General features: G+C 43.4%; 1 protein-coding gene across 1 annotated transcript; it reads right to left on the bottom strand.

Moving 5' to 3' along the window:
• Positions 1-9,922: 9,922 nt before the first annotated feature.
• Positions 9,923-65,551, bottom strand: RAB8A (RAB8A, member RAS oncogene family). Its single transcript, XM_073685804.1, has 8 exons — positions 65,333-65,551; positions 40,009-40,069; positions 34,045-34,105; positions 28,889-28,966; positions 26,201-26,290; positions 14,864-14,929; positions 11,548-11,598; positions 9,923-10,287 (listed from the first exon to the last, which is right to left on the bottom strand). The coding sequence occupies exons 1-8, from the start codon at positions 65,469-65,471 to the stop codon at positions 10,195-10,197; spliced, it is 639 nt and encodes a 212-aa protein (XP_073541905.1). The 5' UTR covers positions 65,472-65,551; the 3' UTR covers positions 9,923-10,194.
• Positions 65,552-66,647: the final 1,096 nt, after the last annotated feature.

Here is a 66,647-nt window from a genome sequence, read left to right as displayed (position 1 = left end):
GAGGCCAAATCAAGAAATGTTGCTGTAAAGAGCTCTTAGGAGTGTCCTAGTGTGGGATCACTAGTCTCCTGGGACTCAACATGGTGGGAGAAAGGAGGATCAGGGTGAGGATTAAGTGATCTAGACTGTAGGCTGGCAAGACTGAACAGTGTGGAAGACTGGGTGGTGCTGCTGAGGGAGCTGGAAGCCTTATCTGCTATCCAACCGACCACCTGTTCGCACTGGTGTGGCTTCAGAAGTGCTATACCCTGCCTCCCTGCAAAGTGGGACATGAACTATGTGTCGTGGATGGGTGCTTCTTGTGCCCCAGCAACAGGCGTAGTCGCACCTGCCCCACGTCCTCGGCGTCTGTGTGCTCCATCATCAGCACTCCCACTCCCCATCCCTTATAGCACGCTTTACGCATTTTCTAATTGATAGATCTCTTGAAACAAAGTTTATTTTTAATAAGAAAAAAAGAGTGGTCACCTGCAGCAGTCAAAGGGTTTTTCTTTTAGAATTTAATACCACCGTAAGGTAACACAAAGCACAAAGAAGTGTATGGATGACAAATTCAATCCAGAAAAAAATTTAAACGCTTTTTTGAAGTGTTCTATACCCCAGAGAACATAGTACTCTATGGATGAGTAATTGAATACAGAAAGATGTTTCAACGTTTTTTTTGGAGTGTTATTCAACATCAAGATGTACCACAAAGCACGCAATACTCTATGGATCACAATATATTAATTTTTTTCACACCCAAAAATAAAAATAATCAACTGCAGCAGCTATATATATTTAGCAATGGACTGCAAAGCCCTAATCCCTGCCTAGAGACTGTATTCTGCCATTCTCCATGCTCCTCCAACTCCCTCTCCCTCCCTAGGCTAAATGGAGAATGTATGATACAGACAGCAAAGCAAAGGATTAGCCCTTACAAGTGCTCTTGTATGATGGTTCAGCTTCAGCACCAGTATCAACACTACAGGACTCTGATACGTTATACTGTGCACACACACGCCTGCACAAGCACCATCTCCCTCCAATAACTGTCACAGAGCTGTGCAATGGCGTCAGTGTGCTGAACCTGGTGGCACCTGTCCTTTTAAAATCCCTGATCATGTCATACGACCAGCCAATCACAGTAATGCCACTACCAAGATGACTACACCATTAGATAGATTGGCAGGTAGTCACCGCATGCTTATTGGCTGTGGATTAGAGTTTGAAATCAAGCACCACCCAATGCTCATTGAGTAACGAGCAAATTGATACTCCGAGAGCACATTCGCTCATCCCTACTAACTACCTCAACCCTAATTTAAGTAGTGATATGACTAATGGTGAAATAGTGGAATCTGACGATCATAAGAAATCAAACTAATTCAGAATTTAGTAAGATTGGATGAAGCACAGACTCAGGTTTAACTTTAAAATAAGCTTTAATCAGTATTTTTTCCTGAAGTGCAGTTGTCATTGTAAACAAAGCAGGTTATTACAGATGCCCAGATGTCCTATTCACTGGAAAAATATTCATTTCAGAAGCAAGACAGAAGGCATCAAACTGCTGATCTGAGTTATTCTCTAGCTCTTCACAGAAATGTTTCATTGTAAACTTGTAAGGCTTCGTTCACATCTGTGTTACCTTTTATTTTCAGATTTGTAGTTGTTATGAGAATAGAAAAATGGGACTAACAGCAGTGACTGAAAACCCACACAAATTAGAGACTCAGCTAATTTTAAATGGAGACAATTGTGTTTTTGGTCACAGTGGCCACCACATTAATGGACAAAATAAAACAGCAAGCTACACTATTTTGTCTTGTACTTGAATGTTAACACAGCCTAATCTGGGAGAGGGACTGTGTACTTATGGCGTTTATGTACATCACAGCATAGCTAATCAGACAAAGAAATTAAGTTGCAAGGATTTGACATTATCTAAACAACCTCAAATGGCAGACTACATTTAAAAGGGAATATAATCAGCAGGTTTTTGCTATGTAATCTGAGAGCAGGATAATACAGAGTAAGAAAGTCTGATTCCAGGGATGTGTCCCTTACTGAACTCTTTGGTGTCATTTTGATAGAAGCCTTGTTTTATCTGCAATAGTGGTCATAATATTGAGCCCTGTATAATCCCACCCACACCCGATTGTACACAGGAATCTGCCATAGTCAGTAAGCTGCCAATCAATGGTGGGTTTGGGGTTACACAGATTAGCTGAAGTGTGCACGTGAAACTTAAGGCCCCGTCACACTAAGTGACGCTACAGCGATCCCGACAACGATACGACCTGTCAGGGATCATTGCTGCGTCGCTGTATGGTCGCTGGTGAGATGTCAAACAGTCAGATCTTCCCAACGACGCAGCAACGATGCGACGACCCGTAACGATCTATATAATGATGCATGCCTATGTGTTTCTGTGTCTGAGTCGTCAACAAGGTAGTTGGTAAGGTGTCAAACACACCGATGCATGCTACCCAGCGGGGCCTCAACGATCAAAGAAATGTCCAGACCATTCCGACACGACCAGCGGTCTCACGGCAGGGGCCTGGTCGCTGCTAAGTGTCAAACGTAGCGAGATCACTGCTGAGGTCGCTGTTGCGTCACAAAACTTGTGACTCAGCAGCGATCTCGCTAGCGATCTTGCTTAGTGTGACGGGGGCTTTAGTCAGGCAGTGATAATCTCCTGCTGATCACACACTGATTGTTGTAGTTTCAATACAAACAGCCTAATCAGTGGCACATCCCTGAAATTAGGCACCCTTGCCATATAATTTGGTGAGCTCTGATGAAACTTTTAAAAAACGCCATATTAGGGTGCTTTTATACGTATATGCATTATCAGCTAAGGTTAGCACTTGCAGTTTAACACGAATTGCTGACTGCACAAGCAATTGAAAGAATTAGCAGAAAAACACGTGTAATATCCCCCTAAACAAAAACACTATCAGTTTTAAATAAAGCCATCAGAAAAATGAATTTTCTCCAGTGCGTCACCAAAAGTTATACAAGGTTTCTCCATTCAAGCGAGATAAACCGCTACCTTGGGTGTCCAGCAGTGGCTTATTCCCCTCTGCCCATTCAAAACACATGCGTGCTGGTCCAAGCTGAGAATGCATGAGTATGGATGAGTATAAGGACAAGGGTGGTTGGAAGTCTTGGTCATTGGATCCCTACAGATCATTACATTCTATCATATTGGATCAGTATGCCATCATCTATGTTAGGAAAACCCCTTTTTCCCATATGTTCTGGAAGCCTCTCTCCCAGCAAGAGAAGGAGCGGCTAAATAGAGCTAGAGCGCTTCTAGGTATTACCATAACATCTGTTAAAATTAAATGGATACCATACAAAGCTGCATAAGTGGCCATTTTCTATGGCAATAGCAAGGATTAAAGCAGCAGGATCTCTTGGATTGGCTATTCATCAAGAGGCTGAAACAGCTTAAACCATATACCAGCATTAAAAGCAAGGGAAAAAAATCAAATGTTAATAAATACTATTACTTTGCTTGGGACTATATACAGTACAGACCAAAAGTTTGGACACACCTTCTCATTTAAAGATTTTTCTGTATTTTCATGACTTTTAAAATTGTACATTCACACTGAAGGCATCAAAACTATGAATTAACACATGTGGAATTATATACTTAACAAAAAAGTGTGAAACAACTGAAAATATATGTCTTATATTCTAGGTTCTTCAAAGTAGCCACCTTTTGCGTTGATGACTGCTTTGCACACTCTTGGCATTCTCTTGATGAGCTTCAAGAGGTAGTCACCGGAAATGGTTTTCACTTCACAGGAGTGCCCTGTCAGGTTTAATAAGTGGGATTTCTTGCCTTATAAGTGGGGTTGGGACCATCAGTTGTGTTGTGCAGAAGTCTGGTGGATACACAGCTGATAGTCCTACTGAATAGACTGTTAGAATTTGTATTATGGCAAGAAAAAAGCAGCTAAGTAAAGAAAAACGAGTGGCCATCATTACTTTAAGAAATGAAGGTCAGTCAGTCCGAAAAATTGGGAAAACTTTGAAAGTGTCCCCAAGTGCAGTTGCAAAAACCATCAAGCGCTACAAAGAAACTGGCTCACATGAGGACCGCCCCAGGAAAGGAAGACCAAGAGTCACCTCTACTTCTGAGGATAAGTTTATCAGAGTCACCAGCCTCAGAAATCACAGGTTAACAGCAGCTCAGATTAGAGACCAGGTCAATGCCACACAGAGTTCTAGCAGCAGACACATCTCTACAACAACTGTTAAGAGGAGACTTTGTGCAGCAGGCCTTCATGGTAAAATAGCTGCTAGGAAACCACAGCTAAGGACAGGCAACAAGCAGAAGAGACTTGTTTGGGCTAAAGAACACAAGGAATGAATATTAGACCAGTGGAAATCTGTGCTTTGGTCTGATGAGTCCAAATTTGAGATCTTTGGTTCCAACCACCGTGTCTTTGTGCGACGCAGAAAAGGTGAACGGATGGACTCTACATGCCTGGTTCCCACCGTGAAGCATGGAGGAGGAGGTGTGATGGTGTGGGGGTGCTTTGATGGTGACACTGTTGGGGATTTATTCAAAATTGAAGGCATACTGAACCAGCATGGCTACCACAGCATCTTGCAGCGGCATGCTATTCCATCCGGTTTACGTTTAGTTGGACCATCATTTATTTTTCAACAGGACAATGACCCCAACCACACCTCCAGGCTGTGTAAGGGCTATTTGACCAAGAAGGAGAGTGATGGGGTGCTACGCCAGATGACCTGGTCTCCACAGTCACCAGACCTGAACCCAATCGAGATGGTTTGGGGTGAGCTGGACCGCAGAGTGAAGGCAAAAGGGCCAACAAGTGCTAAGCATCTCTGGGAACTCCTTCAAGATTGTTGGAAGACCATTTCCGGTGACTACCTCTTGAAGCTCATCAAGAGAATGCCAAGAGTGTGCAAAGCAGTCATCAAAGCAAAAGGTGGCTACTTTGAAGAACCTAGAATATAAGACATATTTTCAGTTGCTTCACACTTTTTTGTTAAGTATATAATTCCACATGTGTTAATTCATAGTTTTGATGCCTTCAGTGTGAATGTACAATTTTCATAGTCCTGAAAATACAGAAAAATCTTTAAATGAGGTGTGTCCAAACTTTTGGTCTGTACTGTATCTTGAAACTTAAAGCATGTAGAATTTGAACAAAGCTAACATATAGTGTCTTAGGCAGTATATAGGGTTTTTTTTTTTCAGAGCATTACTATACCTGCTGTTACAAAGCATTGCAGAACATAAAGGGAATAATCCAACATCAAATAAAAAGAAACATAAGACAACAAATTGCAACTGGTTCATGATGAAAATTAATCTGCAAGTGTAACCTCGGTACTTGTTCTTTGGTTTCTGAGTGTAAAGCCTTAAAGTGGTTCCTAAAATGTATAAATTGTAACTCCAACGACTGTTTAGGATAGCCTGCCCCCAGATGTTCCATTGTGAAGAAGCAAGGAAAGAGGACAACCCCATATCTGAGGAAACTGTGCAATCACAGAGGCAGCTCCTACAAATCAGATATTACCATGTTAAAGGGCTTCTCTGGGAATAGAAATAACTAATGGGAATGTGATTGCTAATTATATATATTTTAGAATTTATTTGTAAACAATAGTTTTGTCTAGGGAGGTAATCACTAAAGAATTATAATGGCTGCCTCATTGTTACACTGACAGAAGCCTGTAGTAGAATGTTAGGAGAGGTGTGTGTGAGCATGTGCAGTAGGAAGATGTGCTCCCAGTGGATATTCTGATGTAATACTGGAGAAGCCAGGAGTGCAGAGGTAAGAAGAGGCTGCTCACACTGCAGTCCACCGTGTCCTTTCCAATGTCGATATATGGTATGGGTCTCTCCAGGTTACAGCAGCTACTACCGCACATGCTCACGAGCATCTGTACTAACATAATACAGGCATCCGTCAGGACGTGGCCACATTGATTCTATAGTGATTACTACCCTAGACAAAATTATTGGGATTTGCTAATTAAAGGCAGTTAAGAATTTACCGATAATGCATTTCTTTCAGTTATTTTTTCCCATTCCCAGGGAGCCGGTTAAGTAATCCCTTTTTATTGAACAGAATAAGGCAGCTAATAGTTAACCTAATGCACCACTCCAGCGTTTGTCTATTATCCCTTTGTTGGGGGACCACGTATGTGTGTAATGCGTGTTACATACTCACTGGTTGGCATCTGTTTTCAGTCCTGCTCAAGTATGAAGTAGGGACTAGTGTTAAGCGAGTATGTTCTGTCAGAGTACCCTCGGGCCGAGCTCCGAGTATTTACAGCTGCTCGGTGATATGTTTGAATCGCTCCCGTGTGCATGATTTGCAACTGTTTGACAGCTTTATTACATGTGAGGAATGTGTAAGAAATTTACAGTTTTATTACATGGGAGGAATGTCTAACAGTCGCAAATCATGCACACAGGAGCGATTCAACCATATCACCGAGCAGCTGTAAATACTCGGTGCTCGCCCGAGCATACTCGCCAAAAGGGTTAATAGAACATACTCACTCAACACTAGTAGGGACTCTTCTAATCAGACAGATCACTGTGGCAGAAAGTCACTTACAGTCGATACAAGTCTGTGGGACTCAGAACATGGTCTCATTAGGATTTGCCGTAGACTTGCATTTAGAAGATTTTAAAACGTGACTTCTGTGTCACACAGCGATCGCTGTGTAATTTGTCAGGTCACAACTGCAGTTACGTGGTGCCGGAGTGAGGGTGAAGAGGACTACCGGTGAGTATGTGACTACAGGCATTACACTTAGACGTGACCCCCAACAGAGGATTAAAGAGAAAAGTAAAGTGCAGTAAAGTTCAATACTGCCAATCTGCTTCTCTTTTGTCAGCCACTGATCTGGGCTTTACTTGGAATGAGAATATCGACACCTTCTCAAAAATAATGTACATTCCCCTCCCGTCCAGATTAGCAATGCCTGGGAAAGCATCAGAGGGCGATAAAGCACTCACAATAATGGAAAAATACATAGACTAAAAGGAGAAACCCTTTAATGCAGTGACTCAAAAGGTGAACACTAGAAGCAGACTACTACCAACATTACACGGTGCCCAGTCAATGAGTATGGCACAACTTGAGTCATAAGATGCCATGTTCCTAATATTCAAGTTTCTTAACTTCCTTGTTTCGTTTAGTGGGCCCTGCTGGCACAAGAGCCCATGTACTGAGAATTTCTACTGTTACAAGCTGCCTGGTGCAAACTCACTATGACTGTTGTATAGAGCATAAGCCTAACCAACTGCAGTACAACTCCATGCGTTTCAAGAGAACAGAGCATGGTGCTCCACGCAATGCATGCAGCTGTCAATCGTCCCAGCCCAGCTACAGACAATCAGTACTGGTGAGTAGTGGATTACAAACCAGAGTTACATAAAACAATATATACATATAAGAAAGCTTGCCTTACATTTTTTTTGTGCTCAGTTTTATAACAAGTGTTGGTCCATTTATTAGAAGCAAAAATTGCCTTATGTGAAAGGCTGCAAATCCACCAGATCCACTCTTTGGTCATATGAATACACAGTATATTGCTTGGAATTAACATATGCCCCATATCCATCTTTAAGATGAAATGTACAAAAGAAGCTGTTTATCTGTACAGAAAACCATTCTAAAATGGGTCACCATGTAGAAGTCAAAGACAGACGGCAGAGTGGTCATTGGTTTCATGCACAGCCAGACATACTTAACACATTTCTATAGAAAAGGCAAAAAAAAACAAACAATTGCAAAAATAAAGCTTTTAAATATGGATACTTGGAAATGATTATGATTATTTTATGCTCATAAAATACAAAAAGGAAATAATCCGTGCTACACAGGAATGTAGGATCTCCTAAAATTTAAAAGGACAAGTCTTCCCGAGTTTAATAGAGAGCATTCTTTAGTAGAGAAGTCACCATACAGCCACCAAAGGGACGCTACCAAATGGTTTTTGTATATTGGGTAGGAAACTTTAAGACACATTGAACATAACTGTGTGGCCACAGGTAGCTGATCTTCTGTACTATACAGAGTATGTCCTTACTTATATAAATGATCTAGCAAGCGCAAAAGGGCAGTCTCACTGCCACAACAGTGTCTTCTCTCCATACCAAGTTCCATCCAAGACCTTCCCTTTGGCCTTGATTGATGGCTCCACCTTTATGACAGACTATGAAATCTCGCACATATTCCATGCTCTCCCAATGTAAGCATGGTACTGTTCCTGCTGTGGGAAACAAAACACACTAACATAACAAGCATAGACTTTAATCCAGGAACTTGGAACAAACTTGTCAGAGTGCAAGGCTCTTGTGTAAGATTTCAAAGCCTATCAGAATGGTGGAGCCATCAACCAGGCCGAAAGGGGAAGGTCTATATAGGGTTTAGTGAAGGGAGCTGGAACACTTACTAGGACAGACCTAGGAGCACTTGCCAAAATATTTGCATAACAGAATAAAGAGGATTTTCTCTACAATGTTCAGCCTATCTCTGGCCCCATAGGGATGTTTGAACACATTTTCTACCCAAAAATGAAGATGGTTAAAGGGGGAACAAAGTACATTTTAATCAATCAATAGATCTCAGAATAAAAGTCAGATTCACAATTACATGTGTTCAAATAAATTGTTCCTGTGCCAAGGTTATCTTATAAACGTGTCCCTGCTGTGTGCGGTGTAATGGATGTGTGTGACCGTGCAGGGACATTGTCTGATCATACCACAGCTCCTGGACAGGGAAGGCCGCAAAAAGAGGACACAGACAAGACAGAAAGTGATCACAACAGCTGGAGCTCCTACCTCACTGATTTGATATATGATGAGCTCAGAGGGCTGAACATGAGACAGAAACACTTGCTCATCTGATAAAATAGGCACTGAAATGTTTTGCCTTACAGAAACCAGCATCAGTGATTCCGTGCTGTCCTGTCTGTATACTCTTTTGCTTCCTCCCCTGTCCAGGAGTTGTAGTATGATCAGACCATATTCCTGCACGGTCAGACACCGCCATTACACAGGGGCACATTTATAAGATTATCTCAGCACAGGGACATTTTATTTAAAACACATCTAATTGTGGAACATATTATTCTAAGATCTAGTGATTAAAATGTACTTTGCCAGATGAATTATGAATACTTAAAAAAGGGGTTTTTCGGGGAACAGAAATAACCAGTGTGTGTGGATATTAAAGTTGAATATTTCTAGTCTTGTAATATTTCTGTAATACTTTGGTGTATGACCAAAAGGGAAACTGCAAGAAATAGTCACTCAGCTTCTTGGAATATGACTGATGCAGTGGGCAGCACATGAAAGATGAATGCCAGTTTCTTGATGTAGTCTTTTAGCAACATGGTGGTTAAGATAAATAGTAGAACTATGGAATACTAGTCAGAAATCTTGTACAGTCAAGTAATTATCGCTATGGATGTGCTTTGGAGCAACAGACCTTGTGACATGGTTCTATTCCATTGCAGTAGCCATTTTTTTTTTGCAAAATTTAGGATAAAATCCAAGGCCAAATCCTGGTTACCACTAAAATGATAAGGTGGTAATCAATGTAACAGTAGATACTGACATTTTTTGCAAACATGGCATGTATAATTAAGTAGAAACAAAAATAATCTCTAAGTAAGCAAGCATTACTTATTAGCTCCGTGATCACTAAAACTTCTTTTCTATAAGGGTACTTAAGTTTTTGGTGAAAATCTCTTTAAATAACAGAATGCGTTTTCAAGATAAAGTGTAAACTATAAGAAATTTGCAGTAGATCGTAAAATGAAATTAGACTTCAGAGAGTATAAACATGTACATAAATTACACAAATCTAAGTCGCTTGAAATTAAAGCAAAAACAAGATTTTGGTTTCATCGTAAGATCCAAAAGAATAAAATAGTGAAGATTGTCAGGTGTTTAACTCCAACAAATATAGTAATAACATGACCATTCTAACAATGATGAAGAAATGTACAAACTTAGAAAATGTTCCAGAACCGCTAAGTGAAACAGTTACTAATGTTGACAGAGCTTGTCACTCTTTTTAAGGTAGCCAAAGTTTGGCAGAGCTGGTGCTTTAAGGATCGGGGTCTGTGATGATGGGAATTCAGATACAGGCACAGTCCAGTTTGAGGGAGCAAAGAACTCATTTAAGGCAATGTCCCTCACAGAAGGACACATCGGAAAAAACTGCTCTTCTTCTGCTGTTCTTGGGTAATTTTGACTCCTTGGTTGCTGCCTTGGGCACTATTTCCCTCCTGAAATAAACAGATTATAAATTTCAGTCGGTAGCCCAAATGATATTATCCTTTACTTTTAAATAGACTGAAAACTTGCACATTTAAAATTATACACCCACTGTTAATAAGAGGACTCCTGTAAAAACACAATGATGAGACCCTAAATTGGCTATACGGGAGCACTTTCTCAACCCCCATGCGCAGACAGTCTGAAACGTTCTGAATATATTGTAAAAAAAACAAAACATATTTAATTGTAAAGTGCTGCGGAATAATGTTGGTGCTATATAAATAAAAATTATTATAAAAATTATTATTGTAGATCTCAGAACTTGTGCTCAAAGGGAATGTGCATCATTTTCCCTTTTTAAAAAAAAACAAACAAAAAAAACCCGATAAAGATATTGTTTGTTGTATTCCTTTTTATTTTCTAATCGTAGATGTTTTTGTACATTATCATGGGAGAAGTTATTTTGCTGCACTTAACCTTCTTATTTTATATAGCTGGTGAAATTACAAACTGCTTGTAAAAACAAATAACTTTTTTTTTTTTTTTTATAAGAGGTAAATTGAAAAGAAAGTTCTCTCTTTTCTCAAGAATGGAGGGATTTTTAATTCTACAGGTTACAGCTTCTTGCCACCTCACATACTTGCAAGCAGCTTACTATACAGCCTGCGAGCACTGCTCAGAATGCGGAGTCTGGGTCCTCCGCTCAGCCATGTCGCTGGTCTGAACTGAATCAGGCAGTTAGGCGGCAGAGGAGCAGTGCTTCCTGAAGATGAGCGGATGGAAGCATAGGCTCTCCACATCTGCTTTGTCCTCTGTTTTGGCTTCAGGGGTGACGTCGTAGCTCACATTACTGACACAGCCAATCACTGACATCAGCAGCTCTGCTAATGTTGAAGGTATGATCCGCTGACGCAGTGATTAGCTGCAGCGGTGATGTGGCGTCAACGCTGCAGACAAAACACAGACTGGAACAGCAGCAGAGAGCAGATTCTGGAGCAGGTGAGCACTCTGTTTTGTTATTTTACAGTGCTGGATTAGTTTGGAATCCACTTTTAGAAAAGAGGAAAATCCCTTTCAGTCAACCAGATGAATTTGGGAAAGGACAATAATTATCTAGGGCATAGGTGTACTAATCACAGTGAAAACAACAACACGCTCCTGTACATGGTTTGGATCAAAATTTTCCAACTGAACTACCAGTCCAAGCCCCCTCACCCCATATTAAGCATTTGCAAATGAAAAAACACCTGTTAAGGCACTTATCTTACCATTTTCTTGTCCATTTTTGCTTTGATGTTCCGTGCCAAAGTCAAAAATGCCTATAACATACCATAAAAATTACAAAATTATAAAATACACAAATAACTTTCAAAGCCAAAAAAAGCCATGTGTTTAAATAAGGACTGTCCGCAAGAGAGGTGAAACCAGGCACCGCACCTTGTAGGGCACATTGCCTTCATTAAAATCATAGCTTTAGTGCAAATTCATTGGTTTGTTTTCCAGAAACCATTCTTTAATTTAACTACTAATGAGGCGAGCAGAGCACCCTGGCTGCGGCTGAGCGGTTGTCAGTCAAGGAAAAGGTTTCGGAGACCGCTGTAATACATGTAGGTAAAAAAATGCATTAAGCCACGCCCAAGTTGCACACAGCACCTCATTACCATATTTAAATAAAGAACAATTTGGGTACAAAGGGAACAATTTTTCATTAAAGCAATGTATAAAGCAGGTTGCTGTAATTGGTTGCATCACTTATGCACGGACAGACTCCTAGTAAGGGTAAAATGATGATCCAGAATATGGTTATTAGTTATGTATGTGAAAACAAAGATTATTTCAATACCTCCCTGGAGGCTGTGGTTAGATCAAGTACTTTCATATACAGTCTTTCGCCATCGCCAAAAAAGGTGCCTTGTGGCGACTGTGATCACTGTTGATTATGACATTGTGTTAAATGGTTTGGATCAGAAATCCCACTCTTCTAACCATCCCAACCTCCCCACGCATGCAGGCACAACCTTGGTGCTTCCAACACTGGGTACTAAATACTGGGCCAGCTTCAGAGCCAATGTGCTCATCCCAAGCTGCATCTTAACCCTTATTATGTGGACTTTTCTATTTTTAAACGTGTGGCTTTTTATATGAAGTGATATTTGTGGCAGATTTTAGAGCCATGTTTCTTGGATTGGATGTTGTTGGAGAGTTATTTATGCTGTGCACCTCATAGGTGAGCTGAATGGTATTTTTTTATTTGCCAATATCAAATACTCTTTATTTTATTTATTTCTAAATTTTTGAGCTTGGAAAAATGAGGTGCGATTTAACATTTTTCTTTCTATTACTCCCCCCTACTTTACTTTTTGGTCCTCACTAACTCAATATTGCAGTATGTAGCAAAAAAATCAAGGTCTCTGACGAAGACCAGTCTATGGCTGGGCTTTACAAGACCATCTGCATGGCAGCGATAGAGGCTTCACTTGACGCCCACCTATCATGGCAAACCCATGGGCACTACACATTCATTGCAGAAAGGCCAATGTGTCCCCGAATAGATACTACACCGAGATGATGCAACAGAAATTCCGGTCAGTGATTGGCAATTTAGGTGTTACACAGTAGCAGCTGGAGTGAACTCCAATCGCTGCTGTTAAAGGCTTGCCAGCTGTAAAGCACAGCCAGCAGCTGCTCTGTGTGGAGCGAGCCCAGCTTCTGAACCCACTCCATACACCCACACCAATTAAATGACATGATAGTAAGTCTGGTAGCGGGAAGTACTTCAACATTAAACAACATATAATCTTACACTAAAGGGAATCTGTCACCAGGTTTTTTCTACACCATCTGAGAGGAGCATGATGCAAGGGCAGAGACCCTGCTTCCAGCAATATATCACTTACGGGATTGCAAGCTGTAATTTTGATACAGTCCCGGTTTTGTCTGCTATAGAGCTACCAGCTGTCTGAATACAGAGTTCTGTATAACCCACTCACACCACTCATTGGCAGCTGTCTGTGTAAGAGGGTAGATAGCTGTTAATCAGTGCTGGGGGCATGGTTATACAGAGCTCATGAATATGGAGGACTACCTGGCAGCAGGTTTACTAGTCCTCTACTTATGATCTCTTGCTGATAAAACAGTGATTTTCTCAAAGCTACAGCAGGCAGCCCAGTATGAGATACATCGCTGGAATCAGGGTATCTGTCACTACATCATGCTGCTCTCAGATTAGGTGGCAAAAACCTGATGACAGATTCCCTTGAAAATAAATGACTGGTGAAATTAACACCACTGATTCTTTTCTGAAAATGGCTTCTGTTCAGGGGTAGGATACATTACTCAGCAAGTAAACAGTCAGTTCTGGAAGTTGATGTGTTAAAGGGAGAAAAATGTGCAAGTGTAAGAATCTCAGAAACTTTGAGGAGGAGTAGAGGACTGGATCAGAGAACATCCCATCCAGCAGGTCCTGTGGGGTGTTCCTGGCAAGCAGTTGTTAGTACCTACTGTAAATGGTTAAGGAAAAAAAAACTGCCGAAGAGACAACACAGCATTCTCACTAACGGCTCATTGATGGTCCTATGAGGATGGCACTATGGAACGCACCATCTATCTGATCATAGATGGAACCAAATATACCCCTTTTTGGCAAGAGTATGCCATAATGGCAGTAAATATTATAGACTCCCATATATATTTATAATAACAACAAAAATCACTCACCTTTCACACAAGAATGTTCCAACGATGTTGGCGCTCTCTTGGTGGCATTCAAGTGACATTGTTCAGTAGTCGCTGAAGGGCTGCAGAAATCCAAACACAGAAGTCCATCTGACAGAACTGTGAAGGCTTCAGCCCATCAGTGGCCACTAATTGGTATAAGTGCTCACACGACGGGTCACCTGAACGCCGCCAGAAAGTGCACCAATTTGTCTGGAACAGTGCCGCCAAAATTCATAGCTCTCAATTCAAATCAAGCATCTGTGGAATGTGCAGGAAAAAGGAGTCCTATCCATGGAGAACCCATCCTGCATCTTACAAGACCTGAAGGGATCTACTTTGAGGTCTTGATGCCAAGTGATCTTGTGCAGTCTAGAGCTGCTTGGTGAGGGAGTGGTGGGTAGATTAGTGTATATGTATTTCAGTACTACAATCTCTACAGTATCTACATGTGACTTCCATTTATATAAATTAGTAATACCACAGCTGCTGCCCAAATATTCTGCCAAAGGGTGCGCTGTAGTGGAAAACTAAAACATCCCAGATTAAATACAGTGATAATGCTGCTGCTTAAGTAAAATCATACCAACCTAACACGTCACATGCGCCAACACCTCAACCAGGCGTCCTACCCCGTCTATACTACTCTAACCAACTTATTGTAGTCTACTCAAGCAGCAGTAAATGAAGACGCTGCAAACACTAATGGTTAGGGTTATGTCGGTGCAGTTTATCACGTCTTAGTAAGCTCGCGTATGTGGTATAACTAGAGTAACGCAAGATTAAAGACAAGCACATGCAACTTGATTGCTTCTATATTTCTGTAAAATAAAACAACATCACAATATATGGGAAAATTGATATACTTACATTTTCAACATTGATATTAGCCTTTGCACTAGTCTCCATAAATTTGATTCCATATTCAAGAGCCAACTAAAAAAAACAAACACAAACATATAGATAAACAGGTTGCACACATTGTATTGATGTCCCCAATGGAAACTATACAACACTCAGTTAACCTCTCTTTAAATTAATTAAATTTGTTTTTATATTTTTTCCTCATAGACAAGGGTGGACATATCCATTTTCATCTAGTGTATCACTATATGACACACATACGACATACAACACACAAAGGGCATAGAAGAGTAGGCAGAGGTCTGTCTGCCCCATCTCCTGTGCATGCTATGAAGTGCACAGCCTTAACGTTATTCCAAGAGGAGCCAGGCCACATGTCTGGGGGGCCCACTGTGCTGCTCTCGGCTCCGCCACCCAGGACCTATATTACTGCAACACATCCTGCCCACTAAAGACTATTTACCAGTGTTTTAATAGGAAGATGTGAAGGCTTGCTCCCTGTAGTGTCAAACCGTGGGAAATATTTTTTTTTATATTATATTATTATTATTATAATAAAAGTATTTATTTCTTTTTAATGATTCATTGCTTTTAAAAGGACCAAGACCATTTCTTATTTTCTCGCTTTTTCTTGTGTGTTGTATTTTTTAATGGCATCCTTTAAGTTGCTATCTAACCTACCAATAAGCAAAATGAATCGTGAACTTGTAAGGTGGAATATTTAAAAAAAAAAAAAAACAGCCGCTATGCTATTAATTTAACATTTTTGGGTTCTGTATTTAGGCCATACACGGTGCGGTAAAAATTACCAGGTAACTATATTCCATGGATCACGACAATTATGGTGATACCAAATTTATATAGGTTTGTGGTTTGTTTTTTTGAAATGTTTCACTATTGTCTACCCTAACTGAACATGCCTTTCCAGTATCTTATAACTAGGAATCTGTCACCAGGCCTCTGCTACCTCATCTGAGAGCAGCATAATCTTGAGACAGAGACCTCCATTCTAGGGATGTGTACCTTATTTTACTGGGCTGCTTGCAGTAGTTTTGATAAAATCACTTATCTGATGCAGATCGACCAGTTCTTTGAATGATGAGCCGTGTATAATTCCTACACCACTGATTGGCAGCTTTCTGTGTATACTGTGCATAGGTATAATGCTGCCAATCAGTGCTGGAGGCATGGCTATACAGAGCTCACGAATATGGACAACTATCTGGCAGTAGGTTCACTAGTCTTCTAGTGATAATCTCCTGCTGATAAATCTGCGATTTTATCAAAGCTACAAGAAGCAGCCCAGTAATAGAATCAGGGTCAGGGTCTCTGTCGCTTTCAGATAAGGTGACAAAAACCTGGTGACAAGTTCTGGTTAATGCAATTCATGACAAACCTTTCTTTACTATTATAAGTTAGATATATAGAGAATTTTTCCTTTTGCAGTATAAAGAAAATCAAATAGTTTTAAAAAAAAAAGTGTACCTGCAAACATGTTTAACCCCTTAAGCCCCGCGGGTGGTTTGCACGTTAATGACCGGGCCAATTTTTACAATTCTGACCACTGTCACTTTATGAGGTAATTACTCTGGAACGCTTCAACGGATCCCCCTGATTCTGAGATTGTTTTTTCGTGACATATTGTACTTCATGATTGTGGAAAAATTTCTTCGATATCACTTGCGTTTATTTATGAAAAAAACGGAAATTTGGTGAAAATTTTGAAAATTTTGCAATTTTCAAAATTTGAATTTTTAAGCCCTGAAATCAGAGCGATATGTCACACAAAAGAGTTAATAAATAACATTTCCCACATGTCTACTTTACATCAGCACAATTTTGGAACCAAAATTTTTTTTTGTTAGGGAGCTATAAGGGTTAAAAGTTGACCAGCGATTTCTCATTTTTCCAACAAAATTTACAAAACCATTTTTTTAGGGACCACATCACATTTGAAGTCACTTTGAGAGGTCTTTATGACAGAAAATACCCAAAAGTGACACCATTCTAAAAACTGCACCCCTCAAGGTGCTCAAAACCACATTCAAGAACTTTATTAACCCTTCAGGTGCTTCACAGGAATTTTTTGAATGTGGAAGAAAAAAATGAACATTTAACTTTTTTCACAAAAATGTTACTTTAGACCCAATTCTTTTTATTTTCACAGGGGTAACAAGAAAAAATGGACCCCAAAATTTGTTGTGCAATTTCCCCTGGGCACGCAGATACCCAATATTTGGGGAAAAAACACTGTTTGGGCGCACTGTAGGGCTCGGAAGGGAAGGAGCGCCATTTGACTTTTTGATTGTAAAATTTGCTTGAATAATTAGCGGACACCATGTTGCGTTTAGAGAGCCCCTGTGTCACTTGGGGTCACTTGTGGGGGAGCTCCAAAGTTTGGGCACAGAGGGGCTCTCCAAACGCAATGTGGTGTCCGCTAACAATTTGAGCCGATTTTCCATTCAATTTGTTAGCGGATACCATGTTGCATTTAGAGAGTCCCTGCGTGCCCAAACATTGGAGCTCCCCCACAAGTGACCCCATTTTGGAAACTAGACCCCCCAAGGCACCTATCTAGATGCATAGTGAGCACTTGCAACCCCCAGGTGCTTCACAAATTGATTCGTAAAAATGAAAAAGTGAAAAAAAAAACACTTTTTCATTGTTACGAATCAATTTGTGAAGCACCTAGGGGTTCCAAGTGCTCACTATGCATCTAGATAGGTGCCTTGGGGGGTCTAGTTTCCAAAATGGGGTCACTTGTGGGGGAGCTCCAATGTTTGAGCACACAGGGACTCTCTAAACGCAACATGGTATCCGCTAACAAATTGAATGGAAAATCGGCTCAAATTGTTAGCGGACACCACATTGCGTTTGGAGAGCCCCTCTGTGCCCAAACATTGGAGCTCCCCCACAAGTGACCCCATTTTGGAAACTAGACCCCCCAAGGCACCTTTCTAGATGCATAGTGAGCACTTGGAACCCCCAGGTGCTTCACAAATTGATTCATAAAAATGAAAAAGTGTTTTTTTTTTCACTTTTTCATTATTACGAATCAATTTGTGAAGCACCTGGGGGTTCCAAGTGCTCACTATGCATCTAGAAAGGTGCCTTGGGGGGGTCTAGTTTCCAAAATGGGCTCACTTGTGGGGGAGCTCCAAAGTTTGGGCACAGAGGGGCTCTCCAAACGCAATGTGGTGTCCGCTAACAATTTGAGCCGATTTTCCATTCAATTTGTTAGCGGATACCATGTTGCATTTAGAGAGTCCCTGCGTGCCCAAACATTGGAGCTCCCCCACAAGTGTCCCCATTTTGGAAACTATACCCCTCAAGGATTTTATTAAGGTGTATAGTGAACATTTTGAACCCAGAGGTACGGCACAGAATTTGTTTACATTAGGTCATCATATTGAATAAGTTGTCATTATTCTTGAGCGCAAGTGCTCGCTACTTGAGTTTGCATCGGGTACTCAGGTATGCACCATGTACAGCGTGTGCTCGAGTGACATGCTCGAGTCCCTGCTCCGCATGTTTCACGGTTATTAGACACCCAAAAAAAAAACATGCGGGGATCGCTCGTGCATGGCAGGCAATCCCCGTAAAGTTTTTTGGCTGCGAAGCATATGGGGCAGAGACTCGAGCATGTCACTCAAATACCCACGATACTCAATGCATACCAGAGCACCCGATGCAAACTCAAGTAGCGAGCACTTGCTCTCAACACTAGTCGCCATATCGTCATCTTTTTTTCTTACTTTTGAAAAAAATCCCAACCCCAGCCCTAACCCTAGCACAACCCTAGCCCCAGCACAACCCTAGCCCCAGCACAACCCTAGCCCCAGCACAACCCTAGCCCCAGCACAACCCTAGCCCCAGCACAACCCTAGCCCCAGCACAACCCTAGCCCCAGCACAACCCTAGCCCCAGCACAACCCTAGCCCCAGCACAACCCTAGCCCCAAACCCAGCCCTAACCCTAGCCCTAACCCTAGCCCAATCCTAACCCAAGAGTTTATTTTTGACGCCGTTCCTTGTGCGGTATAAGTGATTAGACGACTTTATTCTTCGGGTCGGTGTGATTACAGCAATGCCAGAATCATATGGGGTTTTTATGACTGACAGCTGTCACACACTAAAAGACGCATTTTTTGTAAAATCTAGTTTTTGCATCGCCATATTTTGAGAGCTATAATTTTCCAGATTTTGGCAGACAGTCATGTGACGGCTCGTTTTTTGCGGGATGACTTGACGTGGTTATTGGTGCCATTTTCAGGCACGTGACATTTTTTTGATCGCTTTCTATTCCGATTTTTGGGAGGCAGAATAAACAAAAACCAACAATTCAGGAATTGTTTTTTTTTTTTTTTTTTTTTATTCTGTTCCGCGTGTGGTAAAATTGATGAGGTAGCTTTATTCTTCGGGTCAGTACGTTTACAGCGGTACCACATTTGTATCATTTTTCTATGTTTTGGCGCTTATACACAATAAAAGCTATTTTATAGAAAAAAATATTTTTTTGTATCGCTTTATTCTGAGAGCTATAACTTTTTTATTTTTCGGCTGATGGAGCTGTATGGCGGCTTGTTTTTTGCGGGACGAGATGCCGTTTTCAGCGGTATCATTTTTATTTATATGCGTCTTTTTGATCGCGTGTTATTCCACTTTTTGTTTGGCGGTATGGTGATAAAGCATTGTTTTTTGCTTGTTTTTTTTTTTTTTTTACCGTGTTCACTGAAGGGGTTAACTAGTGGGACAGTTTTATAGGTCAGGTTGTTCCGGATGCGGCGATACCAAATATGTGTACTTTTATTGTTTTTTTTTTTTATTTTTTTTATAATAACATTTATTGATGGGTACATTATATTTTTATTTTTGGTGTATTATTTTTTTTATTTTTTTATAATATTTTTGCACATTTTTTTTTTTTTTTTCCACTTTCACACAGTTTATACACTTTATTACTTTGTCCCACTCTGGGACTTTCACTTTTTTTTTTCTGATCGCCTGCATGGCACAGGAATGGAGCACCATCCCTATGCCATGAAGGCTGTCAGAAGTGCACAGTGTGAAGATTGCTTGGAGATGCACTGCGCATGTCCAAGCAATCTTCCTGCTCTCTGGTGACCCGGATGTTGTCATGACGACATCGGGTCATCATGGCAACACCCGGGAAGCCTTTGCAGACTGCGCTGGAAGCCGGAAGAGGAGGTGAGTATCGCCGATCACCTCCCCTTGCCCCCGCAATGCCGCGATCGACTTCGATCGCAGCATCGCGGGGGTTAATGTGCTGGGAACGGTGCAGGACCGCTCCCTGCACATAGTACCGGGTGTCAGCTGTGACAATCAGCTGACACCCGGCGGCGATCGCGCCCGCACAGCCTGTGTGCGCGCGCGATCGCGATGACGTACTAATACGGGTCTGGCTCTTAAGTCCCAGGGCACAGACGCGTATTAGTACGTCAGATGTTATTAAGGGGTTAATAATAGGTACCAAGAAAGTTATGAAGATTTACTTAAACAATTGGCCAATAGCTGTCTGTTCTGTTTGACAGGATTATAATAGTTTAATATAATTACACTTATTTCCCAACGCTGGAATGCTGTGCAAAATGAAAAGAAAACAAGACTGCAGTGATATGGAAATCTCTTACAGTGGCATGTAAAAGTTTTGGCACCCCTGGTCAAAATTTCTGTAATTATGAACAGTAAAGCAAGTTGAAGATGAAATGATCTCTCAAAGTCCTAAAGTTGAAGATGACATTTCTTTTGTATTTTAGGCAAAAAAAAGTCAGTCATTTTTTAAAATTTAAAAATTACAAAAAGGAAAAATGGGCTGATGCAAAAGTTTAAGCATCCTTGGAGATTTGTGTGCTCAGATAACTTTGACCTGAGTTTCAGACCTTAGTTAGCCTGTGTTAAGCTTATGGCTTGTTCACAATCATTAGGAAAGGCCAGGTAATGCAAATTTTCCTAGCTTTATAAAAACCCAGTCTCCACTAACTTTGTGCCAAAAAACAGCAGCCATGGATTATTCTAAGCAGATGCCTAGCACTCTGAAAACGGAGGAGGCCCACAAAGCAGGAAAAGACTATAAGAAGACAGCAAAGTGTTTTCAAGTTGCTCTTTCCTCAGTTCGAAATGTGATTAAGAAATGACAGTTAACAGGAACAGTGGAGGTCAAAATAAGGTCTGGAAGACCAAGCAAAAATCTCTGAGAGCAGCTGGTAGGATTGCTAGAGAGGCAAAATCAGAACCCCCGGTTGACTGCAAAAGACCTTCAGAAAGATTTAGCAGACCCTGGAGTTGTGGTAAATTGTTCTACTGTTCAGAGACACCTGCCCAAATATGGCCTTCAGAAGAAAACCTCTCCTGCGTCCTCACCATAAAATTCAGCATCAGACGTATGCAAAAGAACATCTAAACAAGCCTAATGCATTTTTGAAACTAGCCCTGTGGGCCGATGAGGTTCGAATAGAACTGTTTAGCCACAATGAACAAAGGTATGTGTGGAGAAAAAAGGGTATATAATTTCAGGAGAAGAACATCTCTCCAACCATTAAGCATGGGGGAGACTCAATCATGCTTTGGGGTTGCGTTGCAGTAAAATGGCACGGGGAACATTTCACGGGTAGAGGGAAGAATGGATTCCATGAAATTTCAACAAATTCTTGATGCAAACATAACACCATCTGTAAAAAAGCTGAAGTTGAAAAGAGGATGGCTTCTACAAAAGGATAATGATCCTAAACACACAAAATCCACAATAGACTACCTCAAAAGGCGCAAGCTGAAGGTTTTACAATGGCCCTCGCAGTCCCCTGATCTGAACATCTTTGAAAATACTTTCAAAAGGGGGTGCTACTAGGTACTAACCTTGCAGGGTGTCTAAACTTTTACATCGGCCCATTGTCCTTGTTGGAATTTTTAAATTGTAAAAGATGAAAATATATATATATATTTTTTGCCTAAAATATAAAGGAAACGTGTCATCTTTAACTTTAGGCCTTTTAGAGATTATTTCATCTTCAACTTGCTTAACCGTTCACAAAAAAAGTAATTTTGAACAGGGGTGCCCAAACTTTTACATGCCACTGTATAACCATAATTATAGTCACAACTGAATATACAGTCGCGGCCTAAATTTCTGAGACGGACACAAATGATTTCACAGTTTGCAGCATCAGATCATTTAGATCTTTTAGTCAGATGTTTCTATGGTTACTGAAGTACAATTATAAGCATTTCATAAGTTTTTATACTTGTATTTGTGAATAGCACAAGTTTATGTAAAAACTCATTATTTACCGTGCAGTCTCTAATTTTTCAAGACATGTGCAATTCTCCCTGACATTCTGGATATCAGCTTCTGGGCCAGATCCTGTTTTATGACAACTAATTCTTGTCTAATTGCTGCTCGGAGTTCATAACAATTAAGGTGTCTTTATTTCTACACCCACTTTTTCAGGGTTGTCCACAGGTTTTCAATGGGATTGAGACCTGGAGAGTTTCCGGTCCATGGACCCAAAATGTCGATGTTTTGGTCACTAAGCCATCTAGTTATCACTTTTGCCTTGTGACATGGTCTCCATCATGCTGGATAAAGCATTGCTCATCACCAAGTTGTTCCCGGATCATTGGGAGAAGCTGTTCTTGGAGGAGGTTTAGATACCCTTCTTTATTCACGTCAGTGTTCTTAGGCACAATTGTGTGTGAATCCACTCCCTTGGATGAAAAGTAACCTCACATGAATGGTCTCAGGGTGCTTTACTGGTGGCATGACACATGACATAGGGTATCACTCAACTTTTCTTCTCTGGACAGTCTCAAAACTTTTGTTCACAAATGTGGAACACAGACGCTGAAAGTTAGACATTTTTCCTTTTAACCCCTTACTGACATCCGCAGTACATGTATGGAGCGGGCTCACGGGGTAAGCCAGCTCCACACCCATCTGATAATGGCTATGACACACAGCCAGAACCTGCCTCTAGCAGCAGTGGGTAAAGCAGAGCTCTGGCAGTCACCATTAACCTGTTAACTGCCACTGGCAATCTCTGATCGTCCACTTAGGGAACCTGAACCTGCTAACAAGCACAGTACTACATTTTTTCACACTGTAAGAGGCGATCAAAATGTTAAACAAAAAAGCTCTATTGATAAAAATGAAAATGTTAGGGGTGTCGAAAAATGGCAACAGTCCCAAAAATTTTTTTTAAAAACAAATTTCCAATTTTTCTTTTCTCCTACTAAAATAAAAAAAAAACAAAAAACTGGACATATTTAGTATCGCCATCAGACTGACGAGAATAATATTGCCAGGTCATTTTTACCACACAGTGCAAGTTGTAAAAAACAAATGTCAGAATTATTATTATTTTTATTTTTTTTACAGTTTCACCACACTTAGAGTATTAACCCCTTCATGATTGGAGCATTTTCCGTTTTTTTTGCATTTTCGTTTTTTACTCCCCTTGTTCGCAGAGCCATAGCGTTTTTATTTTTTGGTCAATATGGCCGTGTGAGGGCTTATTTTTTGCGGGATGAGTTGTACTTTTAAACGCTATTACTAGTTTTACCATATCATGTACTGGAAAACGGGAAAAAAATTCCAAGTGCGGTGAAATTGCAAAAAAAAAATGCAATTCCACAGTTTTTTTTTTTTTCTTTTCACGTTCACTGGATGCTAAAACTGACCTGCCATTATTATTCTCTGGGTCATTACGAGTTCGTAGACACCAAACATGTACAGGTTCTTTTTTATTTAAGTGGTGAAAAAAAATCCCAAATTTGCTTAAAAAAAAAAAAAAAAAAGGCGCCATTTTCCGAGACCCGTAGCGTCTCCATTTTTCAGGATCTGGGGCCGGGTGAGGGCTTATTTTTTGCGTGCCAGGCTGACATTTTTATTGATACTATTTTGGGGTAGATGCGATGATTTGATAAACCATTATTGCAATGTTGCGTCGACCAAAAAAAACGTAATTCTGGCATTTGGAATTTTTTTTCTCGCTACGCCGTTTACCGATCGGATTATTATTTTTTTATATTGATAGATCGGGCGATTCTGAACGCGGTGATACCAAATATGTGTATGTGAGGTTTATTTTTTATTTTGAATGGGGCAAAAGAGGGGTGATCTAAACTTTCATATTTTTTTACATTTTTTTTTTTTTTTTTTTTTTTTTTTTTTTTTTTACACCTTTTGCATGCTTCTATAGTCTCCATAGGAGACTAGAAGCAGCAACTGTCTGAACGCCTCTGCTACATAGAGGTGATGAACAAATTGCCTCTATGTAGCAGAAATGCTCCTGTGCTATGAGCGCCGACCACTAAGTGGCGCTCATAGCGATCTTTACATGACAACCACTGGGGTCTGCTGCAGCCCCAGGGTTGTCATGCCCAACCATCAGTGACCCGAGATCACGTGATGGGGTCCCCGATGGGCGGGGTAAGTGACGCACTTCCGGCGCGGCGCTGTTAAATGCTGCTGTCAGATTGACAGCGGCATTTAACTGGTTAACAGCCGCGGGTGGATCGAGATTCCACCCGCGGCTGTTGCGGGCACATGTCAGCTGATTCATACAGCTGACATGTGCCCGGTTCAGTGGAGCCCTCACTGAACCGGGGGTGATGGCCTGGGGCATACTAATACGCCCCAGGCCAGAAAGGGGTTAAAAAAAAAAAACACAGGAAAGAAAAATTCCAAACGGCAAACTTTTAGTGCAAAAACAAGCTCTCACACGTCTATGGACAGAGAAATAGAAAAAAGTTCCGGATCTTGGAAGAAGGGGAGCAGAAAACGAAAAGAGATGCAAAAACGAAAATTGGCCATGTCAGGAAGGGGTTAATTTTTTTTTTTTTTGGAAAAAAAACACAAACCATTTAGAAATTGATGACAGAAACACATGTCAAAAAAGTTGTGACAGGGTTAACTGAAGACTGGAAAAGTAATGACACTAATGAAAAAAACTGGAGAGTCAATGACTGTATAAAAAGAGCCCATTATAGAGGCAGAGTCTCTCAGAAGCGAAGATGGTCAGACGTTCACCAATCTGAACAACTGCATCTAAAAATTGTGGAACAATTTCTGAAAAACATTCCTCGACGTAAAATTGCAACGACTTTGAATATCCCACCATGTACAGTGCATATCATCAAAAGAGTCAGACATTCTGAAGAAATCCATGAGCACAAGTGACAAGTCCAAAAGGTCAGTATTGTAAGCTCGTGATCTATGGACCTTCAGGCAGAACTGCATTAAAAAGAGACATGGTTCAGGTGGGCAAAGCACTGCATGGGCTCAGGAATACTTACAGACATCATCGTCTGTGAACAAAGTTCACCGTGCAATCCACAAACGCAGTTAAGTTCTATCATGCAAAGTAGAAGCCATATACTGCATCAACACAATCCAGAAATACTGGAATATTCTCTTTGCCATAGCTCATTTACAATGGAATGAGGGAAAATAGAAAACGGTTCTTTGATCAGTTGAGTCAAAATGTGAAATTCTTTATAGAAACCAAGGACCGCGTGACCTGTGGACTTCAGAACAGTGGGACCATCCAGCTTGTTATCAGCACACAGTTCAAAAGCCTGCATCTCTGATGGTATGGGGCTGCATTACTGCCTATGGCGTGGGCAGCTTACACATTCTGAAAGGCGTTATCAATGCTGAGCAATACATAACGGATTTAGAACATACTGTATGCTCCCATCCAGATGGTGTCTATTTCAGGAAAGGCCTTACATATTTCAGAAAGACCATTCTAAACCACATACTGCATCCATCACACCAGTATGGCTTCAGACTTCAGAAAAGAAGAGTTTGGGTGATGAACTGGCTGCTTTCTATAGTATAGACCACTCACCAATAGAAAACATTTGGAGCATTAGGCAATTAAAAACCCAGGACTGTGGAGCAGCTAGAATCCTACATCATAGAAGGATGGGACAACATTCCTCTCCCAAAACGCCAGCCATTATTCTTCTTACTTCCCAAATCCTTGGACTGTTGTAAAAAGTAGAGAAAATGCTACACAATGGTAGACCTGGCCGTGTCCAAATGTTTTTTTTTTTTTTTTTTTTTTTTTTTTTAAGTGGTGTTGCTGCCATCAATTTCTAACTTAGTTAATCCTTCCAATGAAAAGGAAAAGTATCTAAATTTCAACTTGATTTTTTTCTTTATGTTCTGTGGTGAATAAAAAACGGCTATAAGATTTATATATCATTCCATTCTTGTTTTCGTCAGTCCCAACCTTTATGGAATTAGGGTTGTAGAATGAAAACATTATTTTGCCTTCTCCTCCAAGACCCTCTACAAGAGACGTTGCTAGTACTCTCCTACCTTCTCCCCTTTCTCCTTCGAAACCTGTCGTTTATCGTTGACATCACATTTGTTGCCAAGAATCATTTTTTCAACGTCAGCCGATGCATGCTGTAAGATATCACATAAACCATTACATTGTATTCAAGACCATTATCCAGGGGATGTATTGTTTTAGTACTTCATAAAAGTGAATGTACAGTACAGACCAAAAGTTTGGACACACCTTCTCATTTTAAAGATTTTTCTGTATTTTCATGACTATGAAAATTGCACATTCACACTGAAGGCATCAAAACTATGAATTAAACACATGTGGAATTATATACTTAACAAAAAAGTGTGAAACAACTGAAAATATGTCTTATATTCTAGGTTCTTCAAAGTAGCCACCTTTTGCTTTGATGACTGCTTTGCACACTCTTGGCATTCTCTTGATGAGCTTCAAGAGGTAGTCACCGGAAATGGTCTTCCAACAATCTTGAAGGAGTTCCCAGAGATGCTTAGCACTTGTTGGCCCTTTTGCCTTCACTCTGCAGTCCAGCTCACCCCAAACCATCTCGATTAGGTTCAGGTCTGGTGACTGTGGAGGCCAGGTCATCTGGCGTAGCACCCCATCACTCTCCTTCTTGGTCAAATAGCCCTTACACAGCCTGGAGGTGTGTTTGGGGTCATTGTCCTGTTGAAAAATAAATGATGCTCCAACTAAACGCAAACCGGATGGAATAGCATGCCACTGCAAGATGCTGTGATAGCCATGCTGGTTCAGTATGCCTTCAATTTTGAATAAATCCCCAACAGTGGCACCAGCAAAGCACCCCCACACCATCACACCTCCTCCTCCATGCTTCACGGTGGGAACCAGGCATGTAGAGTCCATCCGTTCACCGTTTCTGCGTCGCACAAAGACACGGTGGTTGGAACCAAAGATCTCAAATTTGGACTCATCAGACCAAAGCACAGATTTCCACTGGTCTAATATTCATTCCTTGTGTTCTTTAGCCCAAACAAGTCTCTTCTGCTTGTTGCCTGTCCTTAGCAGTGGTTTCCTAGCAGCTATTTTACCATGAAGGCCTGCTGCACAAAATCTCCTCTTAACAGTTGTTGAAGACATGTGTCTGCTGCTAGAACTCTGTGTGGCATTGACCTGGTCTTTAATCTGAGCTGCTGTTAACCTGCGATTTCTGAGGCTGGTGACTCGGATAAACTTATCCTCAGAAGCAGAGGTGACTCTTGGTCTTCCTTTCCTGGGGCGGTCCTCATGTGAGCCAGTTTCTTTGTAGCGCTTGATGGTTTTTGCAACTGCACTTGGGGACACTTTCAAAGTTTGCCCAATTTTTCGGACTGACTGACCTTCATTTCTTAAAGTAATGATGGCCACTCGTTTTTCTTTACTTAGAATTTGTATTATGGCAAGAAAATAGCAGCTAACAGTCTATTCAGTAGGACTATCAGCTGTGTATCCACCAGACTTCTGCACAACACAACTGATGGTCCAAACCCCATTTATAAGGCAAGAAATCCCACTTATTAAACCTGACAGGGCACACCTGTGAAGTGAAAACCATTTTCGGTGACTACCTCTTGAAGCTCATCAAGAGAAAGCCAAGAGTGTGCAAAGCAGTCATCAAAGCAAAAGGTGGCTACTTTGAAGAACCTAGAATATAAGACATATTTTCAGTTGTTTCACACTTTTTTGTTAAGTTTATAATTCCACATGTGTTAATTCATAGTTTTGATGCCTTCAGTGTGAATGTACAATTTTCATAGTCAAGAAAATACAGAAAAATCCTTAAATGAGAAGTTGTTTCTAAACTTTTGGTCTGTACTGTATGCGCATTAGTGGGAAAAGTAAAGCACTGCAGTTGTGAATGGGAATTAAATTGTTAGGGTATGTGCACACCGTCAGGAATGGTAGCGCTTTGAACACAATATACTTGATGCTGCGTCCAAAGCGCTGCATGCAGGTGAATCCGCATGTGTTCATTTAACCACGAAGAGTCACCGAAATTCATCAATACATTGTACTGGTAGAATTTCGTCACCGCAACAGAAATAGACATGCTGCGGTCTGTGAAGTAAGCCGCAGGAGCATGGGAACGCATAGTGGGCATGAGATTTGTATAAATCCCATTGACTAGGCTGTAACATCTGGCTGCTGCGGATTGCATGCAGTGCAAGTGTGCTGCGTCCAATCCGCAGCGCTTACTGATCGTCTGCACATACCCTTATACTTTTAGAATGCTGTACTGTTTTCTGTTGTGCATTCTAGTTCTGTAGAGTAGAGCTGTTCCTTTATCACATGTGCAATAGTTACATCTTATCTATAAAACAGGGCCTAAATAATACTCAAATACAGTGTCCACATAATACTGCCATGCAGTGCCTACAGAATGTGATATTTAAAACAATACTCCCTTAGAAAGTGAATCGCCTATACATTTTCTACAAATTAAAACCAGATACTGATGTCCTCTCTTTTTTGGCATTTTCTGTATTCAGAAATATAACTTACAGCGGCCACATGGACATACTAAACAATATTCATTACCTTCAATAGGAGAGAGTAATAAAAAGTATCACTGTAAAATCATATCCTTTTAATTTGTTGAACTCTGCATCAACTAATAACTTAATTTCCAATAATATTAGTGAAATGATCATATTTTTGATTCACTCTATACTGTTACCGAGTAATGAAATACATACCTCTTCAATATTTCGTATCCAGTTCTTTATGTTGTCAAAAGATTTTTCATTGGTGATATCATATACCAACATAATACCCTTAAGTAAAAGGAAAAATAACCAAACGGTTATACTGAATATAGACATGCGACATTTCAGTTATGCAAGTATTGTGTGTGGCGAGAAAAACTTGCAGAATTTCTCCTAGGCTGCTTTCAGATCATAATGGTAAGATCATTCAGTCTAAAAGAAAGATCAAACGCTGCACAAGGGAGGATAATACGGTATATCTCCATAACATTACAGAACGTTTTTTCTTTGACTTAAATGGCCATCTGATGATGCTTCCGATTTGAAAACACTTCTAGAAAAAAAAAAAAGATCTTCTGAACTGTGTGTGTGTGACCTCTGCCAGCTGAGCAAGGTGCCTTCACATTGTGTTTTGTCCCATGTTCAGTGGTCCAGTTGGGGCTTGCGTCCGAAACCCCCTTCCTCCGCAAAACGGGGTTTGGGAGTCTGCGTCAACAGAGCAAACATGTGCTCTTACGTGCATAATTTTGTGGTGTATAAACATACTGGAGGCGGACACGCAGCTTTACTAGACAGCGTCTGGGTGTCCACCTCTAGTAGGCTTATACCCCCGAAAATGATGCGCGTCAGAGCGCATGGTACTTCTGTCTGCACCATTAGAGTCTACGGCAGGGATAGGTGATTAATTTTCCCGAGGGGCCACATGAGAAACTGACTGTTGTGGAGGACCAAACCAACAGGCTGAGATTAATTCTGCACAATATTAACATACCAAACACCTACAGTGAAACATGGTGGTGGCAATGTCACGGTTTGGGGCTGCTTTTCTTCATCTGCCATTGGCCCTCTGCATAAAATTGATGGAAATATGAATGCTACCATGTACATGGATATACTGGAGAATGTAATGCTGCCACATGGTAAAACCAAAGTAGGCAGGGGATGGAAATTCCAGCAAGACATTGATCCTAAGCACACATCCAATTTAGTCAAACATTGGATCGCAAAGAAAAACGTTCGCCTGTTGCAATGGCCAATCACCTGATATAAACCCTATAGAGCACCTTTGGGATGAGTAAGGGCGACGAGTTGGGGCCCATAGCCATAGCAATAAAGATGAATAGTTTGCAGATTTGTAAATGGAATGGAGCAAGATTCCTCAAGATGTCTTGAATATCCTAGTGGCTTCAATGCCCTGTCTGTGTAGTACAGTAATTAAAGCATGAGGTTATGCTACAAAATACCAAGTTATGGCCTTGTAAATAATGAATTACTCTCTATGTTGTGGTCAATAAATAGTATATGAAAAACTTTTGACATTCAGTTTTCTTTAATTAAATGACCAAACCTCTATTCAAAAGCATTTTGGTTAAAATTAAGGTCTTGCACGATGACAACTTCAAGCACTTTCAATTCACCACCAGGGAAATGGCATCACAACAAAAAGACAGAAGTAATCACACTTTAAAAAAAAAAAGTGCAAAACTATTGGTCGCCACTGTATATTCAGTATGAGTCGCCATATAGCCTCTTATATACAGTATGAGCCCCATGTAGCCTGAAATCACGTAATCGTGTCTGCGGTCTCTCACTCTGTTGGAAGAAGGGGCCGACAATGTATTCACCGCTGTCTGCATCCAGAGGATGCGTAGAGCGGAAACAGCAAGCAGCGGCAGCTTGATGTCGGCTGTCTCTGTCTGCAGCTAGAGGGCCGGATGTGGCCCACGGGCCGCACTTTGTCCAGGTCTGGTCTTTGGCCTCGACGACTCATCCGAGTGCCGTTTTGAAAGGGGGGGGGGGGGGGGGGTTCAGACCCAAGCCTCCATGGCACCAATGAACGTGAGAAAAAACGCAACGTGAAAGGAGCCAAAAAAAACTATTTAGCCCTCCTGAAACAGCTGCAGCTTGACACTGTGTAAGAGAAGTCAATTCTTTGGGAGCTCAGCACTTCAGGCTGAATGCTCTTAGGCCATCAGGCAGGTATTGACTGTATAGGAACAGGCCACATTACCCATATATAAACAGGCTGTAGTATTTACAGAGGCATACAGCTAAGCTGATGAAGTCAGATTACATGGTTTCAGCCATTACATCCATTCATCGCATATATTTACGGTATACCCAAAAAATCTAATCACCATGTGTATGACACTGGGATCATTTCTGACCACCAAAAAACGAAATCACTGTATAATGAAGAAAATGGAAGGTACAGAAAGCAAAAACACTGTCTTGGATAGCAGGCTCATGTAGATATGCCATAAATCTCTCTCTATGAGAAGGTCACTCTGGCATTATGTGCCCATCATTCTGCTAAGCACTTTGCCATTGGAACGATGTATAAAATAGCACAACCAGAATAGATATGACGCTTTTAAATACATTGAAAAAAAATAAACAAATATAATCCATATTATATAAGTATATTAATAGAGTTACTGCTGCAGCCATTACCTTTATCCATACCAATCACAATCAGCCTCACTGTAGTCTAAGCCCATTTCTTAGTATACTTTTGGCTAAAAACAAACAGTTTTGCACCTTTTATGACTTTTAAAGGTTTCCTATTGAACTGGACACACCATATAATTGTGGCTGCAGAGCAGATAAGAAGGCTCGGTTAACACCCAAGTGGCTGTTAACAGTTTTCACTGGGGGCGTGTACTTCTTCTCCCTGTATGATGCGGACCAATCATAATCAGGCCAAAACACTCTAGAGAGAACACCGCACCCCACAATAGTATACAGCAAGTTTCTCAGTGTGTGAGATGTAATAATACAGCTCTGACTTCCAATTCTAACCTCCTGCATAAGACAGTGTGGGGGAGGGGCTGTACAACTGAGGTTGGCTGTGTCATTACAAACCCTTCAGCCAGCTCTTCTCCTTTCATACTCCCACTGCTGTACTGCCCCTCCCCACACACTCCCTGTCCACAGGTGAGAGCTCAAAGGATGTCAGTGTCACACTTATGTCTGTTGTGCTCAACTTGTAATCGCTCTTTAGTGAAATGAGAGCATGATGTCAAATCTCCCACAGTAGTCCAGAACAGGTTGGCTACTCCTGTGTGAGATGTAATGAGAGTCTGGAATTCAGTGCTGAGCAAATAAAAGTTGCTGTGAGCACAGCAGATGTACCGTATTTTTCGGACCATAATACGCACCTAGGTTTTAGAGGAGGAAAATAGAAAAAAAATTAAAGCAAAAAATGTGGTCATGATGCCCTGTTGTAGGGGAAGGGGGCTGCTGCTGACACTGTTACAGGGGTAATGTCCCCAAATTCTGTACTAATATTTCCCATCCTGGCATGCATGGCGCCCCTCATCCCCAATCCTGGTATGCATGGCACCCCTCATCCCCAATTCCGGTATGCATGGGGCCCCTCATCCTCAATCCTGGTATGCATGGCGCCCCTCATCCCCATCACGCTGCACACAAAAATAAATGATTGTACTCACCTTCCTTCGCGCTGCTCTAGCACTGCGTCCTGTTCTGCTGTCAGCAGCTGATCTCACCATGTGAGCAGCGCATGAAGTCACTGCGATGTGCCCTCACACGCTGAGATGAGCTGCCGGAATAGTCACTGCTCTCCACGCCGGGACTATTGCCATAAGGAGTAGTGATTATTAAATTTTCCTTAGTAGCGTGCACAGTGTTAGCAGCAGCCGCAGAGCAGCTGGGCAATCGCATGTGCCCGCTATTAAAGAGCTTGAATATTCACTACTCCCCACGTCCATGGGAGTGGGGAGTAGTGAATATTCGTGCTCTTTAATAGCGGGCACACATGATAGTCGAGCCGCTGCAGGAGTCGGCGGCTATGGCTGACACTGCGCACGCTATTAAGGAGTATAAATATTAAGTGCTCCACACTCCAATGGGCATGGGGAGCAGTGAATATTCATTTTCTTTAGCAGTGGACACTGTGTTGGCTGCAGCAGGCGGCTCCTGCCTCCTGTGCCCTGCCGCTCCCCTCCTCCCATCCACAGCAACAAGGTACATTTGGACTATAAGATGCAACCCCCATTTTCTCCAAAATTTTGGCGGAAAAAAAGTGCGTCTTCTAGTCTGAAAAATACAGTAAGTGTACGGTAAGAGACATCTCTGCACAGGCAGTGTGGGGGGAGGGGTTACAGCATAGGTGACAATGCTATGAAAGAAGAAGGGTTTGTAATGTGACACAGCTAAACTCCGTTGAACTACCCCTCTACCCACATGGATTCATGCAGGAGGTTAGACCTGGAGATCAGAGCTGTATCATTAAATCTTACACACTGAGGATCCTGCTCTAAGCTATGGTGCGTTCTTTCCTTTCAGTGTTGCTTATGATTACTCAGCATCACACCGGGAGGTGTACACACACCCAATGAAAACTGTCTCAAACACTTGGACTTAAAAATTAACTCATTAGGGGCCAAATACTTTGATTGCCTCCCCATAGCGAAGATATTAGCAAAGAAAAAAGAAAAACAAAACACGATTTATTCTGCTCTGCAGCCATTAATAAATTGTATGTCCAGTTCAACATGAAAAATTTGGTGAAAAGTCCTCCAACTTTCTTTTGTTCTCTTCTGTAGCAATTTAAAAAAGGTAGAGTGGGTTTGGGATGATAGTAAAGAGGAAGTAAGAAAATGTGTGTTAATTGCAAGAAAAAAAATTGAAGGAAGTTTTTATGTAAAACTATATTTTTTCGATTTCAAACTCAAAGAATGGGCAGCACGGTTGCTCAGTTCAAATCCCACTAAGAACAACATCTGCAAGGAGTTTGTATGTTCTCCCCAGGTTTCCTCCCATACTCCAAAAACCTACTGATGGGGACTCAGACCTATCACAGACCTAACGGGGACAGCGATGATAATGTCTGTAAAGTGCTGTGTAATATGATGGCGCTAAATAAGTGAAAAACAACAAAAAAAAGAGAATACTTAATTTAAAAGAAAAAAAAAAAAAGTATACATACAGTCCAGAAGCAAACCACATTGAGGGGAGAAGAAAAATAACTGCAGCTGCATCCCCCTCCCAGTCTTCTATTTATGGTCTTACTTTAGGCAGCTGAAATATTAAAAAGTCACTTCCCTCTCAATTAAAATAATAAGTAAAACTGGCTGAAAAAAAAGGGAAAATTTCATTTTACAATGGTTTTCACGACTCACCATTGCTCCTCTGTAATAGGCAGTGGTTATAGTTCGGAATCTTTCTTGTCCAGCTGTGTCCCTAAGAGTGAAAGAAAAAAAATCAAAATTAACGTGGGCGTGCATCTAGTACAATACATCAGTCTTCCAATGGCCATGGAATGTTACAGTCTTGTTTCTAAAACAATATAGATATATGTCAGTGGGCCCTATATATCAAGGTTGCCCCATGAGAAAACCTTCACAGACCAATGTATCAATTGGAAACTGTGGGGAAATATGGCTGTAGAGTTGAATTTCCCTGCAGCACCACCACAGGGGAAGTTTAGCATTACACACTTATCCTTAAAATCAATGGGCTGTGTAAAGTGTTCCTTCTTGTAAACTCTAAAACTTTACTTTCAAACACTGTATACAAGACTCCACAGAAGAAAGGCCTTTGCAGCTTATTTCACTCCAGAAAAATGCCACTAGTGGTACAGGAGCAACGTGCATGTAGAAGCCATGAGAAGGGCAATGAGATTTCTAGCAACATTTTATACCATCTATCATTCATACACCATAAACAATTGCCTACAAGATGTGCACATTAACACTTTAAAGAGAATCTGTCTCCAGGTTTTTATGATGTAATCAGAGAGCAACATGACATAGGGACAGATTCACGGATTCCAGTGACGTGTCACTTTTGGTCTGCATGCAATCGTTTTAATACAATCACTGTTTTGTCAGCTGCAGATCTGCCAGTTCTCTGAATGCTGAGCTCTGTATAACCACATCACACCACTGATTGTGTACACTGTGCATAGGCAGACAGCTGCCAGAAAGCTGCCAGTGATGGAGGTGGAGGCATGGTTACACAAAGCAGTTAACCAGGAGGCATGAGACACCCAGTCCTCTAGAGATAATCTCCTGCTGATAAAACACTAATTTTATTGAAAACAGCAATACACGGCCTAGTAAGTGACACATCACTGGAATCAAGCTCTCAGAATCCCTTTAAGGTGCTAATTTCACTAAATGAGAGACCCGCAGCAAGACAATCTGATCTGCAGAAGAGAGTAAGCCAAATTTACAGTGGCTTTCATCATCTCCAATTCCCCAGGCTCCAGTCATGTTCTAAACATAGCAGAACATAACTAAATCCTGTGCTGGTACCCTGGAGCATTTCTGCAGGTTATATTTATAGATACGGGTATACACCAAGCATGTGGCAGAAATGTATAAGAATGCATTCCATATGACGGGAATCTCAAGGAGGCTTTGTCTCCGCTCTGGTCTTATTGCAGCCCATTTCCGTGCCGCAGATCACTGCACACAGCCAGCATTGTAGAACAGAACTCTTACCTACTCTGTAGATCTTACAATGTTGTAGTTGAGTCAAGGATAAAAATCTACAGCCTGCTCTACGCAATTCAGAACTTACATGACCGTCTCTCAGACAGAGGATAACTGGTACTAGAACTGGCGGCATGCCAGCGGAGAATATTAATGGAACGTGCTCTAATGCCACAGCTTGGTGCGATGCTAGAATGCAATACTCTGGCAAGATGAAGAAAAAAAAAAAATGTGCTTGAGGAAATAAATCTGCCCATAATAAAATACATATCACCTACTATGATCTCCCCAGTGTTCATTATCAAGTTCTGTATCTCCATTATGGCTGTTATGTCAAAGAAGCTTACTAGGACAGCCAGGGCCGGACTGGGTCAAAAAAGCAGCCCTGCCACACAAACCCCACATACTATAAGGGTATGTGCACAGGGTCGGTATTGGCAGCACTTTGAATGCAGTATACTTTATGTTGCGTCCAGAGCGCTGCACGCAGGTGAATCCGCATGTGTTCATTGAACCATGAAGAGTCACCACATCCTATACATTGCACTGATAGAAATTCTCTTGCAGACATGCTGCGGTCTGGAAAAACACGCCACATATCAGTGTCCGCGGGTGCACGGAGACGCATAGTGGGCATGGGATTTCTACAAATCCCATCCACTAAGCTCTAACATCTGGCCGCTGCGGATTGCACGCAGTGAAAGTGCTGTGCGTACAATCCACAGCAATTGCTGATCTAACCTAACACTCAGTACCCCCGATCAGTGAATTTTGCTTTACTTTGTCGTACCCCTCACTCTCCTAAAAGTAGTTATTTGAAGAGCCGCATGTGAATGGCAACACAGTGTGCATGATCAGCCACAGCTCCATTTACATGGTGCTCTACAGAGGTCAGATTCTCAGGATCATGGAGGTCCCAACAGTCGGATCTCCAGCGATTAGACAGTTATCCCCTATCCAGATGAGAGGGGATTACTTGGGATAATCAATTCAAACAGGTTTGCCAATATTTATTTTTATTTGCCCATAGTAATATTGAAAATACTAAACAAATATTGATGCCTATCCGACAACAGGGCAGGAGGGGTGGTACTTTGCAGTGTGTATATACAGGGCAGGAGGGGTGGTACTGTGCAGTGTGTATATACAGGGCAGGAGGGGTGGTACTGTGCAGTGCATACATACACAGGGCAGGAGGAGTGGTACTGTGCAGTGTGTATATACAGGGCAGGAGGGGTGGTACTGTGCAGTGCATACATACACAGGGCAGGAGGAGTGGTACTGTGCAGTGTGTATATACAGAACAGGAGGAGTGGTACTGTGCAGTGTATATACAGGACAGGAGAAGTGGTACTGTGCAGTGTATATATACAGGTCAGGAGACGTGGTACTGTGCAGTGTATATGCAGGACAGGAGACGTGGTATTGTGTAGTATATATACAGGACAGGAGGAGTGGTACTGTGCAGTGTATATATACAGGACAGGAGACGTGGTACTGTGCAGTGTATATATACACAGGACAAGAGATGTGGTACTGTACAGTAACAAACTCTTCAGAGCAAACTATGCAGTTAGAGGCATTAGAAGAAGCTATTAATTTGTGTACAATATACAAGACCAGCTTTTCAAAGTCAAATCTGTGTCCGGATTGCCCATCCTAAACTCTTAAGGCCCCGTCACACATAACGAGATCGCTAACGAGATCGTTTATACGTCACGGTTTTTGTGATGCAATAGCGATCTCGCTAGCGATCTCGTTATGTCTGACAGGTAGCAACGATCAGGCCCCTGCTGTGAGATCGCTGATCGTTACAAAGCTTCCTGGACCATTCCTGGGTCGTTGCGCTCCCGCTGGGCAGTGTGCATCGCTGTATTTGACACCTTATCAACGACCTCGTTAGCGATTCAGAACTGAGACACGTAGGCGTGCATAAATTGGACTTTTCTGCGCCCCTCGTCCCTGATTGGTGGTCGCTACAGAGTTCTCATTTTCCGCCGTGCATAAAGAAGGCAACAGAATAGCGATTCCATCCTTTGTTTCTGACCTCGTGCTGGATTGCAGATCCTAGCAGAATTCTCCGGGCTGTTGATATCCGTTCATTTAACGGAGTCCTGATTTTGTGTAATTTTATGCACGCCTTTGTGACACAGTACAGTCCCTATCAAGGTGTGGGTCGTTGAAATAGCTGCTGTGTGAAAGCGTCCCAACGACCGCCGAGATCATTAGTTAGATCGCTGGGGCGGCCGAAATCGTTGGGAAGTTCTGCATGTTTGACAGCTCCCCAGCGATCACGAAACGACTCTCCAGCGATCCCAAAACCATGACGCAATAACGATCTCGCTAGTGATCTCCTTATGTGTGACGGAGCCTTTAGAACTCAGTTGTCCAGTCATTTGTTTATTTACCTACCATTAAGATAAGCAGATAACCTCAGACTCCACACAGAATGAATGACTCCCTGACACACAATGGTACACTGACAACAGTAGCCAAGCAGCTCATTTTATGACCTAACAGACCAGCTCACAGGGCATCTGCCCGATAGGCCCGGACTGCTATTCTGTCTTGAGGACAGCCATCATTTCCAATGCAAAACTCAGAAAGCAGGCAGCTCCTAGACAATATTAAACACAGAACTGGCCATACACAATCCAGAATGGCCAACGTCGCAGACCAAATACCACCAGGGCAATGCACACTTGAAAAAGACTTACAAAAGACTTCAGCCAAATAGTATATTCTTCCAACTCAGTCTTACGGGGGTCATACACCTTAGAAAGCTCTGGGTTAACAGATATTCAACCCAGGACCCCATATATTGTGCTTGTGCAAGTGTTCTTAATAGGATCAGAGGAATAAACTGCTTTTTAGTGGCAAATAAAAATTACGTTTTTTGCTTTACGTCATCATTTTCCGAGACCTGTAAGATTTAAATGTTTACGTCGGTGGAGCGGTGAAGGTTGCTCTTGTGTGGCAAGCTGGCGCTGTATCGACACTACTTTGGTATAGATATGACGTTTTGATCGCTTCTTCAATTTGCTTGCAGCATTGCTGCAGCAGAAAATAACCTCACAGCTTTGGCATTTACATTTTTCTGTTCACATTGTTAACCGCTCAGGTTATTTGACTTTTACGAAGCAGTGATGCAGTATTTATTTAAAATCTTTAATGGGGACAAAAGAGGGGTGATTAGATTTAAGGTTTGTTTTTTTCTGAATTTATTAGTCCCTTTAGGGGATTTGAAATAAGTATCACTATACTAAATGCAGCAATACTTTGTAAAAAAATCACACTCTCCATTGAACCCACAGGCTGGGAATGGAGCACAGGTTCTTCAACAGACCCCCAGCTGCTATGACAACCCATGAGGGCCCCATGATCGCGTCGTGGGGGCGATGTGCGCGAGACCGGTCCACTGTAAATGCACCCATCACAGATTGACAGTGGCATTTTTTGAGCGTGTCCCAGTAAAATCAATTGGAAGATTACTCAGAGTATTTGAAGCAATTTTTATATGTGCCTTTTGTAGTAAAATTCACTTCTAAAACCCTTGCAAACAATATGGTGTGAATATACCCCAATGGGGAAGAGGTGATGAATGCACACGGCTCTCTACAATAGGTCATGGGTTTTGTGCTTTAGGCCTAATATTTGACAACTCCCATAAACTACAGTGGAAAGTCAGACATGGAAGGCCGCCTGTCTAATTCCCAGACTACTTTCTGGAGTGCCGAACCCCATTCTCCTGATGCATCTACACCGTGCACCATTAGTACTTGCCAGTCCCTGTTCCTCAGCTGCCGGACACTATTCTTGTGTGTGTGGCTGCCCACATAGGTAACCTGTCAGACAAACATTTGTGTGTCCATATGTTTGTGTAGGATGGCATCACGACCCACAAGTGGCCTCCAAGCTGCAGGTTGTGCACCCATGCATGAGATGGTCGGCCGGTCTAAGAGAACTTGCCAAGTTGGATACTTTACCACTAAAATGTATAGCCACTTTATACTTTATAACTGCAAATATTTCATATTGCTGATAAATGCTAAAAATAAGAACTTAAAGAGGTTGTTCAGGCTCATCACAAAATTCTGCAGTCACTATGAACTGTGAGCCCTCCATGCTGTGAGGCTTGACAGGATCAGGAGCTAAGAGTGCGCTCCAGGGTTCCTGGCCAGCTTCAGAGCAGTGCTTACAAGCTTGTAACCACTGTGCATGTTTGGCCACTACTGCTATACCGTAGCAGTGGCTGGTAACCTAGGCAATAACAACAAAATTAAAGGCAATTTCGTTATTAAGAACAAAGATAATTTCTAACAAGAAAATTGCAAAACTACTCCTAATTAAGTTTTTCTCATACATGTGAATAAGCTTTCAACATGGGAATACTCCATAATATCTTATTTAAGAATACAAATCACATTGCAAAACACCAGCTCCTGTTTAGAAAATGTAAAAAAATATATTTTTGTTCTATTCAAAGCACCTTGCCATTACTGATGTGTTTCAGATTAACTGGTTCTTTCTGACACTGAACACCGTGAATATGAATGGCCTGGAATGATAACGCCACTGGCCCTCTATGTGCTACTACCGAGGAGAGGTGGAGGATGACAGATCTGGGATGCTTTCAGAGTTACTTACCATATCTGTAGCTTAATTCTCTTGCCATCCAGTTCTATTGTCCTGATTTTAAAGTCAATACCTGTAGAAAAAAAAAAAAATGACAACGTTAATAAAAGAGCCCTAATTCAGATGTGGCTATGGGCACAGTCCAGAATCAGAACTAAAGTTGTGGTTACTAATTCAGCTTCCCTTCCTTTCTAGTAGAGTGCCATTTAATCAGTGGAGCAGTAATGCGAGGCCATGCTGTCTTTAGATTCAGGCATATCTCTTTTGGTGAACGGAGATATACAGTGGCTTGCGAAAGTATTCACTCCCTTGGCAATTTTTTTGTGTGTTTTGCTACCTTACAACGTGGAATTTTACTTTTTTTTGAGGGTTTGCATGAGTTCATGTAAAAGAACATGCCTACAGCTGTGGGCATTTGGTTTTCATTTAATATTGTGAAGCAAACAAAATAGGACAGAATAACTGAAAACTTCAGTGTGCATAACTATTCATCCCCCTAAAGTCAGTACTTTGTAGAGCCTCCTTGTGCGGCATTTACAGTTGCAAGTTACTTTGGATAAGTTGTAATGAGTTTTCCACATCTTCAAGTCTGACCACAGATTCTCAATTGGATTAAGGTCTGGCCATCGCCCCCCAAGGAAACATCACGCAAAAAGCACGTTGGGCCATCGGCAGGACACATTAGCAGTAGTACAGCTTATGGATAAGAAGCCTATGGCGATTGGTCCATATCTGGCGCCTTTCTTTACTATTCAGCACTTGGCACTTTATACCTCTTTTGGTGGCCACATACACCACAGATAAACAGCACCTTTCTATGTACTTTTGGTACCAGGAATGATATAGTTGATATTTCTTGTCTTCCTATACCCGTCCATTCCTTATTCTTATGGGGAATACTGCTGGTGTACTTGAATACTATGTATATATATTAATTTTATATACATTGCTCATGTGACTGTCCCTCTGTTTGTGTTACTGCCCACCAGTCCATATGTATTTGCACCATTTAGCATGTATACTTTATTATTAAAACTTGTTTTTAGAGGTTCAAAAATAAAATAGTGTTTTTTAGTAAAACAAGTTTTTCTGACCTTCTTGATTCTGTTGGGGTTTCTTTGCTCCTGTTGTTTCTGATTGGATACATGTCTTTTGAGAGTACCCCCCCCTCATAGGACCATGGTCCTTCTTTTTGTCCATGTTTCTAGCTATGTCTGGGCTTTGACTAGGCCACTCCAAAACATTTAGACGTTTCCCGTTAAACCACACGAGTGTTGCTTTAGCTGTATGGTTTGGGTCATTGTCTTTTTGGAATGTGAACCTCCATCTCAGCCTAAAATCGCTGACAGACTGAAACAGGTTTTGCTCAAGAATATCCCTGTCACACCATCCATCTTTCCTTCGACTTGGACCATTTTCCCTGTCTCTGCTGCCGAAAAACTTCCTCACAGAATGAGGATGCCACCACCATGTTTCACTGTGGGAATGGTGTTCTTGGGGTGATGAGCTGTGTTAGTTTAGAGACAGACATAGCATTTACCTTGGTGGCCAAAAAGTTCAATTTTGGTTTCATCTGACCACAGCATCTTCCTCCATACATTGGGGGAGTCTCACACATGTCTTTTGGCAAACTCAAAATGAGCCTTACACATAAAAAAAAATTGTGAGCAAGGGCTTTTTCTACCCTCTCTTCCATAAAGGCCACCTCTATTGAGTGTATGGTTTATTGTGGTCGTATGGAGAGATACTCCAGTTTCTGCTTGGGAATTCTGCAGCTCCTTCAGAGTTACCTTTGGTCTCTGTGCATCCTCTCTAATTAATGCCCTTGTCTTGGCTGACAGTTTTGGTGGGTGGCCCTCTCTTAGCAGGTTTGTTGTGGTACTATGGTCTTTCCATTTGAAGGTGCTTGGGTGGGGTGAAGAGGCCCTGTTCCTCAGCGCCGCTTTTTAACGGCACTGAGGAATAAGCTGAAGCCCTGTGGCATCAGCCCCGACTGGTTTTGTAACCGATCGTGGTCGACATCCACGCCCCCTGAGGAAGTATGGAAACACATGTCAGGGCCTCTCCTGGCACTGCTGGTCACCTGTCTTACTTAACCCTTTCCATGTGATGCTTGTACTTTTTATGTGTTGCTGAAAAAACCTCTGATGGTTGTTTATACTGTGACTTGTTATAGGTCACTTGATCTATGTTATTTAACTTTTTCTGCACATTGTCTGTGACTAATGGATTGTATGGGTTGGACTATGTGACCTAGTATAGGTCCAATGTGAATTTGATACCAGCTGTGTCTCTATCTACCCCCTGCTGCCTCACATGCCCATGTTATGTCTTTTCACACATGTTATTTATACCTATGTGTTATTTTTTAAAAAATACATAAATAAAGCATTTCTCTCTTTTAGTCAACATATGTTGTTTTAATTATGTTATTTTGGGGTTATGAAAATATCTATGGTCTCTCTGGTTTATATAATGTTTAGTGGTATGCCCCCTATTATATCCAAGGTCCTATCTGTCATTGCTATTTTGTTGTACTAGAAAAATAAAATAGTTATGGATCTGGGAACAAGGGGAGGAAAAAACAAAAAAGCAAAAACCCAAAAAGGTGGTAAAGGGGTTAAATATCAATTCCTTTGTAACCATCGGACCCCCGCTATGAGAATGTCACGGGTGTGTTGCCACGAAGATCGTCACGAGTACACAGCCTGACTTCTCGCAGCTGACTTGTTGGTGCTTTGTGTTTTCTCGGCAGTGAAGGAGTTAATTCTCTCTCTCTCTGGGCTAGCTGAGGTCCAGCCTCGCCCAGCTGCAATCAATGCTTCGTTAGTGAGACTCCTTTATATTCCTGCAGGTCTGTTTGTGAGGTGTCGGTGAAAGCTTTTCATTCAGACTTACAGAGCGGATCGTGGTGTTTGGAGTTGCTGAGATAAGTGTATTTGAAAGTGTTATTTCCCTTTCCTTGCTTTATCATTTATCTCCTTTCCCGTTGGTGTTCCCTCTGTTGTAGTTTTGTTGAAGTTGTATGCAAGGTGGTTTTGGTTTTTCCCTTGTACTGTCTCGTTCGTCTAAATACTGTGTGTGGGCATATTATCGCTGGTTCCCTATTGTTGTGATCGGGGTCCTTCTCAGGACTAGATTACTGTGGTGCAGGGATCCGCAGGAGGTAGGGGTTACGCTGGCGGCCTGGACCTCTGTACCTTTAACAGTACCTCCAGGATGAGGGATTAGTCAGGGCCCCAGCTTAGGGTCAGCTTAGGCCCCCTATCTCCAGTATTCTGTGACAGTGTGACATTTTCACCGACCAACTTAGTTTTTCTCCAGCTACCATGGATTCAGTAGCCGGTCTAGCTCAGCAGTTGCAGAGTTTGTCCATGGGGCTGGCGGACGTTAGGTCCAAGGTTTTGCATCCTCTGGAGCAAGCCGGACCAGAACCTAAAGTAGCTCTCCCTGACAGGTTCACTGGGGGGCGGGACAAGTTTTTTGTTTTCCGGGAGGCATGCAAATTGTACTTTCGGCTGCGGCCTCGGTCATCGGGCAGTGAAGAACAAAGGGTGGGAATTGTCATCTCGCTCCTACAAGGGGACCCACAATCTTGGGCGTTCTCTCTTCCCCCTAGCTCCCCAGTTCTCCAGTCAGTGGATAGGTTTTTCGCTGCTTTGGGACTCGTATATGATGACCCAGATCGGATCTCCCTTGCGGAGTCTAAGTTACGTAGGATTCAGCAGGGAGATCGTCCGGCGGAGGAATTCTGTTCGGAGTTCCGTAGGTGGGCCACGGACACCCAGTGGAATGACCCGGCTCTTAGGAGCCAGTTTTGTCATGGTTTATCCGACAAATTACAGGATGTGTTGGCACAGTATGACTCTCCCGCGTCACTGGAAGCCGCTATGGCCCTTGCTATTCGCGTTGACAGACGGCTTCGGGAGAGGTGCGGGATAACTCTACCCCCTGTAATGTCTCCACCTCTTACAAGGTCCCCTCATATGGTGGTTCCCCTGGTCAGTCCGGAGGAGCCTATGCAATTAGGAAGGACATCATTTCGGGGAAGGGGACCGGTGGTGCGCCATAAGACAGGAAGGTGTTTCCTCTGCGGGAAAAAGGGACATTTTATTGGGGGGTGTCCATCCCGCCCCTTGCTGAGTAAAGAGTCGTCGAAAAAACTGTTGATCCCAGGTTGTGTGGTGGACGGCAATCTGGGAGTAGGTATTTCGTCCCTAGGTTCGTCTCAGTTTCTCGTACCGGCGGAGGTGGTGGTGGGTACGAGAACTGAGAGGATATCTGTTCTTCTGGATAGTGGGGCCGGGGCTAATCTGGTTGATGCTCGGTTTGCCTGGGTTCAAGGTATGCGATTGAGTGAGTTGGCTAAACCCATCCCCATATTCTCGATCGATGCCAGGCCTCTCGGTCAGGGAAGTTTTTTGCAAGCTGTGCATGGCGTAAAACTTCAAGTGGGGGCAATACATAAAGAACTGTTGTCTTGCTACGTGTTGGAGGGTCTTCCCACTCCTATAGTGTTGGGCCTTCCTTGGTTAGCTAAGCATAACCCTGTTATTAATTGGCAAACCAGAGAGATAAGCCAATGGAGTAAATTCTGTAATAAAAACTGCATGAACACGGTCATCGGTGCGGTTACTCCTTGGGTCTTACCTCCATTTCTGGCAGACTTTGAGGATGTATTCTCGGAGAATGGGTGTCAGGAACTACCTCCTCATCGCGAGTATGACTGTTCTGTAAAACTGCTCCCTGAGGCCAAGTTACCTAAAGCTAGGTTGTATAACCTTTCTGGTCCTGAGAGGCAGGCCATGAAGGATTATATTTCTGAAAGTCTGGCTAAGGGGCATATTAGACCTTCATCTTCACCGGTGGCCGCGGGGTTCTTCTTTGTTAAGAAGAAAGATGGAGGCCTACGCCCTTGCCTGGATTTCCGTGAACTTAATCGGATTACGGTCCGAGATCCGTATCCGCTCCCACTTATTCCCGATCTCTTTAATCAGATCGTGGGCGCCAAATGGTTCTCTAAGTTGGATCTCAGGGGGGCGTACAATTTGATTAGGATGAAGGAGGGGGATGAGTGGAAGACGGCTTTTAACACTCCGGAGGGGCATTATGAGAACCTTGTCATGCCATTCGGTCTGACTAATGCCCCGGCGGTGTTTCAACACTTTGTTAATGATATTTTTCGCCACCTGGTGGGACAGTTTGTTGTCATATATCTGGATGATATCTTAATTTACTCGCCGGATCTGGTGTCTCATCAGGAGCATGTTAGACAGGTGTTACAGATCTTGCGGGATAATAAACTGTATGCCAAGTGGGAAAAGTGTGTGTTCGCCGTACAGGAACTCCAGTTTTTAGGCTTCCTGGTTTCTGCGTCCGGTTTTCGTATGGACCCTGGGAAAGTGCGGGCAGTTCTTGAGTGGGATCGGCCGGAGAATCTTAAGGCACTACAACGTTTCCTGGGGTTTGCTAACTATTACCGGAAGTTCATTCGTAATTTCTCGTCCGTGGTTAAGCCTCTCACAGACATGACTAAAAAGGGGACGGATTTTTCTAGGTGGTCTGACAAGGCTTGTCAAGCATTCTCCTCCTTGAAAAAATGTTTTGCCTCGGCACCCATACTCATTCAACCTGATGCGTCTCAGCCATTCTTTGTAGAGGTAGACGCTTCCGAGGTAGGGGTGGGAGCAGTATTGTCACAGGGTTCGTCCCCTGGTAAGTGGCATCCGTGCGCCTTTTTCTCTAAAAAATTGTCGTCCGCTGAGAGGAATTACGATGTCGGCAATAGGGAACTCCTGGCCATTAAGTTAGCTTTTGAGGAGTGGCGCCATTTTTTGGAGGGGGCAGTTCATCCGGTCACCGTCATCACCGATCACAAGAACCTGCTATATCTGGAGTCCGCTAAACGTCTGAATCCCAGACAAGCTAGGTGGTCATTGTTTTTTACCAGGTTTAATTTCGTCGTTACATATCGTCCTGGGTCTAAAAATGTAAAGGCGGATGCCTTATCTCGTAGTTTCCCTGGGGCCGGGAATACGGACGACCCGATTCCTGTTCTTCAGGAGGGGGTGGTGGTTTCGGCAGTATGCTCTGAGCTGGAGGAGGAGATATTGGAGGCTCAGGGGGACGCCCCTGTTGGACCTCCGGGGAGACTGTTCGTTCCAGATCAGTTGCGACAAAAGGTGATCGAGGCACACCATAACTCAGTTTTTGCAGGACACCCGGGGAGTAAAGCAACTGTGGATCTCCTCTCGCGTCGGTTTTGGTGGCCTAACTTACATAAAGAGGTGGTAACTTTTGTCGCGTCCTGTGGGGTTTGTGCGCGCTCTAAGACCTCACATACCCGTCCGTCTGGGGCCCTCTTACCTTTGAAGATCCCGGAGCGTCCTTGGACTCATCTGTCTATGGACTTTATTACGGACCTCCCTCCGTCTTCGGGTAAAACGGTCATACTCGTTGTAGTGGACAGGTTCAGCAAGATGGCACATTTTATCGCTCTTCCGGCTCTCCCTAATGCTAAAACTCTTGCGCAGGTGTTCATTGGGGAGATTGTGAGGCTTCACGGGGTACCCTCCGAGGTGGTGTCTGATCGGGGGTCTCAGTTTGTGTCCAAGTTCTGGAAGGCGTTTTGTGCACGGCGGGGGATGCATTTGTCATTCTCGTCGGCTTTTCATCCTCAGACCAATGGTCAGACGGAACGTATGAACCAGAGCTTGGAGACATATCTTCGGTGTTTTGTGTCAGAGAACCAGGAGGACTGGGCTTCTTTCCTACCTCTGGCAGAGTTTGCTCTCAATAATAGGCGAAGCGAGTCCACTGGTAAGTCCCCGTTTTTTGGGGCATATGGTTTTCACCCCCAGTTTTGTACTTTCAGTAGGGGGGGCTCTTCGGGGGTTCCGGAGGAGGAACGATTTTCCTCATCTCTCGCTTCAGTATGGAGCGGGGTGCTGAAGAATCTGAATACTATGGGGAACCGATACAAACGTATGGCTGATAGGAGGAGAGTGTCTGGTCCGGACCTAAGTGTGAACGATCAGGTATGGTTGTCTACCAGGAATATTAAACTTAAGGTTCCCTCCTGGAAACTGGGTCCCAGGTTCATCGGGCCGTACAGAATCAGTTCTGTTATTAATCCGGTGGCATTCCGTCTTGACCTCCCCCCTACGTTTAAAATTCACAACGTGTTTCACAGATCATTGCTTAAGAGGTATGTGGCGCCGGTGGTACCGTCACCTTTACCTCCCCCTCCTGTGGTTGTCAATGGTAACTTGGAGTTCCAGGTATCGAGGGTCATTGATTCACGCTTTAATCGCCGGTCCCTTCAGTACTTGGTTCATTGGAAGGGGTATGGTCCTGAGGAGAGGATGTGGGTTCCTGCGTCGGATATTAACGCAGACCGATTAGTTCGGGCCTTCCACACGACTCACCCGGATAAACCTGGCCCTGAGGGTCCGGAGGCCCCTCGTAGAAGGGGGGGTACTGTCACGGGTGTGTTGCCACGAAGATCGTCACGAGTACACAGCCTGACTTCTCGCAGCTGACTTGTTGGTGCTTTGTGTTTTCTCGGCAGTGAAGGAGTTAATTCTCTCTCTCTCTGGGCTAGCTGAGGTCCAGCCTCGCCCAGCTGCAATCAATGCTTCGTTAGTGAGACTCCTTTATATTCCTGCAGGTCTGTTTGTGAGGTGTCGGTGAAAGCTTTTCATTCAGACTTACAGAGCGGATCGTGGTGTTTGGAGTTGCTGAGATAAGTGTATTTGAAAGTGTTATTTCCCTTTCCTTGCTTTATCATTTATCTCCTTTCCCGTTGGTGTTCCCTCTGTTGTAGTTTTGTTGAAGTTGTATGCAAGGTGGTTTTGGTTTTTCCCTTGTACTGTCTCGTTCGTCTAAATACTGTGTGTGGGCATATTATCGCTGGTTCCCTATTGTTGTGATCGGGGTCCTTCTCAGGACTAGATTACTGTGGTGCAGGGATCCGCAGGAGGTAGGGGTTACGCTGGCGGCCTGGACCTCTGTACCTTTAACAGTACCTCCAGGATGAGGGATTAGTCAGGGCCCCAGCTTAGGGTCAGCTTAGGCCCCCTATCTCCAGTATTCTGTGACAGTGTGACAGAGAATCGTGGGTGCTGATGGTTACCATGGAACCCTGAGGTTATGTCATGACTTCAGGGTATGGTGGGTGGCCTCTCACATCCAGATCTCACATCCAGCTATAAGAGTGCTGAATTATAGAAGACCTGTAATCAAAGTAAAAAAATATACATGTCCCACAGTGGGACCAAGTGAAAAAGTTAAGAAAAACAACAACTCAACTTTCCATTAATATGCTTGAATACAGGACTCTGAACAGCCAGCTTCTTTAGAAATGACCTTTTTGTGGCTTACCCTCCTTGTGGAGTGTGTCAATGACTGCCTTCTGGACATCTGTCAAGTCAGCAGTCTTCCTCAAGATTGTGGAGCCTACTGAAACAGACTATGGGACCTTTTTAAACATGTAGGAAGCCTTTGCAGGTGTTTTTTTGTTAAGTATTCTGATTTACTGAGATAATGAGGATGTTTCTGCTGTTCTGGCACCTCAGGGGCTCGGCTAATGGAGCCCACAATCTATTCAAACGGGATCTACGTTCTAAAAGCCAAGTAGCGCTCCTTCCCATCTGATCCCTGCTGTGTGCTCAAACAGTAATGTACAACCATATATGGGGTACTGCCACATCCGGGAGAAATTGCATAACAAATTGTTGGGTACAATTTCTCCCATTAATCCTAGTGGAAATTAATAATTTGATGCCAAAACAGTATTTTCGTGGAAAAAAGTAAAAATTTTTGTTCTCAAATCTAAATGTTTGTGAATCACCTGTAGGTTAAAAATGCTCAGTACATTACTATATGAATTCCTTGAGGAGTCTAGTTTCCAAAATGGGGTCACTTGTGGGGGGGGGGGTTCTGCTTTGTTTGCATGTCAGGGGCTCTCCAAATGAGACATGCAAATTGGGGCAAAAACATTTTCATTACAAAAAATGAACAGTTTCAATATGACGACCTAATGTTAAAAAATTCTGTGCCATACCCTGCAGATTCAAAATGTTCACTATGCCCCTGGATAAAATCCATGAGAAGTGTAATTTCCAAAATGGGGTTACTTGTGGGGGGTTTCCACTGTTTAGGCACATCAGGAGCTCTCTAAACGCAACATGGCATCTGCTCTCTATTCCAGACATTTTTGCATTCAAAAAGTCAAACGGTGCTGCTTCCCTTCCGAGCCATGCTATGCGCCCAAACAGTAGTTTTCCCCCAAATATGGGGTACCGGTGTACGCAGGAGAAATTGCAGAACACATTTTGGGGTCCATTTTCTCCTGTTACCCTTGTGAAAATAAAAAAAAATTGGGGCTAATTTTTGTGAAAAAAAGTAAAATGTTAATTTTTTCCTTCCACATTGCTTTAGCTCCTGTGAAGCACCTGAAGGGTTAATAAACTTCTTGAATGTGGATTGAGGACTTTGAGGGGTGCAGTGTTTAGAATGGTGTCACTTTTGGGGATTTTCTGCCATATAGGCCCCCCAAAGTCAAGTGAAATGTGATGTGGTCCCTAGAAGAAAAAAAAAAACAGTTTTGTAAATTTTGTTGGAAAGTTAAGAAATTGCTGACGAACTTTTAGCCTTATTAATCCTTATAACTTCCTAATTTTTTTTTCAGATGTAAAGTAAATATGTAGGAAATGTTATTTATTAACTATTTTGTGTGACATAACTGATTTTAGAGCATAAGAATTTACATTTTGAAAAATTGCAAAATGTTCAAAATTTTTCGCCAAATTTCCGATATTCTCACAAATAAACGCAAGTCATATCGAACACATTTTACCACCATCACGAAGTATAATATGTCATGAAAAAGACAAAATCTCAGAATCAGTGGGATCCGTTGAAGCGTTCCAAAATTATTACCTCAAAAGTGACGCTGGTCAGATTTTAAAAAAAAATAAAAATTTGACCTAGTCATTAAGGTCAAAATTGGTTTGGTCGCTAAGGGGTTAATGGTGTTGCAGCCTTTGGGGCCTTTCAGAAAAGGTGTGTATATACTGACAGACCATGTGACACTTAGATTGCACACAGGTGGACTTCCTTTCACTAAGCATGTGACTTATGAAGGTAATTGCTGCCACCAGAAATTTGTAGAGGCTTCACAGTAAAAGGGATGAATACATATGCACATGCCAATTTTTAGTTATTTGATCCCATAAATTTAATTTATGCCTATATTTTTCTCACTTCACCAACTTAGACTATTTTGCGCTGATGCCTCACACATAAATCGGATTACAAAAATATTTTAACAGGTTGTAATGTAACAAAATAGGTAAAAAGCCAAGGGGGAAGGGGGGGAATATTTTCGCAAGCCACTGTATAGAGACATTGAGGCTTCTTTTTCTTCGGCCTTTTCAATCCACCAAGTTTATTACTTTTGTTTTTTTAATATGAAAAAGTTGTTTTTTTCTACACAGTGCACTGCGTAAAAGACCTAAAAGAGATCTTCCCAGTCCCTGAGAATGTATGACATACTCCTTTTATACTGACACCCTGGCTGAACCAGCTTCACGCTCTTTACTCCTCTTATGTGCCTTTGGCTATTCTAATGATTTTATAGACCAGAAAAAAAAAAGCAAGACATGCATCTGTAAAAATAGGATGGCATACATAAGGGTCGTGTATGGAGTGCCACAGCAGAGCCATCTGCCCGTGCAGAGCCAAGTCCCTCATTATTGTGACTGTACATCCCCTCTTCTGTCTAACCCTACAAGTAGATGCTTGCTCTCACTGAACACATTGCATCTTTACAGAAGTCTTCACTTCCTGCTGACACTGCAGCTACTGAGGAAGTGACTGGAGCCCCTTTCGCACTGGCTTATCTGCTGCCTTACAACCACTAAAGACTATGCATGATCATTTACATAGTTATCCTTCATATATACCAGTAGAGAAGAGGGAAAGTCAGGGGAAAAAAAAAATGGGTTAGATTCTAAAACTGAACGAACATAAGGAAAATACACACATGCACTACTAGTTTTAGACTCCTCAGACGTGTCAGGTCTAGTAGGCATCTCAACGCTGGAGCATTTTTGCTGTTCCTCCTCCTCTCCTGTTAACTAGGCATTACTGACAGAGTCCCATACTGTACAATAACTTATCCATGTAATGGCACATCACCTTGTTGCAATTGGTGACTAAGGTTTTTCTTAGCATTTCATATTTTTTTACTTTCATGTCCAGATTCACGTTTGCCCACCCGAGTTAGGGGGGCATATATAAGAGTCATGGATGGGTTGTATGTAAAACAGCACCTTTACCATATATCATATTTACCATATATCATTATAGCGCACTACTAGGGATGAGCGAGCACCAAAATGCTCGGATGATCGTTACTCGAACCAAGCAATTCCTAATGCTCGTTTTGAGTAACGAGTATAAAGCGAGCCAATGGAAAATCCAAGCATCTTTCCAGCAGACCTTACAAGGTCTGGGGGACAGTGAAAGTATTGAAATAGATGGAAAAAGTGCTGAATGAAGGAGAACAGCATGGGGAAGACTCCTTCAAGCATCTCTGACTCCCAAGTCGCTACTGAGAACAATTGTGTCACATTTTTTACTCCACTTTAAAGGACTGACAAAACATCCAAAAATCAATGAAAAGTTGGAGCTTACAGAGAAAAAATATAATATATATGTTAAGAATTTAAGAAACAAGGAACATTCTTTCCTGTATAATGACTTGTATAGAATGGTAAACTTAAAGGTTTTGAAAAAAATAATGCAAGTAAACTAAAATTAAATTTTAATAAAAAATTGGAAATTTCAGTGTAATTTATGAAGGAAGTAAGAACTGCCAAAAATTAGATGGATGAGGGACTCATACATATTCTATTCAAATTGTCATGTAGTGGTACTCCTAGACTCATAAAAGCTATGCACGAAGTGCAAAGCCTGCCAAAAACTACAAGCAGGGTCATCCATACACCCCTGAAGGCGCCAACTGTAGTATTTCATTCAAATATTGTGAACAAAGTATAGTTGTGGTGCTGGTACACTCAATGGTTTTGAACAAAGTGAAAAGTAAGGAAAAAATTATAAGGAGGGTCATCCATAGACCCCTGAAAGGCAGCAACTGGCGGGCCTCATTCAAATATTTTGAAAGTGTATTTGATGTATTCCTACACTCAAAGGCCTTGCACAAACCCAAGAGAAAATGATAAGGAGGGTAATACAGTAATCCTCTTCAGGTATCCGCTTCTTCTCCCTCCTCGGGAGGATGGGGGGACTGCTTCCATCTGCTTCTTGGAGCTTGAGTGAATTGGCTTTGAGTAGTGCTGGAGCCCCCGACATGTAGAAATGGGCAACAGCCCCCTGTGTCACCTGCACCATCGCCTGCTCCTGCATAGGAGGTGGGGAACCCCAAGGACAATCCGATCTCTCGAGGTGGTAGCCCCATCTCGAGGAGCCTCTCCCAGGCCTGTTCATTTTGCAAGAAGGGTTCATCCTGCTCCCTTCCTTCTTGGATCACATCCACCGCATACCAGCAATGTCACCCCTCCATTTTGAGGACAGTGACCCTGGTTCCAGCAGTCAGCTCTTGCAGCCTTCGAGGCAAGTGTTCCTTCTCTACTGCCCACTGGTTGAACGAGATGTGATAACAGGTCCCAAACTTTTCTATGGACCCCCATCTCTGCTGCCGGTCGTATGTAACGACCTCTCCCCCCGTCATGCCAACTGTCGATACCTTGCGGCTAGAGAGCCCGCTAGCATGTCTACAGCCCAGGTCCTGGCTCGCCTCCTTCTCTCATCCGACCAGCTTAGGCCCCACCAGTCCGCTCACCAGTTGCTGGATCCTGGCTCCCACTTTCGCAGACGGACAGAACCCCAGTTGTGAAAGCTGCGGCCTGGGTCCGAGCCTTGGTGGTTCCAGGAAAGCAGTCGGTTCCAGACTCCAGGCTACGGCCACCTCCGCTGTGATTCCAGCTTGGTCTGGCTCAGATATTCCTCCGGTCGCTCCCTCGGAAGTCTGGCGGGATTCTGTCATCTTTGTCGCCCACTAAGCACGTTATACTGTATGAATTACTAATTCAATCCAGACAAATTTTAACGCATTTTTGGAGTGTTACATACCACCGAAATTTAAACCCAAAGCACGTAATACTCTATGGATGACAACATGGTCAATTTTTTTCACCCCCCACCCCCCGAAAAAAAAAAGAAAGTGGTCACATGCAGCAGATATATATTTAGCAAATGACTGCAAAGCCCCAAGTCCTGACTAGAAGCTGTGTTCTGCCACTCTCCCTGCTCCTGCAGCTGTCCCTAGGCTATAGACAAAATATCTGATACAAACAGCAATGAACAATATTAGCCCTTAGAAGGACTGTTAGTATAATGGTTCAGCATCAGCACTACAGGACTCTGATTAGTTAAACGGTGGACACATACGCCTGGACAAACATTCTCTCCTTCCAATAAGAACTGTCCCTGAGCTGGGCAATAGCGTCAGTGTGCCACCGCCGGTCCTTTTATAACCTCTGATGAGGTAATGTGGACCAATCACAGTAATGCCACTACCAAGATGGCAACAGCATTACAGTGACTGGCAGGCAATCCTCGTATGTTTATTTGCTGTGCAACAGGCGCCAAACATGAGGGGCAGGGATTCGAGCTTCAAATGTGAGCAACAGTCAATACTCGTAATGGGCTGAGCACATCCGAGCACTCAGATACTCGAGTGATATCAGAGTACCACCGAGCACGTTCGCTCATCACTACTCACAAAGTCATAGTTTTTATACAAGCATGCCATTATTATGCAGTATGCAGAAAACTGGAGCACACATATAGGGTATAAAGGTCAATTCTACATCAGAGAGGTATAGTATGCTCACGTTATGTTTGGGCCACACTTCAGTCGCTCCATCAGGGCTTTCATCTAAAGCCCTGAAAAAAACGGATTTGGGTGGAACTTCTGACTGGCCACCCACTTTAATAAGGTAGAGTCATCTTGAGCTCTGTCTGGCCTCAGTTTAAGCAGTTTCTACCCTTCCAATAGTTTTCCACTTATTATCATTTTCATTCTCTAAAAGGGTACAATTGTAGTGGCGTGGTTTAAAGGGTCCTCACTTTCATGCTGCCCTATTACAGTGGTTCATCGCTTGTTTTTTTGCAGTATTTTTTAGATCACAGTTTTGCGAAGATCACAGTTTATCAGTTGTAGTGCTGGTGTCCTCTGAATGATGTGGAGTCCTTGATATCTATGAGCCATTGATTTACAGCTTTCTCCCTATAAGGGCTGTGGAGTCGCTAAGCCAAATCACTCAGTTTCCCTGACCTCCGACTCCCCAGCACTGGTCGCTACTGAGCGTGTACATAAAGTGCAGCACAGATTCATCTCAACAAAAAGCTCCTTAGATCAGGAAGAGGACATTTCACAACTTTCCCAAATTCTTATGAAAACATTTACAGCACATCCTACTGTACAAATTTATTATATTTTTTAGGAGTCAGTGCATTTTACACCAACTCCACCAAAATAGACACAGACTTCACAACTCCGACTCCACAGCCCTGCTCCCTACCCACAGTGTGGGGAAAAGGATTTAAAGGGAACCAGTCACAACAAAAAAAACACTTATAACCTGCAGATATGGGGTTAATAGCATTACTCATCTGCCTGGTGCCTGCACTTAGCCGAAACGGAACTTTATTCCCCCCGGCAGCGTTTGGGCTTCAGTCACCGCTCTGAGTATACGGAGCAGAGGCTGTAACCGCTCCCCCAGCACTGACTGAGAGCCGGTCCCAATGCAGAGCCAGTATCAATCAGCGTCACTGTTCTGCATGAGAATCTGTCTCCAGAGATCATTTTACATAAAGGGGAGAGTTACCAGTTTGAGACATGTAATGATCGCTCTCCTGGTCTCACTGTGTGCGATTCCAACACAGTACAGCAAAGCTGAGCTTTGACTCATTATGAGCAAATCTGCAGCGGCAGTTGTACGCTCATAATGCTTCAGTTTCCATTTCACATGGAGCCAGTGTAGGTGGAAGGGAGAGCTGACCGCAATGTGAGAAAAGAGCTACAGCTGCAAATTTGCTCGTAATGAGACAAAATTTAAGTCTGCTGTACTGTGTTAGTTGTAATCACTCACAGCTCTGCTGCATAGATGACAGCACTATGAGGGTATGTGTTCACGGTGCCTCCAGGCCTGCGGCCAAGACGCTGTGGAGGAGCCGCCGGTTATGCAAATGAGCGGCATCTCCCCCCCCCCCCCACCTGTGGACTTTCCTCAGAGGTTAGGTCGATGGGGAAAGTCCACATGGGGATCCGCCGGAGAAATGGACATGCTGCGGTCTGGAAAGACGCGCCACATGTCAGTTTCCGCGGGTGAGCCGCAAAGTGGACATGGGATTTCTACAAATCCCATCCACTGTGCTGTAACATCTGGCCGCTGCGTCAAACCCGCAGTGGTTTCGGATCGGGGGCACACAGCCTGACAGGACAACTGCAGTTGCAGATGTGTTTGTAATGAGAGTGTTCTGCTGTATAGTACCTCCTCCCACACACACACACACACACACACACACACACACACACACACACACACACACACACACACACACACACACACACTGGCTCTGCAGCAGAGAGTATAACTGCAAATGTTTTGTAATGAGAAAGTTCAGCTCTGCTGCACTGTCAGTTACAATCACACACAGCTCTGGAGTGAGATAAGGAGAGGAGACTGTCGGTTAATACATGGTTCTCACTGGTAACGACACCCTTTTATTTCAAATATGTTCTTTGGGCAGATTCTCAGAGATCTATGTCCTGCCCATGGATCTTAGAAATAACTGAAAGCCCTACTAATAAATACAGGATCAACCAACCTAATGCTAATGAGTCAGGATCACCAAATATGATAAAAGATGGTGACATTGTTAAAAATATTTAAAAGGCACAAGGTGGAGGTGCAAGTAGTGATGAGCGAGCATGCTCGCCACTGCTCAGTACTTGCCCGAGCATCACCCTGCTCGACGAGTATTTCCGGCAGCTCTGGTCCCCGCCCTGCATGTTTGGCGCTCTTTAAAGAGCCAATGAACATGCAGGGATTGTCTGCCACACACTGTAATGTCGGAGCCATGTTGGTTGTGGCATTACAGTGATTGACGCTATGTGGCCAGCCATCGGGTCTATATAACACCTAGTGACGCTAGGCACGTCACAGTCTATCCTGGAAACAGGGGGGGATGATGAGACACAATTGGCAGAAAGTCAGGAGGAGGACCAGGGTGCAGAAGTGGAAGACGAGGTGATGGACGACGAAGTCACTGACCCAACCTGGCAAGGTGACATGCAGAGCGAGGACAGCAGCACACAGGGGGAGGGAGGCATAGCGCCACAACAGGCAGGAACAAGCAGTGTGGTGGCTACAGACACAAGGCAGGACACCCCAGAACACCAACATGACGGAAGTTGCCAGTACAACTGTTAGGTCTTCCCGAGTCTGGTTCTTTTTTAAAGACTCTGCAGATAGCCTTTTTGAGGTTATTTGCACCATCTGCCAGGCCAGCATCAGCAGGGGTAGCAAAATTAGTAGTCTGATCACAACCAGCATGATCAGGCACGTGGCGGCAGCAAAGCACCCGACTTTGTGGGCCGAACCCCAGGGTCCAGAAAGTGTCTGCGAATGACACCACTGCTTCTTCCGCTGTTGTGCATGCAAGCCACCTGTCGTTGCACACTCTCAACTAGCACCATCAGCAAGCACGTCCAAGTGCAGCGTTCAGTTGTCCCTACCCCAGTCCTTGGAAAGCAAGCGCAAATACGCAGCACATCTACATTGCAGATGTTTGGAAGGATTTGTGAGTAGAAGAGGGCAGTTGTTGACTACCAGCATCAATAAGGCCGTCAGTATTCAGTTCAGACTCCACACATAAGACCTCAGGAGTGGACATGGATGACAGACATCTGTACCATCCTCCAAAACTTTGAGGACTCCACCAAGATGGTGAGCGGCGATGACGCCATAATTAGCGTCACCATCCCGCTTCTCTGTCTTCTGAAACGCTCTCTGCTCACAATTAAAGAGGATGCATTGCAGGAGGAGCATGATGAGATGGAGCAAGGAACAATACAGGGCGATTCCACACAGCCCAGCATCATCTCATCCCAACGTGGATTGGGTGACAATGAGGAAGAGGAGGAAGAACAGGAACTAGTTTCCTGCGCTATAGACTGTACTACCTGCACAACTGTCATACCGTCTGCTCAGAGTGGATGGCCAGAGGAGAGAGAGGAGGAGGAGAGCATGGTCAGTCATCCTCTTGGTGAGGACACGGAAGTCTTGCCTCTTTGCAGTCTGGCACAAATGGCTGAGTTTATGTTACGCTGCCTTTCCCGTGACCCTCACGTTGTTCAAATTTTGGGTGACAGTCATTACTGGTTGGTGACACTTCTAGACCCACGCTACAAGGAGAATTTTCTGTCTCTTATTCCTGCTCAGGACAGGCCTAATAAAATGGGGCAGTACGAGAAAGCCCTTGTTGCGGAATTATTTAAAAAATTCCCATCTGAAAACGCTGGGGGCAGAGGTCACAGTTCGTTGGATAACCAAGGAGTACAGGCGAGAGAGACGCATGCAATCCAACGGAGGCAGGGGAACACTGTCAAAGTTCTGGGACAGTTTTCTCAGACCCTCCCATCACACAAGCCCTGATGCACGGGCTACTCTCACAAGGAGGGAAAAGTTTCAGAAGATGCTGAGGGAGTACCTTGATGACCGTACCAACGTCCTCCGTGAAGCCTTATAATTATTGGGTATCCACGCAGGACATGTGGCATGAACTGGCTCTCTACGCCTTGGAGGTCCTGGCCTGCCCTGCGGCTAACGGTTTGTCAGAACAGGTTTTTTGTGCCGATGGTAGAATTATAACCGATAGGCGCATCCAGTTGTCAGCTGAAAATGCCGACAGGCTGACTCATATAAAAATGAACAAGGGCTGGATTGGGCCAGACTTCTCAACACCACCAAATGATAGCAGCATAAACTCAAATTCAGTGTCTATTTTTTGGGGGAGGTCTAACTATTCCCATGCACCGCTGTCTTCACACCCAGACATGGGTATACGCTTCCTGATTTTGTCCATTTGCTCGTCCTCCTCCTTCTCCTCATCTTCTACCACCATATCTACATCTCTAGCAAGGGGCATTGGAGTTCCTCCAAATTTTTGGCAGCTGTTGCATTCACTGCATAGGCAAACAGTATGGGAGATCCATTCCTTTTTAATGGGAACATGTCGTTACTGTGGCATTACCACTATAGGAGACCCACTCATTTATAATGGGAACATTTTTTTACTGAGACCCTCATCTATGTCTCTTCAAAGGGGTATTGGAGTGCATTCAAATTTTTGGCAGCCCTCACTGCATACGCAATAACAGTATAGGGGACCCACTCTTTAATAATGGGAACAACAAAGCATAGCCGACTGCTGGCCCTATAAAAAGTGTTTGTGACTTTCAGAGTCCCTCCTTCCTAAATGAACCAGGATGTGTCTGATGATATCTCACACACCACAAGGCCAGATAAGGTTGTAAAATTTTAAAATGACCTTTTCTGGTGAATGCACTTTTCACCGTTGAAACCAATGCAAAAAACGCATCAAAAACGCTAGGTGTGAACATAGCCCAAGGTGTGGAGTAGTATTTTTGTTTTTGGTTATTTATTTTGCCTTATATACAAGTCATTACCCTGGAAAGGATGTTCCTTAACATATTTCGAAGGAAAATCCATTTTGGTTTAGTTTTTGTAGGTTTTATTGTGAGTCCGTAAAAGTGGCGTAATACCTCTGACAATATTGTTCACAGCAGTGACCTGGGAGTCAGAGAGGCTTCCAGGGGTCTTCCCCATGCTGTTCCCATCAGGGCTGTGGAATCGGTAAGCAAAACCTCAGACTCCCCAATTTCCACGACTCTGACTCCACTACTCCCTCATACAGGGCTCATGTTTACGTGATAAATTTACTGTAGCACAGATTCATCTCAGCTAAAAGTCTAGACCCTTAGATCAGGAATAGGACATTTCATAACTTTCCCAAATTCTTATGAAAAAAATATTCCCCACAAACTGCATTGAACTACTGTACCCAATTTATTATATATTTTAGGAGTTGGAGTCAGTCCATTTTATACTGACTCAGACTCCGCAGCCCTGTTTCCCATGTCATTTGAGCACTGTTCCCATCGATTTGGGCAGTTGTTTTTTTTTGGGGGGGGGCTGCCAAAAAAATGCTCGAGTTTCTCATAGACTTACATTGGGCTCGGACCGAGCACTCGAGCATTCCAATTTGCTTGGCTCGAGCATTTTAGTGCTCGCTTATCACTAGGTGTAGGTTATTACATGAAGTCACCTGGTGGATTCACTTTTAGCCACTGTGCCTTTTAAATGTTTTTAACAATATGTCACTACTGGTGTGTGTTTGTTTAAAAAAATAATAATTATTGTATCATATTTGATGATCCGGTCTCATTAGCACACCTCTTTGTTTTCATTCTGCCAATGGATCTTAACATCTTATTTACATATAAGAAAAATGTGGATTTTTCTGGAATAAGACATCAGAACACTGATCTCAAGGAATCAATTTATTCAGCTTCCTATGACCTACATGCAAATATAGATGACTTAGGAGGGCTGATGCTACTGACAGAGTGACCTTTAAGCGGTAGATGCGCACAATGAGTTCAACACTCATAAATAAAAGGACTCCTGGCTCACACTGCAGCTGATAAGCAGTGATTTTATGACAACTACTGCACATTGGCATAAAAAACTGATTGTAGCAGTGTGTCATCATCATTACTATAAGCTGCCCTTAGATACCACAGCACAAACCGGGTGAGATTTCTTCTATTGGCTAGTAGTTCAACTTCAGCACCGGAAAACAAACAAAACCATTTTTTGTCCATTATTTTCTTCTATAACTGAACTTTTTGCAGGAATCTGACAATGGCAATTCATGTCATTCTGTTGAGTTCTATCGTAAGGCTAAATTTACACTACTTCTAGCCCCATTTACAGACGCAAAATGCTTTATTAATGCAGCATACTTATTCATACTGTCCGATGCTGAAACAGTGCAAACAGTCTAATAGTCTTAAGATGTGCAGGATCTATCACAGTGGTTTGATAGATCTGTCTACTTTTAAAGGCCACTAATCAAAATCTACACACCTATTTCTGGCTTACACTGAGCCAAAAGTTTGATGAAATGTGGTGCAAGCAATGAAAGACAGCTTGGGGCGCATACTGCGATTGATTGGTATCCCCATTAACTTCAAATAGCTCATTTGATCATTATGCAAGTTATTTTGGAGGAAAGTACAAACACCACTTTGTAAAACTCATTTCATTCCTATGTTATTTGGTGTCCTAGAGGTTTCCATTTCAAACAGAAAAGCATATTCAATGGATAAATTGTTTCTGCAGAGTAGTGATGAGCAAGCATGTTCTGTTAACCCTTTTGGCGAGCTTGCTCGGGTGTTATGTTTGAGTCACTCTGTACTCATGATTTGCGACGGTTTGACAGCTTTAATACATGTGAGGAATGCCTAAGAAATAGGCATTGTCAAACAATAGCAAATCATGCACACAGCGCGACTAAAACATAACACCCAAGCATGCTGAAGATACTCGAGAAACACCCGAGCATGCTCATAAATCTCGAGTAACAAGCATGCACGCTCATTACTAATGCAGAGCGAGTGTTTCCGTGTATAGAATAGTCGGGTGAGATACCTTCTGGCTGGACAAACGAACGTCTAAACCACTGGAAAGGTGGGCTTTAGTGTGCTCTGTCTAAGCATTACATTGTGTTTATAAATCTGTCCCAATGAATACAGCACTGTACACATCAGCAACTGACAAACATGGTGGAGGGGAATGGAGAGAGGGCTATTAACCAAATGAACAGATTTTTTAGCCCAGTGTATCGGTGACAATATTGTAGGGTGAAAATTGCCTCTTCAGAGAAAAAGAGGACTTGAACTCTATAGCGCCACCTATTGGAAGCAGCAATCCTACAAGTCACAATCAACCCTTTAACGAGTCGTGCAATATGACTTAGGATAAAAGCCAAATCAGAATCTCAATTTGCAGACACGGTGTTTGGGGCTATTGGCTCTCATCAATGCAAAGTATGAGAACTGATTTGGCTAGGTGAGAGGCTCTGGACTGAGGTCTAAGGGGTATTGCAGGGTAGCATATTGTCATGAAGGAACCTCTTCATGATAGGTTGAGTGCTGGATGAGAAAAAACCCTCATACCTCCATATTAGTGCATTTCTAGAATGCTGCTGGGTTCTTCCTGTACCTTCACAGTCTGCACCAGCAGGAGGTGTGAAGAGCACTTCTAAGAACATTGTAGTGTGTACACGTGACCTCAACTCCATTGCCTTCTATGGGACTGATGGGAGATAACAGTCTCATAGTACTGAACAACAGGCATGCACACTTCTGCTCCACTCACAGGCAAGTCCCAGAGGTCATACAATTATTAGACATCTTTTTGATGGATGATAAATATAATTAATAAACTATAACATCTAGAAGGTGGAACGATGCCATGTAGAAATGAGAATATCTAACCATGGCACATCTGGCTGCAGTGGTAAAAGACTGCACCTCACCAAAGTGTGACCCAGGCCTAAGTATATAGGAATCACCCCTTTCCAGTACAGACAAGGCTGCAGTTACCTTCCTCTACTCTGCATGTGGTTCACACATCACACCTCAAATGGCTTACACCAGCACGTCTTCTAAAAAGCCAAGGCTTTCATGTCATGTTAACAACACTTCTTTTTCAAGAACAAAATGGCTAAAAGATGCACAAAGTCCACCGAGATTACAGCAGATCTTCTCCGGATGTCACTAAAACACATGTATTAATAAACATCTCTCTCAGACCTGAAGAGACCATTGTACTCACTTTGAAAAGCCATCTCAGAAAATCTGTATCATCCTCAAATCAGAATGAGCATGAGCTAGAGCTGAACTGATAACATGCTCATATTCAATCAACACGTGGTGGTCCCAATAGTAGAGTGCAAAATAAGGGGACCGCACGTCAAACATTACACTACCAGAGAACGTTGCTCTCTAGATACAAGAATTGAACACTAATGTCTAAACGTTAGTAGAAATCATTATTAGACAAATATCACCATACCTTTCTAAATTAAAGGGTGCCTCAAAAGCAAGGGACGCAGATAGGAGGTGCAAGTATTACATATGCAATGCGCAGAATACAAGCGTATATACGAGTAGGACATCAGCCTGACCCCTGCTGATTAACACTTAATCCCTTGATAAAGTGCATGTTAGAAGGGCAATAGATGAGCCAGCATAGTGAACCACCACTCCAGCTCTCTGACACTGCCTCTGGTTTTTCTTGATGTGGCTGCAGTGGTGGTATCATGTCGGCATCACGTGACCACTGCAGCCAATCAATGGGCTCATAAATGATTGGAAATGAGGGATAGCAGAGTTTTCATTGCCATTAAACCAGTGAAAAGCATAGTAAACCAATATAATTACATTACTTACTAATATTTACAGCACTCCATCCCACCCCTCCTCAATCAGGTGTTGGAAGGACCACCTGAATGTGACAACACCTCAGTACCCAAGATAACTGCTACTATAGGCCAAACCCGCCAATATCGTCAGGCTTGGTCAACAGTCTAATGTGTATAGTGTTACACTGCCATTCTGACATGGAGTTTTCAGAGCAAGTACAGCAGCCTTATCAGGTCTATGATCTAATAATGTGTGCAAATTTAATTGTGAAATCAGGTAACGGTTGTGCATTAAGGGGAATGTGATTGCAGTTTATCAGATGCAGCACAAATGGAGTACTATGTGAACCAGGAGTCTACATGAGTGACGTTTCCCCCGGCCACTGACAGTTTTCTGGACAGCACTTAGACCAAAAATATGCTTGTGTGAACCTACCCTTACCATGCATAGGGTAAGCAGTCAGTCAGTGGCAGGTGGGCAGAGGGAGCAGCAGCTCATGAAAACAGAGGACCCCCAGAGCTTAGCCTGCACTGCAGAGAAGTGTGAATAGTTTATGAAAGCTACACCACACCGATAGGACAGAAAAACCTGGAGACAGATTCCCTTTACATATGCAATAGAATTAATGGAAATACGGCCCATGTGCCAGTAACTGTATCTAACTTACCTAAAGGGGCTTGACAGGACTTCACACTGCGGGCTTCTTTATGATAAACATCCCTCCCCCCCCCCCCTCCCCCAATGGGACTGTGAAACATTAGACCTGCTGAAAGCACCAGAATTACTAAATACATTACTACGCCAACATTATAGTGTCAACTGTTATGTAAGAGACAACTAAAAAGGTGCCCATACACCTAAAGCTATACACATAAGTGCTCAACCAAGCATTCATCGGTTTCCTACAGGGAGAGAGGAGAAGGCCACTAACATTGGAGAACTAAAGGATCGGGCATTTGAACTCACACTGCACTTATTTACCCTGTGTCATAAACCACTAGTGTCACCTACCACTGGTACAAAGCATTGTCCTACTGTACAGATACATCACAATAAGCAGAAACATCTAGAGCAAGTGTCTCATGGGAACCCGCTAAGATGTCTGCAGGACGGTCCACCGCAATATGACCAGGGAACGCAGATCACAAGCATATAGGTGTCCTCGCCTGGAAAGCCATGTTATTACTTGTGCCAATCAACATGGCGGACATTGGCGCTCACTAGTCAGATTATGCAGCAATAGACACGTGTAAGATGTGTGTGTTGCAGAACGATCAGGGACAGAAGTCAGGACAAGACCCTGGGATTTCCCACAGTCACCGGCGAGGACAAAGCGTACAGAACGCTGGGACATAACGCGCACATGTGGAAGTGTCACTCAGGGCTGGTTAGGACATAAACAAGTCTTTATGAGCAGAAGGCGTGCAATCATCCTCCAAGAATCTGCCATCTTATAGACGCCGGACACGTATCAGGATAACTACTGTGGAGTATTTCCTGAACTGTCTTTTTGGTCAATGGTTTTTCGGCGCTCTCTCTTTTTTCTTTTAAATTATAAAAAAAAATAAACAACGCCAAATAGTGGGGGCTTCCGCCTGAATAATGGACCAGTCACTTCTAGTTGCATCACGACCTTCGAAGCCTAAAGCGGTTGATAGACTTTACGGAGGCCAGCGGCCGGGCCACACACACGCAGGCACGCCAGCCCCCGGGGCCACGCGCACGCAGGCAGGCACGCCAGCCGCCGGGGCCACGCGCACGCAGGCAGGCACGCCAGCCGCCGGGGCCACGCGCACGCAGGCAGGCACGCCAGCCGCCGGGGCCACGCGCACGCAGGCAGGCACGCCAGCCGCCGGGGCCACGCGCACGCAGGCAGGCACGCCAGCCGCCGGGGCCACACGCACGCAGGCACGCCAGCCGCCGGGGCCACGCCACACACACACGCACGCAGGCAGGCACGCTAGCCGCCGGGCAACGCCACACACACACACGCACACAGGCAGGCACGCTAGCCGCCGGGCAACGCCACACACACACACACGCACACAGGCAGGCACGCTAGCCGCCGGGCAACGCCACACACACACACACACGCACGCACGCACGCACGCAGGCACGCTAGCCGCCGGGCCACGCCACACACACACGCACGCACGCTAGCCGCCGGGCCACGCCACACACACGCTAGCCGCCGGGCCACGCCACACACACACACACACGCGCACGCACGCTAGCCGCCGGGCCACGCCACACACACACACACACACACACGCACGCACGCACGCACGCTAGCCGCCGGGCCACGCCACACACACGCTAGCCGCCGGGCCACGCCACACACACACACACACGCACGCACGCTAGCCGCCGGGCCACGCCACACGCTAGCCGCCGGGCCACGCCACACGCACGCTAGCCGCCGGGCCACGCCACACGCACGCTAGCCGCCGGGCCACGCCACACACAGGCACGCCACATACAGGTACACTATACGCCATCCATGGGGCACAGGGTGTAGCCACAGGCTGCTGACCATGTACATTCATAGCCACACACAGGACATACATTGGTCACCACCAGAAAAATGGTACTACAGCGCCCAGCATGTCCTATGTGAGCACCATAATGAGGACATGGACTGCTTCCCTGTCACTGGCCCCTGCACTCTGCCCCTGTCATCCCCTCACTCTTCCACTAGTTGCTCCCCAGCCCTGAGGCGCCTCTCACCTATGGTGGATATAAACGTGGCGTTGAAGGCATCCTCTGAAAACCTGAAGAGCACGCAAGTCTTCCCGACTCCCGAGTCACCGATCAGAAGCAGTTTGAACAAATAATCGTAAGTCTTCGCCATATTAAAAACTATCATACAGGAAATACCAGCGGTTACATGGCATTGGTTGGCTTGGTTATCAATCAAGCGTGAAGCGAATAATGATTGGTTACTGTTTCTATGACGTCAGACGAAAGCTTCCCATCTCTGGAGACCCGAGCGGCCGATCCCAGCGTAAAGTTTATCTAGCAAAGCGGACCAGTCAAACTGAGAGCTGGGAGCTGATTGGCTGAGTAAACGTCAGAGTAGCCCCTCACCATTGGCTGCTGGGACGGCTGAGGTTGTGCTACGGTGTCACAGGGTTCTCGGTAAAAGGAGCAGTGCTAGGGTGGCGAGTGCGACACGTTGTGCAGTTAGCGGTGCGGCTGAGAAACGCCTTAGCTCTTCCACCAGAGCAGCGTCAGCAACTATATACTGCAGAGCAGCGCCACCAACGTCAGCAACTATATACTGCAGAGCAGCGCCACCAACGTCAGCAACTATACACTGCAGAGCAGCGCCACCAACGTCAGCAACTATATACTGCAGAGCAGCTCCACCAACGTCAGCAACTATATACTGCAGAGCAGCTCCACTAACGTCAGCAACTATATACTGCAGAGCAGCGCCACCAACGTCAGCAACTATATACTGCAGAGCAGCTCCACCAACGTCAGCAACTATATACTGCAGAGCAGCTCCACCAACGTCAGCAACTATATACTGCAGAGCAGCGCCACCAACATCAGCAACTATATACTACAGAGCAGCTCCACCAACGTCAGCAACTATATACTGCAGAGCAGCGCCACCAACATCAGCAACTATATACTACAGAGCAGCTCCACCAACATCAGCAACTATATACTGCAGAGCAGCTCCACCAACGTCAGCAACTATATACTGCAGAGCAGCTCCACCAACGTCAGCAACTATATACTGCAGAGCAGCTCCACTAACGTCAGCAACTATATACTACAGAGCAGCTCCACCAACGTCAGCAACTATATACTGCAGAGCAGCTCCACCAACGTCAGCAACTATATACTGCAGAGCAGCTCCACCAACTATATACTGCAGAGCAGCTCCACCAACGTCAGCAACTATATACTACAGAGCAGCTCCACCAACGTCAGCAACTATATACTGCAGAGCAGCTCCACCAACGTCAGCAACTATATACTGCAGAGCAGCTCCACTAACGTCAGCAACTATACACTGCAGAGCAGCGCC

This window comes from Phyllobates terribilis, unplaced genomic scaffold (assembly GCF_046119375.1).
Source record: "Phyllobates terribilis strain yellow unplaced genomic scaffold, ASM4611937v1 Scaffold_1__5_contigs__length_1240528914, whole genome shotgun sequence".
Lineage (NCBI taxonomy): Eukaryota > Metazoa > Chordata > Amphibia > Anura > Dendrobatidae > Phyllobates > Phyllobates terribilis.
Note: the sequence above shows the minus strand (reverse complement) of the source record. Positions and strands in the feature narration are given on the sequence as shown.

Bases quoted from the DNA above. Each gene is read 5' to 3' on its own strand.
- RAB8A (XM_073685804.1), bottom strand. From the start codon at position 65,471: ATGATAGTTTTTAATATGGCGAAGACTTACGATTATTTGTTCAAACTG. The intron at 40,070-65,332 runs GTGAGAGGCGCC...TTTTTTCTACAG, and splicing joins CACGTTTATATCCACCATAG to GTATTGACTTTAAAATCAGG. The intron at 14,930-26,200 runs GTAGGAGAGTAC...TGTTTTTTTTAG, and splicing joins CGAAGGAGAAAGGGGAGAAG to TTGGCTCTTGAATATGGAAT.